The sequence below is a fragment of the Protopterus annectens genome, chromosome 6.part0 (genome assembly GCF_019279795.1).
Source record: "Protopterus annectens isolate FY-2018-M chromosome 6.part0, PAN1.0, whole genome shotgun sequence".
Lineage (NCBI taxonomy): Eukaryota > Metazoa > Chordata > Ceratodontiformes > Protopteridae > Protopterus > Protopterus annectens.
The window spans coordinates 875,410,093-875,482,181 of record NC_056737.1 but is presented as its reverse complement, the minus strand read 5'-3'; positions in this window follow the sequence as shown (position 1 = coordinate 875,482,181).

Here is a 72,089-nt window from a genome sequence, read left to right as displayed (position 1 = left end):
GTTGCTAAAATCACAGGCACTAGCTAAATTATTGTCTAGCCCTCCTCAACAGGTATCGGCTCCATCCACCTCTTTTTCTGTTCCTCCTCAGACTCCATTGAGCTCGGAGCCGGAGTTCGTTGGGGTTTGAGTAGTGGAACCATCGGCTCTGATGACCATATCTCCTTCGGTTCCGACATTGGCTCTGATTCCCTCGATAGTACCTTCGATCGAGGAATCTGGATGCCGGGGCTCCCTCATTGGCTCCGAGGGGGCGAGTGGCATCGGACCGTTGTCTGACCCCATTCTCCCTCTCGGAACATCGGCGCAGGTGAGCTCAGCTCCAACATCGGCCTCGGAGCCGTCCCCCTTGGCGCGGAGAATGATTCCTATTTCTTCGGAACCGGAGCTTTCTCTGCCTTGAGGCAGTGATGCCTTTGAGGTCATGCGGAGTGTGCTGTCCCCCGAGTCAGCTCCACTACTAGCCCCACTGACTCCGTCCCCCGTAGTTTCTGTCCCAACCTTTGCTCCTCCTCCAGACCCCAAGCGTAGGGAACCAATGCTCCAGGACACCCCATTGGGTATTGCTTCTTCTTCTGAGACCTCCCCTGATCACTCAGAGGAGCCCCCTCAGAAGAAGAAGTGCAAGAGGAAACACATTGACTCCCCTGAGTCTGTCACTTCTGATACAGACTTAGATGAATCCCCGAGATCCCCCTCTGAAGATGTTTCCTTCTCAGACATCCTGGAAATGCTTAGGCAGAGGGGGAACTGGAATCCCCTAGCCCCTACCGAGGATGAGTCTGTATTCCTGGATGCTTTTGGTTCCCGACCTTCCACCTCCTGGGTTTCTCCTCCTTTTGACCTACTTATGTCTGTAGTGGCTCGAAAGGCTTGGTCAGCTCTGGACACAGTGGAACCAACTCCGAGGAGACCTGGTTTATTTATTACAGCTCCCCAGGATAAGCAATTCCTTTCTAAAGGTGTGCCTGTTGATGCTGTGGTGGTAGCAGCAGCCAACAAAAAAGAGCAGAGACCTCTTTATCTGTTCATCCCCCTAACAAGGAGTTTAGGACGATGGACAGGTACGGAAAGCAAATGTTTGCTTTAGCGACCTTCTCCATGAGGTCCCTGAACTATCTCTCGCCTTCAAAGGGATCTCCTTAAAGAGCTTGGAGATACCCTTCAAGGTCCTACAGCTGAGAGAGTACAAGTCAAAGTAGCTTCCCACCTAGTGATGCTTAATTCTGTAGTTAACTCCTCCATGAGGCTCATTTCCTGTGCAGCCGATGGAGCGAGTAGAGCCCACGGGCACAGGTGTGGCCCTCAGGGGGCATGCGTGGATGCAGCTGTGTCACTTTGCGAAACCCTATGAGCGTCCTTCACAAACACCCTCTTTGATGGCTCCTTTCTCTTTGGGCCACAGGTGAAAGACATGTTGACTAGGTGTGAGCAAGAAGACAAGACTGTCTGCCGTGGGAGTCTGTTTTCCACTCCCTCTAGACCTTACATCAAGGGTCAGAAGAGTGGGAAGATGTGGTTCCGTAAATCTCAGGGAGCCTTACCTGACACACACAGTGATTTTTCCTCCAGAGGCAGGGGGGAAACATTAGTAATAGACGCTGACCTCATGGGGGGTCTGCAGAACCAGGGCAACAGAGAATCTTTTTCTGATCAGCCCTTCCAGCATCCCTGAAGGGCTGCCCGGCTGCTCACCTCTGGAGGCAGTTGGGGGAAAACTTTCACTGTACCCAAAAGCCTGGCAAAATTTAACAAGAGACAGATGGGTACGGTCCATTATATCCGGAGGTTACAAAATTTCCTTCCATCAATCCCACTTACAGTCAAAGAAGACCCTTCCAGATGTTTCACCCAATCTGAAGGAGCAAGCAGTAATAGAAGTTTCAAAACTGCTAGTAAAAAGAGCCATTCAGGAAGTCCCCGCAGACCAGCACAGATCCGGAACTTACTCAAGGTTATTTTTGGTACCAAAAAAGACGGGACTGGAGACAGATTCTGGATCTCAGCAGACTAAACAAATCTGTACAAAGAACAAAGTTTTGGATGGTCACGCTACAGTCCATTCTACCCTTCCTGGGTCAGGACAATTGGATGTGCTCGATAGATCTTCAGGACGCGTACTACCATATCAAGATGGACAGACCCTCTAGGAGATGTCTTCTCTTTTGGGTGGGGGCTAGTCATTACCAGTTCAGAGCTCTGCCCTTTGGTCTCACCACAGCCCCCAGGGTGTTCACCAAATGTATGGCAGTGGTCACGGCTCATCTGAGACGTCAAGGATTCCAGGTGTTTCCATATCTAGACGATTGGCTCCTCACTGCTACCACCAGGCATCAACTCTTACAAGCGCGTGGGATTATACAATCACATCTTGCACCCAGCTAGGTATTACAATAAATTTCAAAAAATCTGCCTTGTTGCCCTGTCAATCTATCACTTACATAGGAGCAGACTTAAACACAAGGGATATGTTCGCAAGGTTGTCACTGGAATGAGTGTCCACAATTCGTCAACAAGTGCAAATCCTAATGCAGAGCAAAAGGATGCAAGTCAGGTATGTCTTTCAAACTCTGGGCTCCATGGCAGCTGTCATTCTTCTACTTCCATTAGCGCGTTTCCACATGAGAATTCTTCAGTGGCTTCTTTTCATGCAGTGATCTTTCCAAGAGCTACCCATGTCTCACAGAGGCATGCAAAAGGCACCTTTCTTGGTGGATGGTCTCCCCACTAGTTACTCAGGGCAGACCTTTTTACCCCCTCTGGTAGCCGCAGTGACTACAGATGCCTCCCTGATAAGGTAGGGGGGCATTATCTGGGTAGGACAGTCCAAGGCACTTGGCAACCTCACAAGTACCATCTGCACATAAATGTCCTAGAAATGAGAGCCGTGCTCCTAGCGTTGCAAGCTCTTCAAGACTCCCTTCCTTCCAGGAACATTGCAATTCAAACAGACATGTCAGTGATGTGGTACATGAAAAGCAGGGCGGAACCAGATCCTACCCCCTGTGTCGAGAAGCACTCAGACTTTGGCAGTGGGCAATTTCCTCCTGTTTTCTGATTGCGACGCACATCCCTGGGAGATCCAACGTCATAGCAGACAGGCTCAGCAGAGCTATCCTCATGCCTCACGAGTGGTCTTTGAATCAGGAAGTTGCAGATCATACCTTCTGCAAATGGGGACAGCCTTGCTGCGATCTTTTTGCCACCCCCATCAACAGCAAATGCAGTAACTACTACTCCCTTCTTCCACTTCCAGGTCACATACCCAGAGACGCTGTAGTCCACGATTGGCCTCAGGGACTTCTTTATGCCTTTCCTCCATTTCCCCTGATACCGAAACTCATACAGAAAGCAAAATCGTTGGATTGCAAAATGATCCTCATTGCCCCCTACTGGCCTCGACAGATATGGTTCCCGTTCCTTCACCATTACCTTCTCGATCAGCCCTGGACTCAGGACCCGATTCCAGATCATCTGATTCATCAGTCAGGCGGGTTGCATCAATCCCTCCAAACTCTCCAGCTCACAGCTTGGTTGCTCCACTTCCAACCTTAGCCAGGCTTCCCAGCATTTCCCGAGCAGTCCATGAGATTATCGTCTCATCTCATAAGTCTATAATGAGAAAAACTTATGCTAGCAAATGGAAACATTTTTCTTGTTGGGCAGAGTCTAGGAATGTGGATCCCTTCTCAGCCCCAGTCCATGAAATTCTGGAATTCCTAGCACAACTGTTTCCCTCTGGGATCGCTTCCGCTATGATTAGGGTACAATTAGCGGCCATTTCTAATTTTCATATCGGTTTGTCAAATTCTAACATCATGTCTCATAAGCTCTGTAAAGCTTTTTTGAGAAGAACATCTCTTCTTAGACCTCCAGTGAGAGATCCCCTCCTCCTTGGGACCTTAATTTAGTCCTAACTTCCTTAATTCTGCCTCATTTTGAACCAGCAGCATCCTGCTCCATCAAGTTTCTGTCTTGGAAGACACTCTTTCTGGTAGCTATCACTTCAGCTAGGCATGTCTCAGAACTTCAAGCACTATGTGTTGGTCCTCCCTACCTGGTGTTTCACAAGGACATAGTTGCTCTGAGGACTAATCCTGCGTTTCTTCCTAAAGTCTGCTCAGAAAATAATTTAAATCAATCTATAGATCTCCCTGTGTTCCTCCCAAATCATAGCAATAAGGCAGAGTACAAGCTTCACCAATTGGACGTTCATAGACAATTACGTTTTTACCTACATAGAACTAAAGAAATAAGAAAGTCAGACCAATTATTCCTTTATTATGCCTTAAACAAACAAGGTCTCCCAGTTTCCAAGGTGACCTTATCCAGATGGTTGTCCCACACTATTACTTTTATTTACCAGTTAAGGAACAAAGAGTTACCAACTAAACCGAAAGGTCATTCTACTAGGGCATTAGCCACCTCCATAGCTTTTCAGTCTAGGTTGCCCATGGATTCCATCTGTGCAGCTGCCACGTGGACAAACCCTCATACCATTATTTGTCATTACAAGGTGGATATGGTCTCCCGGAGCAGAGCTGACTTTGGTTCCACTGTTCTGAAGAGTCTGTTCCACTGAGCCACCCAGGATGTTAGGTGCTAGGGACGCTGTCCCAAACAGCAAGAATGAAGGTGAGATAGACAACATTAAGAAGTTATGTACCTACCATAACATTCCATGTTAGTTGTCTTCATCTCACCTTCTTTCATAAGTCCCTCCCTCCGTCCCCCATCCTAGTGGATCGAGAGGAGTCCTTCTTCACTGGCTGAGTATTCTTTATTGTTACTCTTCTGCCTAGGTCTTCCTAACCTATTCTAGTTTTTAGGATGTATGGAACAACCAGTTTTTTTTTTTTGTTGTTAACTGGTTTCTCTCGTGTTGTCTGGGATAAGCTATTTCAAATGAGATCTGGGTAGCTGTCGCTAGGCATCATGGGGTAAGGGGTAGCCTCAAGCCAGTAAACAGCTCTCGAGCTATTGAAGATGGCCGAGTCAGAGCCGAGGATCGGCTCCGATCCCAAACAGCAAGAAAGAAGGTGAGATGAAGACAACTAACATGGAACATTATGGTAGGTACATAACTTCTTATTCCACCTTCTCAGTTTTTGTATTATCTTTTGTTTAGCCTCTTCCCACATATCCTTAGCAGCCACACCACAATCATTTTTAATACATTCTCCTAAGTACTTCATTTTATCATGTTCCCATAAGTATGGATATGCCAGTGTCTCATTTTTATTTCATTACCCTGTGATTTTATTTTAGTTGTTATTGGCGCATGATCTGAAATAGTTATTGGATGAGTTTCAAGGCTTTCAATTAAATGCATATGTTCCTGTGAAATGTAAATTCCTCTAGCCTAAACCAATTTTTGCATCTTGGGGGATAATATATAAATTCACTCTGAGCTCCTACTACTGAATTCACATCTTCCATGACAAATATTTCATAAATTTCTTTAAAAGTCTACCCTCAATTGTAATACGTTCAATTTTGGCCCTCCCAGAAACATTGCTGCAAATCAAATTTCAGTCCCCACCTGTAAGTAATATTCTTTCCTGAAAGCTTTATTATTTCTCCCAGAATTTTCTTAAAGCTCCATTATATCAGTTTTTAGGTGGTATATAAATACATGCCAGTGTAATCCTCCTCCCTTGCCAGTAGCCCCTTACTACGAATCTACCTTTATTATCTTTTTTTTGTCCTCTTATAGCACTATTGGAGCTCCTCTTGCAATTAATATAGGTTTTCCTCTTTTCCTTTGTCCAAGGTATTCCACTGAATAACTACCCTGAAAAGCTTTCTTTATCAAATTCACATGTTCAGTTCTTTCCAAATGTGTGTCCTGTAGCATAGCTATTTGCACTCTACATTTTTTAATATAGTTGACTACTGTTTCTTTTTTTTTTTTAATCTGTGAGACCATTGCCACTTAGACATTATAGAAAGTATCATTGTGTTAAAAAAGTTATTACCACCTTTTTGTTGTGTCTAGTTCCAGCTTTTGTGTTACATGCATACAGTGTTTGACAGGTTGACCTTTTATAAAGTTGTTTCTTGTTTTATCCATTTGAGCCAATGTTGTGTCTTACAAAACATGTTTTATTGAAAGCCCTCAAACAAAAAAACCTACCCAATACCCCCTAAAACCTATTAACTTAATACTGACGCACAAAATTATGTACATCTTCAAATATTGAAGTGTTACCCTCCTAATAGTAATAGGTTTCCTAAAGTAACAGCCACACTTTCAGACTTGGGTTAACCTAAAGGAAAGGTTATCTGTGGTACGATGCATGGGTGTACAGACTGTGCTTTCTACTATGTGCTGTCTGGTTTTGTCTTATCTTTATAGCTCTCCAAGATAGGAAAACACTTGAATGCTTTCAGAAAACATTATCTTCTAGCCATTTCTCTTTATCAGATTGTCTCCATGGAGACATGAGAACTAGATAGAGTTGCAACTAAGCATACATTTATTTGCTAGAAAAAAGCTTTATAATATTCAGTGTCCTTTTTCATTTACTTGCTTTCTCTTACAACTTGTCACTAGACCAAGATATGGACCTTAAACCAGTCATTCCCTTATGCAAGAATGAGAAAAAGCACATCAGTTTTTCTTTTGTCATGCTCTTTTGACCAGACTTTTCTTTTTTTCTGCATTGCAGTGCCTATATTTGTTAAACTGAACAAGGAAAAAGTGATGAATTTTGCTGTCCTCCACCCTATCAGGACAAAGCCAGTCCAGAGGCTGTGGTTAAATTGAGATCCTAATGGGTCTGATAAGTCCTGATTTAAGCTGTTTAATAAGCAACCTGGTATGTTGTCAGGCCCCACTGAAACCATGTTTTTACCTTTAGAGAGTGCAGTGGCAACCTGTTCTTTGGTGATAATTGGCAGTGGAGTGGTGGAGGGTATTTTTGGGGGGGAGAACTGGAGCTGTTGGGAGGTGAAATCTGAGCACTATTTGTTGGTCAGCAGATTTGCCATGTCTTCTGACTGAGTATAGGTGATGCCTTCTACAACTAATTCCACACATTGTTGGGTGTTGCCCTTGAGATTGAGAACATAACTGAAAAATGCCTTATGGTTATCCTTAGCTTTGAAGGCTATTTTTACCTCAGTCAGCTTTCAGAGACATGACTAGTACCCTGATTCATTTGTGTAGATTAATGAGGGATTTATTTCTCTGTAGTGCATATTCCCTCTAACTTCTTAACAGGATTTTCTTTCTTTTGTTGTTAATACTAGATCTCACTCGTCTTGGTGTATAATTGAAGACAAACAGGTGGAGTAGTTAATTTGCTTTATTACACAGAAACACATCAGGATAGATAGCACCAATACAAAATATAAATGAACTGATTAACTGACAGACTACACAGACATGCATGCTTACATCTCAACAGCTTACTACAAAGTGGCAGGCTCGCACATGCTCAGTATTTATACACTTGTGCAAGCCCATGAAAAGCTTCTTACTGGCATACATATTGATCTACATCCTCCCTCTTTAATGAATTCCCCACACTAAAATGACATTTGGAAAAGACATGCAATTGTATAGACAAAAAACAAACCGCACTTATGTCCAAGTTGGTGTGCATCTGGAACACAGCCTGGAAATGCGACCTGATCTAGTGATATAGCAGTCAGAACTGGATTTAGCAACAGGGACAGTCATTGATGATAAAACAGTTACAGGAATCTTCTCAGGAACAGGAATATTTACTAGAATGTCCTCTGGAACCAGATTCTGGATAACTCACTGTGAGATTTAGAGTCTTACTTGCAGGTATGATACTGCGATACAGGCTCGGACACCAGGACCAAATTTTTCTGATTCCACCTAAATTCTAATCCTTGTGATTCCACAATGTACAGTCTCTGCTCTGGACCTCCACTTTTCACAACACAAATCCAATCAAAACCTTTGGACATCTGCATCCTCACTATCTCTCCTTCTCATAATGGTTTGAGCGGTTTGCTGGTCTTATAATAGGATTTCTGGGATAAGTAATTATTCGACAGATGAGTTGTCACTGATCTGTTATTCTTGACACATGGAACCAACAGATGATTGCTAATTGGTAGTATTGTTCTGGTTTGTCTCTACAGAAGTCTCTGTGCAGGTGAACCAAGATGTTTATCACAAGGAATATTTCTGAGATTCGAGAGATTCAGAAAAACATCACTATTGTCTACTTTCAACTTCTCTAGTAATTGTTTCGCACTTCAAATTGCACATTCTGCCAAGCCATTTGATTGAGGGTACTCGGGACTACTTGGAACATGAGTAAAGTCTCACTCTTCAGCAAATCTTTAGAACTCCTGGCTTGTAAACTGTATACCATTGTCAGAAATAACTTTGTGTGGACTACCATGGACTGCAAAATGACGCTTCATCTTAGTAATGACAGTAATGGATGCTAGATTAGGAAGTAGGTCTATCTCAAACCAGTTTGAATAAGTGTCTGCTAACACCAAGTAATGTTGACTGTTCCATTCAAAAGTGTCTGTAGCTACTGTCGACCAAGGTAGTTCAGGAGTCTGGTTTAGCTGAGGTGTTTCTTTCTATTGATGTGTCTTAGTACTATTACTTACAAAACAAGATGAAAGTACTCCATCAATGCCTTTTAACATAGAAGGCCAAAATACTTATCTTCTCACCCTTCCTTTGCTAGAATCGGTTCCTGGGTGGCCACAATGCAAAATAGTAATATACTGTTGTAAGACCAATCACTTTTAGACCTTTCATGATACCAATGTCAAACAAAATCTCCTGTGTAAGGAAAATAAGGTTGCAGGTCAACTGATAAGCAAGATTGCTTTGACAGCCATCCTCAACTGATAAAGTGGTTGAGTGCCTGAAGAACTGGATCTGTGGCTGTATGACTTCTAAGCTCATCAAGATGTGTGGAAGAAAAATTTCTCATTTCCATGACTTCAAAATCAAGTCTCTCATTTTCATGCTCTTCAGTGGTATTTCTTGGTGATCTGGATAAAGTATCAGCAAGATAAAGAAGTTTGCCTTTTGTATAGACAGGATTGAAATTATACTTTTTCAGTTTCAACATCATGCATTGCAATCTGGCTGGAGCTGTATACATAAGCTTTTCAAAATAGTGACTAGATCTTGTTTGGTTTCGATTTGAATTGGGCGGCCATAAATATAATCATGGAACTTAGAATATGCAAACACAATTGCCAAGAGCTCTTTATCTGTGCATACTACATTTCAGATTGGGTTAGAGTTTTGGACACACAGGCTAGTGGTCTACCCTCTTGAAGAATGACTGCACCAAGACCCAATTTTGAAGCATCACAAGAAAGAGTAACTGATTTGTGAACATCATAGTATCTGAGAGTTGGTGGACTGGCAATTTTCTATTTCAGGACATCAAATGCTCTGTGGTGTTCTGACCATAACCAAGATAAAATCTTTGCATATCAGCTCTCTAAGCAGTGCTGAAAGTTGGCTGAAGTCTGGAATGAACTTGCCTAGGTAATTAACCATGCCAATAAAACATTGTAGGGCTTGAACATTGTCTGGAGTTGGCATCTCAAGAATAGCAGTTTACTTTGAAGTTTTTGATCGTAAGTCTGAACTATTAAATAAATGATCAACATAAGTAACTTCTCATACCCTGAACTTGCACTTCTGAGGATTTGGCTTAAGATTCATTTCAGTGGCTCTTTCCAGGACTTTCTTGATGTTTCTGTCATGCTCAGCTTCACCATGACTGCCTACTAAAATATCATCTACTGTAATAGCACATGGATACCCAGAAAAAATTTGCTCCGTTGCACGCTGGAAGACTTCACTGGCAGAATTTATCCCAAATGACATTCTCAAAAATCTGTGCCTGCCAAAAGGAGTACTGAAAGTAGTTAGCAGTGAAGATTTTCGATCAAGCAAAATTTGCCAAAATTAACTGCATCCAGAACAGAAAAAGCAGTGACATATGGCATAAGAGCAGCAACTTCAACTGTATATATTGGATGATGAGGTCTTTTCAGTGCTTTGTTCAAATCATGTGGATAGATACATTTTCTGGTATCTTCTAAGCCTTTGTTTTGAGCTACATCCATGGAAGATACCCATTCAGTAGGTTCATCAACTGGACAAATTGCACCATTTTAGCTCGGCTTTGACTCTGTTCTGCATAGCTGCTGGAACATTCCTGGCTGGCCTGAAAACTGAACTGACTTCAGGATCTATCTTTATAAAGTATACAATTGACAGTTTGCCTAGTTTGTCTTAGAAAAGATCAGCATAGGTAGAAAAAATAGACTGGGTAAAATGATAGTAGTGGTCTTTTAAGCTTACATAGTGGACTTCCTTGTTAAATGAAAGTAGTCCCATTTTCAAACTGTCTCTGAGGCCTAATAATGACTGTACATGCCTTTTGACCACGTAAAATTGCAAGTCATAGCTGTTCCCAGCAGAGTAACATGAAAGCACTACTGAACCTTCAGTTTGAATTTCTTCACTACCATAAGCAACAATCTTTGCAGACTTTGCCAAATCAAACTTTTCACCAGCACATACTGTAGTAAATGTTTCTGCTGACATAACATTGCACTTTGAAACTGTGTCAGCTTTGAGCCCTATGGGTCTTCCATTTATCCAAGCAGTACAAAATATGTCAGTCTTTGCCCATAAATCTACCGCATTGACTGTTTCATTGAGCACAGACACACCATCAACATAAAAAGTAGGGTCACAACTTTCTAAACTGATCAACTTGGCTTTTTGGATATTCTCTTTTAATAAAGGAATAAGCCTCTCTTGATTTACAAAATCTTTGGAAATCATTCCACTTTTTACATCTGTGGCATTGCTGACCAAAAGCTAAGCAGTTTCCTCTTTTAGACACATGATTACCACCACGATTATGACAGTTGCCTGTGAGGCTAGGTGAGGGCAAATGCTTTGAGTTTGCTGACTCACCCTTGTGCTTCACTGAGACTGTGCGCACTCTGGAATTTGATAGAAAGGTCCAGTGTTTCCCAGAGACTGTTGCAGGTCTCCTCATAGCTGCCATGTACTTGGGCCTGTTTCTTTTAACCACATGCTGCATACTATCACCATTGGAAGCATGCATTTCTCATCATTTGTAAGCATATTTGTGTGCTTTTCTGTAAACTTGTATATCTGACAAATCTCAGTGGCCTTATTCAAAGTTAAATCACTGTCATGATGCAAAATCTTTCTCACAGCATCATGTTTAATGCCACACACAACTGTCTTTTATCAACTCATCCCTTAAATCACCAAATCTGCACTTTTTAGCTTTGTTTCTCAAGTCAGTTATATGTGTTGCAAATGTTTCACCAGGCTTTTGATCTCTTGTGTAAAATAAGTGCCTTTCCATTATAATACTCATTTGGGGGTTACACATTTCTCTAAATTTACGTTTTAAGCACTCTGGGTCTTCCCTTGACTCAGCCAGTACCAGTATATAATAGTTTTCCCCCTCCCCTGCAAATACAGCATGTGCATACACAAATGAACACACTCTTTCTATGCCTCCTGAACCAGCTAAATTAAGCAGAATAAATGCATTTGTATGGTCATTATCAGAAAATGCAGCTTGTATGAAAATATCGTATTCCAGCTCAAACACACCAATTCTCTGCAATATTATTATCAAATACAAGTGGACCAGGTTTTCAAAATCCTACTGCTATGCTGACAAAGTATGCTTAAACACACTGGAAATATGACCCTTGTAAATGTATACGAACTTGCACACACACACACACACACACACACATATAAATGAACTGATTGACAGACTACACAGACATGCATGCTTACATCTCAACAGCTTACTGCAAAGTGCCAGTCAGGCTTGCACATGCTCAGTATTTATATACTTGTGCAAGCCCATGGAAAGCTTCTTAAAGGCATACATACATATTGATTTACACTAGGGGTCCACCAGGGTTGCTTGTTTTTGCAGTTTGACCTGGGTTTATTTCAGTCTGGCACTGTCATTTTTATGCAGTTGTTTGTATGATCATACAGGGCTTTTATGTATGCCTCTGCATAGGTTTCTGGATTTTGGGGAGCATGGAAACTAGTTATGCCATCCCTTAATAGGGGCTAATGTACCTTAGAGAAGTTCTTAAAGTTTTTGGGGTTAAGTGAGGTGGACTAGTTTTACCTTTATTTCAAGGGAGACTGCTTTGTGATCTAATCTTATAGTGAGGACATAACACTGGGTGGGGGGGGGGGGTGCAGCACTCTCCCATATTTGTGAGTACCAGATCTAGGATATTTGCTCCCCTAGTGGGAGTACCAACTAGCTGCTCCAGGGCATTTGAATGTACAAAGTCAAGAAGTCTTTGGGCCTGCATGTTAGTGGTCATGTATGCCTCCCAGATAATGGAGGGGTAGTTAAAATCACCCAGGAGTATGGTATTGGGCTGGATGGTGAGTGATTCTAGTAACTTCATGTATGATGTACAATTTCCTGGTTCATAGTGGCGAACCTGTAGCTACCAAGACTATGGTAATGGATTTTTCCCATGGTTAGTTGAACATGGAGTAGCTCAAGCATGTCATATTGTTTGACCAGCCTTGATATGTGTTTATCCTTTATGTAGATATACACCTCCACGTTTAGCTCTTTCATGTTTAGTGGATGATCGGAATGTATGAAAGGCATTATAGCCATTCACTGCTGGAGTGCTTTCCGTGGGTTTGAACCATGTTTCAGTAACAGCACATATGTCAGCATTCTCCATGGTGAGGAGAGCTTCCATTGAGTGCAGCTTCTTGTTGAGGCTCCTAGCACTGAGCAGTAACACCTTTAGCTTGTTCTGAGTAGCTTTTGTTATGTTGAAAGATTTGTCGGTTTGGCAGTGCCTAAAAATGGACTGTAGGGGTGGATAATGTTTTAGCCAATATCCAAAAGCTTAGTGGTGACAGGTGAAGACCATCCCTGACAAAGCAGCATGGCCTATCAACTGTGTCACCCCAGGCTGACAACTATTGGACCCCTTTGGAATAACACCAGAAGCTTAGCCAATTGTTAATGTCAGTCATTTTCTGTTTCTATTTGTGGCATCATCCTTGGAGGCAGTAGAATGCTGCTCAATGTTAGGCTCATTACCTGCCTGTGACACACATTCTGAGAGCTCAATCATGTCTCTCTTCATATAGTCCAAGGAGGTATGTCTCAGGTCATCTATGCCCATATGGACTATGACCGAGTCATACTGGTAGTTAGGGGTAAGTGACCTGAGTGCTTATGTGATCTGGCAAATCCTGGTCCCTGACAGGGAGCCAACTGTGCCCTTCCCTTTGTCCATCCTAAACAAACAAACGAACAAAGTACTGGTAACCAAACAAGTGAAAAACAAAATGAAGTGCGGGTGCAAGTCCGAGCCACACCACAAGTCCACAAATAAATAATAAATGCTGGTGTTTAACGCTAATTTATTTTCAATAAAAATGCGTTTTCGCCGCTGAAAAAGCCAGCAGCTTCTTCAGAACAAATACAAAGTATCAACCGCCAAACCATTTAAGTATAGACAGGAAATGTATAAATTCTCGTCATTTCCTGTTCTGGCGTAAAAACTCTGAAAGCAAACAGAAACATAAAATAAGTTATCAGTTAATACATACTAGTTAATAAAAATTAAAAATTAGTTAATAAAAATATTAACCAAATTTTAGATCAAAGAGAAATTCAATGGGAATGTATACCAATAGTGCCTAGTGCATGGTGGTAATATATTTATAAATAATATTTATAAATTCTGCATTTTGATATTTAATGTGTCCATAAATATGTATTTAATACGATTAGAATTTTAGTGCTTTACCACCATGCACTAGGCACTATTGGTATACATTCCCATTGAATTTCTCATTGATCTAAAATTTGGTTAATATTTTTATTAACTAATTTTTAATTTTTATTAACTAGTATGTATTAACTGATAACTTCTTTTATGTTTCTGTTTGCTTTCAGAGTTTTTATGCCAGAACAGGAAATGACGAGAATTTATACATTTCCTGTCTATACTTAAATGGTTTGGCGGCTGATACTTTGTATTTGTTCTGAGGAAGCTGCTGGCTTTTTCAGCGGTGAAAACGCATTTTTATTGAAAATAAATTAGCGTTAAACACCAGCATTTATTATTTATTTGTGGATTCGTGGTGTGGCTCGGACTTGCACCCGCACTTCATTTTGTTTTTCCTTTGTCCATCCTGGTAAGAGGGACATCAGTGCGTCTCACAATGGAGTGTCCTATGACCAGAATATTGGGTTGTGGAGTGTATCACCTTATGGGCTTGGTAGTTGAGGCACATTGAGATGTGGCTTTGTGTGTTGTGATGGGAATTGTCTTGTTTGTGTACATGCAGAGTTTCTGAGAACTACGGCTGAGACCCCTTTGAGGTTTGGGTGTTACATGTGAGCACCTCCGTATATGTGGATCTATGCTTGTGGTCCTTTGTGGGTGCGGTGAGTGATGTGTGTGAGTCGCTGACAACCTGTTTGTTGCTTTTTTTGTCTAAGCATGTAAGAGTCTAGCTTCTAATGTTAATGTCTAACTACATCCAGAAATCTCAAGTGGGTTTCCCCAACCTAAACAGACATGCTACCACCCAGTGCCACTAAATGGAAAGTCCATTGATCTCTTGATGCAAATACAGAGAAAAGTGCTTGCTAGAGTGTAAAAAGACACTACTTTATCCAACAGCTAACTAGATTATGAATTCAGAGCAAGTAAATCAGTAGAACAGGCAATGAGAGGCAGAATTCACTTTTTTCAATATAAGCACAAGGAAAGCCAACAAAATATTTTATACCAACAGCAGTGTAGAAAGGGAAGAGCCTATAAAGCACAATTTAGAAAAAGGGTGGGCTTCTTAAAATCTCCAGGTTTAAAAACCAGATCAGAGAATATGAGAGTGGATGAGAAAAATAAACCCAACAGTGCTTGTAGTTTATGCAGGCTTGGCGTCTTATCAGAAAAGACAAAGACTCAGAAATTTCCCATGTATTTAAGTATCACTCAATAAATAATTTAACCAATGAAAAAAAACGTGAAATGTGCAGCTCGGATAATTTAAATGTCTCTCTCCATAGAATAAAAACACCAGGCCAAGCAGATTTTTTAAAGCAGAAAAAATGAAGCAGGTAAAATAGAAAGCAGCTCTATCAGGTTAAGCAACTCATATATATATATATATATATATATATATATATAAGTCTACTTCAGTAGACCGAGTTACCTGAAAATCGAAGCCCAGATACCTGATACAGAGACCAAAAAGATCAGGACACCAAATGGCAAAACGGTGGGAGTTTAAAATGGGAAAAGAGTTGGTTGGTCAACATGTTGACCTTTGCCCTTTTCCACACTGTAGTGCAATCTCAGAGCTGGTATATTTAAGTGAGGGGCAAAGCCCCCCACTTGGGTGGGTTGAGTATAGTGTGGTTTGTTTACATGGTGGTGTTGGACAAGTTACCATTTTCCCAGTGTTTTCAATGTTTTGTATGTTCGGTGTCCTGGTCTGTTCGATTTTATCATCTCTGGTATCTGGGCTTCGTTTTTCTGGTAAGTCGATCTACTGAAGTAGATATATATATATATGATACAGATATAGCTATATAGATATAGTGGTATATAGGTTTACGTTCCTCACCCAGCAGGGAATCACCAACAATGCTTGTAGTTTATGATGCAGGCTTGGAGTCTTATCAGAAAAGACAAAAGACCCAGAAATTCACTGTGTATTTAAGTGTCATTCAAGATACAGTTAACCAATGGAAAATGTGAAATGTGCAGCCGAGATAATTTAAGTATCTCACAACAGAACAAAAATGCCAGGCCAAGCAGATTTCTTAAAACAGACAATAAAATGGAGCAGATAAAACAGAAAGCAGCTCTATCAGCTTAAGCAGTTCACAGACAAAAAATATATAGGTTTACTTTCGTCACCCAGCATGGAATCACCAACAGTGTTTGTAGATTATGCAGGCTTTGGAGTTTTATCGGAAAAGGCAAAGACCCAGAAATTCATTGTTTTCTTAAGTATCACTCAAAAATCAATTTAACCAATGAAAAATGTGAAATGTGCAGCCTAGATAATTTAAGTGTCTCTCAGAGCAAAAACACCAAGACAAGCCAGTTTCTTAAAACAGAAATAGCTCTATCAGTTTAAGCAACTCAGATTTTATATATATATATATATATATATATATATATATATATATGAAGAGGGAGAGAGAAATATTTACTTTCCTCACCCAACAGGGAACCACCAACAGTGCTTGGAGTTTATGCAGGTTTGGAGTCTTATCAGAAAAAACATAGACCCAGAAATTCACTGTGCATTTTAGTAACAATTAAGAAACAATTTAACTAATAAAAAATATGTGAAATGTGTAGCCTAGATAATTTCAGTATCTATCTCTCACGTAGAACAGAACATCAGATCAAGCAGATTTCTTAAAACAGAAAAAAATGAAGAAAGTAAAACACAAAAGCAGTTCTATTAGTTTAAGCAAGTCATATAAAAATATAGGTTTACTTTAGTCACCTAGCTGGGAATTACCAACAGTGCTTGCTTCTACCTTTCTCCGTATCATCAATTTCTATTTTCAATGTTAGTATTTTGCTTATTTTTTTCATTTCATTTACATATTCTTTTTCTTTCTTATTCTCCTCAACTCCCAGAACTTTTTGTACTTCTTTTTAAACATTCTTACCATTAATTTCTCATTCTCCTCTCTTATTTACTTTAAGTGACAACAACTGGATTCTATTATTAAATGCCCAAGTTCTCTGTCCTTTTTCTTCTTCTTAATTGTCCTTGGTGTGAATAAACAAAAACACAGCATTTAAAATATTTTAAATTGACTATCTCCACTAGAACATCACCTTACTCTACTGTGGTGATTTCACTCTCAAATAACTTTTATCCCACTCTGAAAAAGTCTCAAATTTGTTGATGTCATCAAGGCCACTGAATATGGGTAGTTTTCTGGCCAATTCACTCCCTAAACAGACATCATGACAGTCCTAAAAACCCACCCATACTGTGATGTCACAGCTCCCTGGTCCTTCCGCTACCCATACAGAAAGTAAAGGCTAGAACAAGGAAAACAGTACATGAGTCAAGTCTCCTGCTGTGAGCTGTCAATCACAGCAGGAAACAGCTCAAATTACCCTTAGCACTTCGACAGCTAGGGAAGTTAGGTGTGAAAGGGAATGGGAGATGAGTCAAACTAGTATGATTAGGCTTCACAAAAAACTGCAGTTTAGCCATTCCAAAAGAAGCAGCAGTAAAAAGCACTTTGAAAGTCTGTTCTGTGGCATTTGCACTGTTTGTTTTAAGTAGTTATTGAACGGCATGACATGTTACTTAAAACTGACTGAAAGACAGCAGTGTATGCATGTAAAATCAATGCAGTGACAAACTTTAGGAAGAAAGAGGCCTGCATGATGTAACGTTTTACAGACAATCACTGCATTGTGGGATACCTAGAGGCAGACTAAACAATCAGAATTAGTTCAAGATGCCAGACCCCATGTGGGCAGACTCAGAAATTATGTATAAAATTATTTAAAAACCTGTAAATAGTACCAGAGTGGTGTTAAAATGTACGGAACACCAAACCATGATGAAATAAACATTTTTGAGTCTGTGGGTGTGGTTTTCCTTTAATAGTCTATACAGGTTTAAAGAAGTAGAATAAACAGCTGGATTTAGTAACCCCAATCCTACCTCACCTTCACTTATATATACAACACACCTTTTTCACTGAGTTTAATCTTGAACCCCATATGAAAGAAAACACTAACTGCACAATTTCCTTTTCATATTTTTGTGGGATCATATAAACATTTGACATGTATGCTATTTTACCATTAATACAAATTCACCAGATAAACATTTTTTCCTGAAAGCTATTCTATGTATCCTCTAAATAGGTTTATTTCTTTTTTTATCAGCCCTTCCCATTGCATCATAACTACATAATTTTCCTCAAATTATATCCCTAGTACAGACACCTTATTCATTGAAAAATACATCCTGCAATTTTCACCATACCACCCAAAGCCTTAACTTTTATCTTTATTCAAGGTCATTCCCAGTTCCTTTAAACACCCATTCCGACAGACCAACACCTTTCTCATCCATTTTGTTCTTGGCTACTATAACTATATAATCTGCGTATGTTAAAACTATTAGAGCCACCACCTCCTTTTTTTCATATTGTTAGCTATCTCTGTCACCATCACATTCATTATCAGTGCAAACAATATTCCAGTCTTGGGACATCATTATCTTACACCATACTTTTTGCATACTACTATAATCAGCCACCCATTCACTAACACTCTCACTCTATTATTTTGATATCCTGCCATATACACACACTTCTGTTACCTATTCCATACTTCTCTATAACATCCCACAAAACATCATGTCCTACTGTATCAAATGCCTTGCTAATATCGCCTACCATAAGTTTCACAGCCTCCTTTTTACTTGTATCATCCACAATTTCTTCACAACTAATAACAATTCTTGACATCTCTTCCCTTTTATACCATATATACTTTCTTCCATAATATTCCTCGTCCTTTCTTGTATTCTCCTCTGTATTAATTCTCATAAAAATATAATCTTTGTATTTAGTGTGATAGGTCTCCAGTTGTTTTTAATTCCATTCTTCTCATCTTTCTGACATATACATTTTAATACCCCACTACATAATGCTTGGTAAACCCTTCCTTCAACCATTCATTCAGTATATTTACAAAATACTTTATTTGCCAGCATACTAATTTATTGCACATTCCATACCCTGTACCATTTGGGCATGATACTGAATCAGCATTTACTTTCCTAAGTACTTTATCCTATTCAGTAATAGTAATTTATTTTTCAAAAATGTCCTTAAATAGTTAGGGATTTTTTTTTTTACTTTCCATTCTCTCTTATTTTTGTCCTTTCTACTGTTTACATATTTTCTAGATGACATACTACAATACTTATAATTTATTCCTGTGTTGTTCTTACATCTCCATTTACATTTTTTTATTTCTCTGATCTTACTAATATCCTCCTTTACTATTTTACCCAAATATGCAAATATCTCCTCCCTTCTCCCTTGTAAATAATCTCTGCCTAAACAGTAATGCCGTAATTATTCTTGATTTCTTTTTCATATCATGATACTCTCTTGCATCATTCTATATTTGTTCTAATACATTAAATTAAAGATCTTTCTACATCTATCAAAAATAGTAGGGGAAGTTCCTTGATGCCCTGGCCAAATTTCCCCTAGTAGTATTAATATGACTTCAGTCTTCCCTAAAAAGAGACTACTAGCCTGGTGGGACTAACATAGTCAACAAAAGATAGAATAAAAAAAAATATCTCCATGCACTACAAAGAATTATGATCAGATCTCTAATTGTAATAAAGTATTCTGTTCTTGACATGGTTGCCAAGATTCAACTCTCGAGGGGACTTTCTTAGCATCCATATCTTGAGCACATAATATACTCATTATGGTTGGCAACCCAAACATAATCCTCTATGTCACAGTCGATTCATTAAAGGCCTGCAGAATTAAGAATGTAAGGACTGGAGTGAGTAAGCTATTAAACTGTGTTAAATAATCTTTTGACACTGCCTGAGGGGAGTGATGACATTAGTTAGGATGCCTGTTAAGAATATAATTAGAGATATAGAATGAGGAATAAAGATGTGCATAGAAAAATTTATGATTGAGAAAATGTTACATATTGCTAATATTGTAAATAGCAATATACATAGGATTATGTTAGTCAACAAGCATGCATTTATGGGAGTATGTTGTGGGAAGTTGCTCCTAATTTGCATCTGGCATGTGCCACCTAAGCCGTGTTGGTAATAAAATTGTTTAATGTAAGCTAGGGAAGATGGTGAAAGCTTTATTAGATATAGTGATAATTTTAATATGAAAATGAAGAGTAATTTCTGCTCTTTAAGTATCTGTTTTGTAACGCAAGAAGCGTGTACAGCAAACTTGCTGATCTAGAAATTTTATTAAGGCAGGAAACTGTAGATACTGTTGTTATAATGGAAACATGGCTTGAATAGGTATACAGTGCATACTGTATAAAGGGTTACAAAGGATTTCAAGACTACAGATTTGAAACCAGGGAGGAAGTGTTTCAATAGTTAGTAATAAAAGTATAATGTATAGGTTTTTTTTTTTTATCTGAACTGGAGATTTTAGCAGTATCTGCTGTTGAAAAAGATGCACTTTTTCTGCTTGTTAGATTCTGTAGAGATCAAAATGTGTCACTGGAAGAGGTGAAGTTTTTTTTCCTGTGATTTGAAGAATTGTGTTGCCAGTGCTCATATTATTTTAGTGGTGGGGTTAATATGTTCAAAATATGTTGATATGTATGCGTATCATACAACACATTAAAGTAAGTAGTTTTGGAAGTAATTAAATTATGTTATGCCAGTGTGTTAGAGCTTCTACAAGACTAACCACTGAAATGATGTTATACCAATGTTACACCTACAAGACTTAGTAATGTTTTGAATGATGACTAACGGAAACTAGAATGTTTGATATTAAAATTGCCCCCAGTCCTGTATAATTCTTAGCATTAACTTTAGTATGCATTTTTCAAATGAACATAATAAGACAAGGAACAAATAAAGACATTTTAGTCAGGAATATATGATGAGATTAATGAACTGAGTGAATTAGATGGGAGAAAATATTTTCTTACTAGTAGTATAAGAAAGAAATGGGATTTGTTATGTCAAAAGATAGACAGATTCATTAATTAGATAACATCTAAAGAATTATTGAAGAATAAAAGGTGAGCAGAGCCCCTTGGTAGAGCAATTTATGAATAAAATTGTATAGACAAAACTAAAGGAGTTGGAGGACTGTGAGAGATGCAGTATTATATAGGAATATAATCACATTGTTAGGAAACTGAGAGACTTAGAATTTGTAAAAGGAGTTAGGTGTTCAATTTACTAAAGTTTACAGAAGATATCAAGAAACTCTTTTATAGTTGGCAGACTTGAAAAACTCCCTACATATTACTCTTTCAGGACTACTGGGTAAACAACCAAGTGCAACTAAGTAATTTTTTTAAAGCTGGGATGTAGGATGTGAATTGTCTAATCATAGTAAGGCCCTGTTAAGTTTAATTCTGGCGGCTGCCAAAAAAGCAGTTACTAGAAAATGGAAATCAAAGTCTAAACCAGCTACACTTGAAATAGTGATTATTGTAACAGATAAAAGAACAGGAAGTGGGATCTTTAGAAAAAGATAGGAGTAAATTGCATAGAAAAAAATAGAAATTGTGGAACAATGCATGCTGAAAAATGCTTGGAGGAGGAATGAGGTTTAAGAAAAGGTAGGGATTGAGCAAGTTATATAATGCCGCTTTGATTATAGGTATAGAACAATATGTATGATGTAAAATGTTTGTAAATGTGAATTTGTTAATATGGTTTGATTACTTTTATATAAATGTAAATTTGCCTCCATCACAAGTAATAACTCAGTAAAGGTATTAAATCATTTTATAGGAATATTAAGGAATATAGAAAAGATAAGTGAATATTACTTTACATAAGAAGGGAAATTAAAACCTGTTGATGTTTTAGAATAGTTAGCACAATAATTTTCTGAACGTTCTATGACTTTTGGCCATTCTGTCTTGGTCACTAGTATTAACGTTAAAGGAGAATGTCCACAAATTGGGGAAAATGTATTGAAACTGTGTTGAATGAGATCCAAAATGATTCAGCTGCAGGTCCAGAGTGATTAAATGGTTTCTTCATGTGGGACATTAAGGAATCTAGTCATACAGTTTTGTACATTTTATATCAACAGTCATTAAAAAACAGGTTTTATTCCAGAAAAATGAAAAAGAGCATGTGCAGTACCCATTCACAAAACTGGTACAGCGTATAGGGCTGAAGAGTGCAGATCTATAACCCTAGCAAATATTTTAGGTAAAACTTTTGAAAGAGTGATTCTTCAGTACTAGGGGGAAAAATGAGAATTTATTACATAGGGATATATACCAACATGATTTTGCTAAGGGTAGATCATCTGCTACCAGTTAAGATGTATTTTACTGCTGAGGTAGTTGAGGCCCTTGAAGATGACATGTCAGTTGATAATGGGACTTTGCAAAATCCATTCATCTCCATCTCCCACAGTGATACAGTATTAGCATTAAATGGAATATTAACAGTTTTTGCGATAAGATGGGTATCAAACTGGTTGAAGGATAGGAAATCAGTAGTCACAATGCAAAATTATATATCACTTGAGTCTAATGTGTAATGTGTTGATTCCCCCAGAGGTCTGTATTGGGACCATATTTGTTTTATTTTATGTCTTATTTTGGCCACTTATCAGCGATGATTTGTGCAACATTTTGCAGGTAATGCTAAAGTGGTACATATGGTGACTACTGTAGCAGATCAGGCACACTTTCAGAACTATACAGATGAACTTTATAAATGGTGTCAAACATAATGAAGCGTCTCTGGATGTCTGTTTAAAAGGTGTAAGTAATGGGAAAATAGTTACAAAGTTTCCTAAAAAAAATATAAATAGATTTAAACAAAATGGAGAGCCAATGCCAAAATAAAACTCTAAACCACAGAAAGGCACTGACAGAAGGACCGCAACGGCTTCAGTTAAAGAGGCTTTAATAACATTAACAAGTAAAATCACACAGCAAAAACATAAAACGCTTAACAGGTCACCGCATTTTTCGTCTAAATGGAAACTTCATCAGATGTAAAATCACATTTCCCTAACTACTATTTAACCCACCAGTAATCTTAAACTTCCAGTAGAAATCTTTACCCAATAAAACAACCAGCCAATAAATACAGTTAAAAAAAATATTTAAGTCTAGAGTTTAAGTTTCATATAAACATTATATTAAATACTTGAATTTAACAAAACTCCTTATATTAATAACATTTTAGCACTAAAACACATATATCAACTAAATAAATAAAATTGATAAATAAAATAAATGAATAAATAGGAAGCCTTATATACCTTTAACACCCTCTAGTGGACATACCATCAAAAATGTTTAAAATGAATATATAAAACCTAGATTAAAACTGTATAAATTAAAATAAAATAGGTCCCTTTTAAATATCACACCTATTACGATCTAACTGCTCTGAGCTTTAATACTGGGGCTAGGGAAATGCTTCACTTAACCCAGGCAATCTATTAGCCTCTAAAATAATTTGCCAGTTAATTTTCTATATTCAATTTTAGTCTCCCACATACCACTCCTTATATCTTTAGGTATTTCTTCTAATACAAAAATTGGAACTTAGCTAAAATACAGTCTAGGTAATGTTTATACAAGGATTATTTTGATTTTTGTTCCAAATAGCATTAGTATGCTCATAAATCCTTCTAAGCTTTGTCTCTATTTTCCCTATATAAAATGCTTTACAAATTACTCAGATTACAATATAAATCACCCCACTACTATCACAAGTATTGTATGTTTTGCTTGTTACATACCTATCCCTTGAATCAAGAAATATGCTTTCTACATTATTAATATATGGGGACTGTGGGCACATGGCACACTTAAGTGAACCCTTTCTCTTCCTTCCTTGATTATTATTACTACTATCACACTCCAATTAGTCCTTAATATTCTTACCCTTTCTAAAACTATTTTGAATGGTTTATTAAAAACCAAGCTAAAGTCCGATAGTTGAGCAAATTTTGCCCATTCCTTTTCCATTGTTTTCCTAATGACACTGGAATCGCCACTAAAATCAGTCACAAAAGCACATTCATAATTATCCTTTTCTAACTCATTACCAAGAGGAACCAATATAGCTTCGTTAATGGATGAAATCATATTCTCAACTCCCAAGATCGGGGCAAATTTATCATTCTTACTCTTCATGACTTCCTGATTAACATCTAAAATCAAATCTGTAGGGTAACCCCTATCAATAAACATTTTCATTAAAAATTCACATTCCTCAGCAAACACATTATCTTCTGAGGTCATCCTACTAATTCTTACAAATTGCCCTTTAATTATGCTCCTCTTTTGGTAAAAAGGATGAGCACTAGTGTAATAAAGGCATGAATTTGAGTAGGTCATCTTCCTATATACTTTAGATCTGCACATACCTCTATCCTTATAAATCATAACATTTAAATCACTTCATTATATCCAATCTCTTATGTAAATGCAAGAACCCTGTAGAATTAGTAATGTACTGAAAAAATTCCATGAATTTCTCTAAAGTATCTGTCCAAAAATATACACGTATCTAAAAGCGTTTATACAAGATCCGACAATCTTTATATTGGCTATTAATAATATACTTCTCCTCCCATACAGACAAAATTAAATTAGTATATGTTGGGGCACACCTTGCCTCCCATAGCCACCCCACTAACTTGCTGAAAAAATTCACCTTGAAAATAAATAAAATTATTCTTTAAAACCATATCCATAAGTTGTAAACATACATAAAAATCATTCTGTTTTAAAAACTCAGCTTTCCTTGGAGTTTCTTCAAACAACTCAAAGCCTTGTTCATGGGGTATAGATCTAAACAATTTGACTATATCAATCATAATAAACATAATTCTATTTCTAAACCATTCCTGCTTCACATTCCTAAGAAAATCCCATGAATCTTTCAAAAATGTGGTACCTTCCATAGCTAGTCTCTTAAGTTTTACATCTTAAAATCTAGCCAATGGAGTTGTCTCCGAACTTTCATCCACTACTATAGGACACAAAGGTAGGTCTATTAAGTTCCTATGCACTTTCGGGATTCCAAAAATGGAAGGGACTCTCGGTTTGTTATGTAAAAATTCAAACCTATCTTTATCAATTACACCTTCCATTAGCAAATCATATAAATTAATATAGATCCATCTGTATGCTATATTTATCTCATTCATTGATACCCTAACATATTTCCCTTCATCCTGTAATAGCTCTAGCATCTTAGCCTCATACATAATACTATTCAAGAGAACCGTTCCACTGCCCCCCCCTCCAAATCTGGATTCATTACTCTTAAATATCTATTACTTCTTAACTCTTCTAATAGATCTCTTTCATCTTTACTTAAATTCAGGGGAAACCTATTCTTATATACACCTCCCTTAATTTTCAACCATAGCTTCAAAATTCTTAAGCTGGGGTGCAGGTTAAAGGTACTCCTTTTTTTTGCAAAACTCAACCTAAATTTGGGGGCATATGTTTACCATCGAACAATATTTCTAGATTTTTATTTCGCAAAAACAATTTAAGATCAATAACGAGCTTACTAATGTCACTCTTCTTCTTTGGAACAAAATTTAAGCCTTTAGAAAATAAAGCAAAATAGGTTTCATTAACCTCAACATCACTATAATTAAAAATATTATAGCCTTTATAAGTTAACTTTACTTAATTACTTGTAAACCAATTCCAAACCCACCAACATTAAAAGACCCATCTAAAACCTCCCCCTCCATCCATCCTTCTGATATGAACTGAATTGTTTGTTCCACATTCTCTTGGACCTTCAGAGGGGGGATATTGTAAAGGATCATGCATATTGGGAGGACTACGAGCTTCTCAACATCCACTAAATTCTTTATTTTGCTCCCTATTATCATGGTTAAGATTACACTGTTCTTTTTTTTTTTATTTCCAACCTTTTCCAAACATCTTTATTAAATTTACACATATGACAAAGGCAATCTTACATTTATATAAATGAAAAACATACAAAATTATATCACTTTAGTTGCAACCAACCAGTTTACATCACAGACACCATTGAAACAACTGTAGTTGTCAACATTATACATCACTTATAAACCATCCAGTCATTGTCAGTTAGGTATTATATAGTTCATTCAAATCTTGCCTCTTAAACCTCGTTCCTGCTCTGCATATATTGTTCCCACAATTCCCATTTTCCTATGTAGTTTGCTCCTCTTTTCTAAAGGTTCCAATTCTAGTTGTTTTATCTCTGTCACTATATTCACTGCTTCTAGTAAAGTTAGTCTAGATTTTGATTTCCATTTTCTAGTAATTGCTTTTTTTGGCAGCCACCATAATTACATTCAGCAAGGTTTACTACATCTAGGCAATTCCAATTCTGTAGCATAACTAAAAAAATCATCTCCCCACAATCTGCTCATCCAGCATCTCTGACAGAGTGGTCCACAGGGAATCCAAAAAGTCTGCCAGCTCATCGCACTTCCAAAAAACATGTTCCCAGCCACCTCTTTCTTGCCCATCACACCTCCAACATTTGCTATCCACCTGAAGAAAAAAAATTTGGAGTCTACTGGGGGATATAAAAATACCTGTGTAAGTGCTTCCAGGCAAAGATCCTAAATCTTCTAGACTTTGTTGCATATTTGGGAGATATACATATATCCCCCATTGTCTGTTTGTGAATTGCTTATCCAGTCTCTCTTCCCAATCCTTTCTAAGCTCCTCTGATTGATTCTTATAATTACCATGCAGTATTTTATATACTTTACTAATTATTATTTTTAATGGCAGCTTTTGTTCTAGATTCTATTAAAATTCTACCAGTGCTGGTCTTTCATTTAGGAGCTCCCTCTATTTCTTTCTCTTTGCCTATACTCTGATATCATTCCTTGATAGAGAAGGCAATGTTTAACCAAATAAATTCTTGGCCTCTTCCCATTCTATTACCTTTCCCTTTCTAGTTTACTCCCAATACCTTGGTTCCTTTGCCAGTTTTCTCCAGTAAATTCCAGCCCCCTCTTACCTATTATCTGTATCCCTGACCACAGTCAGCCCTATTGGCAAAATCTCTCTTCTCCATTCTCATGCTGGTTTGGTTCTTAGACTTCTCCCTGCTATTTTATGAATGTAATACACTGTATGCTTTTGGTTGTTCTCCTTCAGAGTCTGCATCCAAAATCCCAATCTCTCCTTATTTCTTGATCTTCCTCCCTGTGTCAGCATCATTCCTTTCCACTTTGAATTATAGTTTTCTGCTTGTGCTATGTATAAGAGCCTTAACTGTGTTGCTCTAAAATACACCCTCAAATTAAGTAATCCTAGTCCACCTTGTAAAATCATACTGTTTATCCACAATTTCTAAATTCCATTTAGACCAATGATTATTGTTAAGGTGTCACATTTTTGAAAGATTTGTGGGATTTTCTTAGGAATGTGAAGCAGGAATTGTTTAGAGATATAATTAAATTTATTATGATTGATATAGTTGACTTGTTTGGATCTATACCCCATGAACAAGGGCTTGAGTGGTTTGAAGAAGCTCTAAGGAAAGCTGAGTTTTTAACACAATGATTTTTATGTTTGTTTACAACTTATATATATGGTTTTAAAGAATAATTTTATTTATTTTCAAGGTGAATTTTTTCAGCAAGTTAGTGGGGTGGCTATGGGGGCAAGTTGTGTCCCAACTAGGGATGCCAGATTTGTTACGGGACAGGTAGGGACCAAAGTGATGCTAAGTGAAGGCCAAAAAAAAAAGGTCTTTAATATGGAACATCAGGCAGTTCTGCATTAAACACAAGTAGCTCCATGTCTGGCGATTTTTGATTGGCCCGTATGCCGGTATATGAGCCAATCAAAAAAATCGCACAGTAGATCCTCTCTGTTCAATGCAGAACATCAGGCAGTTCTACATTAAACAGAAGTAGCTCCATTTTGCGATTTTTTGATTGGTTCGTATACCGGCATACAGGCCAATCAAAAAAAAATCAGAGGCTGTTTCACCGGGATTTTAATCGGCAGTTTGGGCCTCAGGATCAGGCTGCTGATCCCGACTCAGTCCAGCTCAAATAGGGACATCTGGCAACCCTGGCCCCAACATATGTTAATTTAATTTTACCATTATGAGAGGAGAAGTATATTTTTAATAGCCAATATAAAGATTGTTGGCTATTGTATAAACACTTTTTAGATGATATTTATATATTTTGGACAGATACATTAGAGAAATTCATGGAATTTTTTTCAGTACATTACTAATTCTACAGGGTTCTTATACTATACATATGAGATTGGATACAATGAAGTGAATTATTTAGATGTTACTATTTATAAGGATAGAGGTATGTTTAGATTTAAGTATATAGGAAGAAGACCTACAGTAAACTCTCAGTTAACTGGCGCACATGGGGATTGGTAGATGCTGGATAACAGTATTTTCTGGTTGCTTGAGAGTTACTTTTAAAAATAGGCCGGACTAATACTGTACCCTATAGTATTTGTTTGGTTTGACTTGTTCTTAGGTTGGGGAGAGAAGAAATGTATTCCTTTTTAAAACTCTAAAACTCTAAAAATGTAAGGTATGTTTCTGCAGGGGGGGCAGAAAGTGCAACACATGAAAATTGCACTGTATTTCTTTGATTTTGTTTTTTTTTTCGGTTGCTTGAGAGTTTTAGTTGCTTGAGTAACAGTTGACTAAGTTTCCTGTACTCAAATTCATACCTTCATTACACTAGTCCTCACCCTTTTTACCAAAAGAGGAGCATAATTAAAGGGTAATTTGGAAGAATTAGTAGGATTACCTCAGAAGATGAGTTTGCTAAGGAATGTGAATTTTTAACGAATATGTTTGTTGATAGGCATTACCCTATAGATTTGATTTTAGATGTTAGTCAGGAAGGGTAGGAATTTGCCCCGATCTTGGGAGCGGAGAATATGATGTTATCTATTAATGAAGCTATGTCAATTCCTCTTGGTAATTAGAAAAGGATAATAATTACGAATGTGCTTTTCTGACTGATTTTGGTGGTGATTCTGGTGTTATTAGGAAAATAATGGAAAAGGAATGAGGAAAATTTGCTGAACTTTCAGACCTTAGCTTGATTTTTAATAAGCCATTGAAATGTATTTTTAGAAAGGGTAAGAATATTAAGGACTTATTGGAGTGTGATAATAGTAGTAATCAGTGAAGGAAGAGAAGGGGTATGTTTAAGTGTGCCCATGTATTAGAAATGTAGAAAGTATATTCCTTGATTCAAGGGATAGGTATATAACAAGCAAAACATACAATACTTGTGATAGTAGTGGGGTGATTTATATTGCAATCTGAGTAGTTTGTAAAGCATTTTATATAGGGAAAACAGAAAGCTTAGGAGAAGGATTTACGAGCATACTAATGCTATTTGGAACAAAAATAAAAACAATGCCTTGTATAAACATGGCCTAGACTGTATTTTAGCCAAGTTCCAATTTTTTCTATTAGAAGAAATACCTAAAGATATAAGGGGTGGTATGAGGGAGACTAAAATTTAATATAGAGAATTATACTGGCAAATTATTTTAGAGGCTAATAGAGCGCCTGCGTTAAATGATGTAGTCTCCCTAGCCCCAGTATTAAAGCTTAGAGCAGCAAGATTGTAATAAGCGTGATATTTAAAAGGCACATATTTCATTTTATTTTAATTTAGTTTATACAGTTTTAATCTCATCCCCGTAGCTAGACAGAATGCCCTTCTCCACTCTGTCTGTAGTGTGCTTGCCACATAAGTTTATACTATAATTTTTGTTTTGTTTGTTTTTATCTTTTTTCCATACACTATTATATAAACTGAGTGTATCTAATGTTGCTAACATACTACTTTTCTTGCCTAGACTTATCATACTAGTTAATGGTTGTGCATGCATAGTTTTATGTTTGTAGCGTACGTGAAACAGCTCAAGCGGCTACCTCAGCATAATAACACAGGGCTGGAAATAGTGCTATATAGCTAATGGATACTGTAGATAAGTTCCAACAAATAATTACAACTTATCCAAAGTATTTCATGCTTATGTAATTGCCTCTAAAAGCAAGCTCATCTGTTTCAGACAGAACATTATAGTGCTGAACAACCACTTGTAATGCTGCTAACAGGATAATTGTAGTATCTTTATTTGCTGTTTTTGACTATCAGTAGAACATTACAATGCTGAATAATCACTTGTATTGTGGCTAGCAGGATAATTCTAGTATCCTTAATGTTTGCCCAGTACAGTGTCATTTAAGTGGTGCTTTTTTCTTACTGCAAATGGAACTGTTTTACAGCTATGATTGTCTTTTTGATGTCTGCTAAGTTAATTACCTGCATGTTGTAGCCAAGTAATAGCTGCTGTACCTTGCTACTGTTGGTTAATTTGAAACTGGAATTTAGGTCACCATACAGTTTCATCGTTCTACAGATAATATAGCCTAGTAATACTGACTATTCTGTCCTGCCGCTCCATACATAGATAGTGCCATTTTAGAGCAAAAAGATATCAGTCTGTCCATTAGTATGAGTTTGGCTGATGCCACTCGAGTGTTTACATATTGACCATTATCTCTCTTTTATATCCCCTAGAGCAACCCTTGCATGCAGCAACAACAGTTTGGGTCTACCATTATTTGTCTCCATAAAGTTTTTGCTGCTGTAAATATAGTTTTTTTAACATTATTTAAAACCTATCTTGCCTTCATATGGTTTTGCTATTCATATATATATATTTTTAATTTTTTGTAAAACCCATCTTCCCTCCCTAATGATATAATGTGTTTTTCCTCTTTTTACAGTCCCCTAAACACCTCCCTTTGAAAGGATATCACTCTAGTAACTCTGCTAATCACCACTTCCGTGCTTCCAAAGAGGCGAGCATCAAAAAACATCCCAGTAGCAAAGAACAAAAGTGTAAAAGGTCTAAAAGCCTGGCAGAGTATGTTTCTGCCAATAACTGTAATATCTTCATAGAGCTCTGTAAGATAGTGGCATGCACACCACTCTGGCACTGTGAGAACAGGGTTCCTCTCTCTTCTACTCTATAGTAGTTACTTCTCCCCTCTCCCCCCTACACTCCGCTCAAGTTCTTTTCCAGCCCCTTGCTTCATCCTCTTAACAAATAAGTCTTAAACAAATAAGGTGCAACAACTAACAAAATACAGTATATACCTATTGATTCTGACTAAACATAATTCCAACATGGGAATAAGGCAAAAGAATAGTTGGCTGATAACTTTGGGTAGTTCTGCTCACAGTCGGCAGTCCAGGTTCAACCCGCTCCATTTACCCTCGCTGTGCTCAGGCCGACTGTTCTCCCTTACCCTACCCCTATCCCATTTCCACCCACCCCCCACATCAGTTTAATTTATAGCTATAAACCACAACCATCAATTACCATCCAGTACCTCCCACCACCCAAATTAGCCCATCAAACTTCACGGTAACTGCAACCACATCACTGTAACTAAACCAAACACACTCACCTCAATACACCACCCACTCTCATACCAGCTGTTCACCCTCACTCAGAAAACAATGTTCCATTGCATATACACTCACATGCTACCTACCCTTTACTATACAGTCACAGCTATCATTCTGCTCCAACTCTCAGCCCTCACAACATACCACACTCAACTGCAATAAAACACCTCCTACCCATGGCAAACCTCAACTGCTATCACAGTGCATCTCCAAATATTAACATAACTCCATGCCTCTTTAGTCCCTCCCACACAAACTATTACCCAGATAAAATAAATTCCATTAAACGCAAAACCCAAACCACCCTAAAATATTATTTAACAATCTATAAGTTTACCAAACTCTATTTACATACTTTGCAAAAACTAAAATGCAGTGGAGACAGTCATCCTAACCCAGGTCCTAACACTATACCTAAACCTGACCCTATTCATATTACTACTCTTATCCATAGAGCAAAGTCTCTCTCCTCTTTCCTAACCTCACCATGAAAAGTATCCTAAATAAAGTTCATGAGCTTCGTGCCCTATTAGCACTATATAGACCTGAAATTGTACTGTTGACAGAAACCTGTCTAAAACTGAAATCAGTAGGAATGAAATAACAGCACCTGGTTATAATATCATACGCAGAGACAGAAAAAGCAAAAGGGGTGGGGGGATAGAACTACTATACCAAATCCATCTAAATGTAGAGCAACCTGATGCTAATTATCCCAAATATAGATAATACTGAAATCATACTTACTAGGTTGTAGCTGAATCCCAGTAAGCATATAAATATTATAGGCTACTACTTCCCTCCAGGTAATAACATTGCCAGCATGGAAAACCTACTAGAATAGATATAAAACTCCTTACCATAGGAAACTATTTTGTTAGGAGATTTTAATATAAACTGGCACAACTGCTCCGGTCATAACCCAACTACCCACATTAACCTCCATGGGTTTACCCAGTTTATCTCTTCACCTACTAGGACAGATGAATCATCCAAGCATCAGTCCATTCTTGACTGGATTCTTATATCTGATCCCTCACTAGCATCCCAAGTAGGCTGTCTGCCAGACCACCTTAGTGACCATCAACCTACCTTCCTTCTCAGAAAAAGAACTCACCAAATCAACCAAACAACCTTCAGTGTAGTCAGAAACAAAAAGAACTTCAAACCAGATAGCTTTATAAATGCCCTAAAATACTGCAATTGGAAACCACTAACACAACTACCTCTAGATGATGCAGTAAGTTACTTAATATAACCTTCTTAGAAATACGAAATCATCATGCACCCACCAGAACAATTAGAATAAAAACTAAGTATGCTCCCTAGCTAACTAGATCAAGTAAATGAATTTTTAAAGACAGAGACAAAGCCTTGATACAGTTTCACAAAAACAGAACCCACTCTACAAGACAAAACTACATAGAACTCCTATATAAAACCAAAAAAACTTATTAAACTAGGCAAATCAGCTATTATCAAAACCTCCAAGAAAAACACATCCACAACCCTCATAAATTCTGGGCCACTATAAACTGTATACTTCAACTAGGTAAAACTACAACCCCCACACCAGCAAGAGTAGATAACCATGACAATATCCCCACTCAGTTTAATAAATATTTCACTGAAACTGTAAAACCCTCGCTGAAACCCAAACTAATAGCAGCAGCCCTGACTTACCATACACACAAAATAACACAACACAAGATAATACCTCCTACTTTAGCCTTCACCCAATTCCAATCAAAACAATTTCAAAACTCCTCTACAAGCTTAAAACAACCACCCTGGCAGCAGACAACTTACCAGATGAATACCTACAACTAGCTCCAGAGGCGATAGTCTATCCTGTTGCCATCCTAATTAATAGATCAATATCAGAATGGAAGGAACCCACTATGTGGAAAAATCTCCCACATAATATCATTACACAGGGGTTGTAACTGCATGGAATTATATAACTACCGACCGATTGCTATATTATCACCCCTATCAAAAATACTTGAAAGGGTTGTACACACTCTGCTAATACACCACCTTTTAAAAAACAACCTGCTATCTAAATACCCACATGGCTTTATATCCCTCTACAGCACCACAACAGCACTTATGTCCTTTACCAAAACAGTCAACCACCACAGAAATCAGGGGCAACTAGTCTCTGCCATTTTTCTAGCTCTGTCTAAAGCTTTTGATATGTTCAACCATAATAAACTTTTTAATGCACTGTCCACTCTAAACATCAGCACCCCCACTATCTCGTGGTTTAAAAACTATCTGAGCACCAGCAAAACCAACTATCCACCCTCTTACCAGTATCCTTCCTTAGGAATCCCTCAGGGCTCAATACTTGGCCCACTCCTCTTCTCTCTATTTACTAATCAGCTCTCTACCGCCACACCCAATGCCTCAATAGTTCAGTATGCTGACAACACCAACCTCATACGTGCAACCCAATCAATAGAAAAACTTTACTCCTTAACACTAAACTGCTTTGCACTAGCTGAGACCTGGTTCGCTAACTCCCAGCTTATTCTAAACCCAACCCCCCCCCCAAACTTCTTATTTTCAGACCATGTAAATTCCCCCATGACAACTTTACCATTACATCCAGGAACAATACCAAAATCACCCCCACCTCCCACACTAAACTTTTAGGTGTAGAAATAGACAACAACCTCAGATGTGACATCAATATCACCCAAACTATCAAGAAAGTTCATAAAAAACTAGGACTCCTCTATTGGAACAAGTCATTTCTCACTTCTCACACTAAAGCCACTATTGCCAGGACTCATCTGTTATCCACCCCTCCTCTATGCATCCCCAATACTAACCAACCTCCACCAAACCGACCTAAACAAATTGGAATCTTGTTATAACAAGATTGTTAGGTTTGCTACCGGGAACCCATATAGGACCCATCATTGTGTAGCTCTCAAACAACTAAACTGGCTAGAGCTACCTCAACTGCTAAAATTCAATCAATTGATGATGGCACACAAACTGTACTTCTACCCAGCTGAAATGACAGCACTCCAAAACCTAATTACACCTTATTATTTGGGTGTATATTAGAAAAAAAGACCAACTGTAGAATGGCTTAAAACTCGAAAATGCCATTCATCGAGGTGTTTTTTGTGAGATCGCGGTACAGTGAAGATCAGAAAATTTGCCCTTTCTTCACTATAGTGCAATCTCGGAGTTGGTATATATAATTAGCAGATTTCAATGAATGCCTTCGGTTTTTAAGCCGTTCGAAATTTGGTATTTTCGGTGTTCTAATATAGACCCTTATTCTTCTACTAGAACCTTAAGCTCTAGTTCCCAGAACCACCTAGAGGTCATCGAACATAATAATGAAGCTGGGAAATCTCTCTTCAGTTATTCCATCTCAAAAACATGGAATACCCTACCTAGTCAACTAACTTCCAACTCCTCCACCACTCAATTTAAAAAACTACTCAAGGAACACTATATGAATTCCTGGTTATGCTCCTGTGACTCCCCAGATTAAACTATCACTCAACAATCTGTTTCCCATCTTAACCCAATATGCCTTACAACTTCCTACTCTATTTCTAAAACTAACCCATCTGTCTCTTGCCAGACTCGCAAAACCAGTTTCTGCCCATCCGACTAACCAGAAACCCTGACTTAATTACAACTTTAAACATTATGCTTATTATCCATCTCTGCTTTACTACTACAACGCATATCCCATCTAAGTGTAATTTTTGATTGCTAAAGAATTTTTAACAACTATTACCATATACTATATGAAGTAGGTTCTAAACTGTCTTGTATTTTATTACTATGTATTGTCTGACATTTACCATGTTAAAACTAGATAAACAATGTCAGTAAGTTCAATGAATGCATCCTGATTTTTTGTATTTGATACACATCTCTATGTACTTTATGGATTTTATGTAGCTGTGTTAAATTTAGACATTCCAACTGGAGCTTTTCTCCCTGGGTCTCCGCTGAAAATAGACTTGTGTCCAGTTGGATTTTCCTGGTAAACAAATGTAAAATAAAATAAAATCTAGGTTTTATATATTCATTTTAAACTTTTTTGATGGTATGTCCCCTAGAGGGTGCTAAAGGTTTACAAACTATATAGAGTTTCCTATTTTTTTTTTTATTTGATATATGTGTTTTAGTGCTAAAATGTTATTAATGTAAGCAATTTTGTTCAATTCAGGTATTTAATATAATGTTTATATGAAACTTAAGATATATATATATATATATATATATATATATATATGCGTGTGTGTTTTTTTTAACTGTATTTATTGGCTGGTTGATTGTTTTATTGGAAAAAAATATTGGAAGTTTAAGAGGTAGGTTAAATAGTAGTTAGGGAAATGTGATTTTACATCTGATGAAGTCTCCATTTAGATGAAAAATGTGGTGACCTGTTAAATGTTTTATGTTTTCTCTGTGTGCTGTAGGATTTTACTTGTTATTGTTATTAAAGCCTCTTTAACAGAAGCTGTTACAGTCCTTCTGTCAGTGCCTTTCTGTGGTTTAGAATATTATAAATAGATGTTTCTTATATGGGACTTTGATATTCCCTACATTTGATGATCTCTTTAACGTGAGAAGATATTTTGACAATAAGGGATTCAAATTTCTAGTCTCCCACCAGGACACAAGTGCTCTTCAGCAATTACATTCTGCTTGCCGAGCACTCGCAAGCAAATCTGCAGTCTGCAGCTACCACTCCACCCATATAGTATAAGAAGGAATCAGTACTGCAAACTAAACAAGGATATACATTTTGTGCCTCAAGAGCAGGAGCACACTCAAGCAAATCTGCAGTCTGAGGCTATCAATCCACCCATATAGTATAAGAAGGAATCAGTACTGCAAACTAAACAAGGATATACATTTTGAGCCTCAAGAGCAGGAGCACACTCAAGCAAATCTGCAGTCTGCGGCTATCAATCCACCCATATAGTATAAGAAGGAATCAGTACTTCCAACTAAACAAGGATATACATTTTGAGCCTCAAGAGCAGGGTCAGTCCACCCAGGCATTCTACTTGTATGTTTTATTAGAGTGAAGCTATTACATTAGCAGTATTTCTTAGTAGTTCTCAGTTTTCTAATAAAACTGACTGTTGTAGCCTTGTGTCCTCCCCACCCCACCCCCCACTAGTACAGTAATCCTAACTGTCCAATAGACAGTATACATTTAATTCACATCCCTGTGACTAAATTAACCGTCAAGCAGCCCTCTCAGTGGTTTCTGCCTTAGTTTGTATCACTTGGAGGCCCACCTGTTTGTTTGCATCTCTATACATTCCCCTTCATTGCTAATGTATCTCCCTACTCTAATCTGTGCACAAACTGGTTATTAATCAGCAAGTCAATGTGAAGACACACTCCCAACCTTAATAAACTTTGCTGTCTCTTCTCTCCTTCACTTTACAGGTAGTTTGAATTATTACTTACCCCCTCTGAGGCCTTCACTGATTTCCACTGATTGCCTCTCTGGTTTCTTTGCATTCCACCTGGTTTACACCCCTTGTGCTATCTCCCTCCCCCAGTACAAAGTCTATATTAGAATCCTGCTGAGCATGGAGCCATCTTTAAATTTCTAGTCTCCCACCAGGACACAAGTGCTCTTCAGCAATTACATTCTGCTTGCCAGTAAGCCATTAGACCTCAGGAATTTGTTTAAAGTGTTCAGATTTGTAAAGTAATACTTACTTTTTGCTGTATTTGGATCTATACAACTAGTATTCATTTTTCTGATTCCTGACTACTTATCTGCTTATTTGTTTATTTAACTGGTTGATTCTGTCATTCAGGAATTGTGTTTTTATTGACACTACCACTGCAGCTATGTTGTTTCTATGCTACTAAAACTGCTGCTATAACTGTAATGTACATCTAATTGACCTAGTCTTGAAGTTAGAAACAGTATTTACTGACTTAGCACTACAGTTGTCTCTGCCATTGCTTCAGCTGTGCTGTTGTGTTCATTTTCCTTTTTCTTGTATGCACAGGATAATTGGCTGATAAATGTATTGTGCATGATTTATTAACCTGTTTCCAAACTAAGTTATGGCACTGTGATATGGTTACTGTTGAAGCACTCTCAAACTGTAGCAGTAGCATCTATTCTCCTGCTTTATCCACACTATCCAAAGATTTGTATCTTTTCTACCCTCCTATCTCCTCATTACTTCCTTTGACCTATCTTTGTTTCCTTCTACTAGCTTCATCCTCTCTTTTTTTCCTCTCTCTTCAGAGCACACTCAAGCAAATCTACAGTCTGCGGCTACCACTCCACCCATACAGTATAAGAAGGAATCAGTACTGCAAACTAAACAAGGATATACATTTTGAGCCTCAAGAGCAGGGTCAGTCCACCCAGGCATTCTACTTGTATGTTTTGTGAGAGTGAAGCTATTACATTAGCAGTATTTCTTAGTAGTTCTCAGCTTGCTAATAAAACTGACTGTTGTAGCCTTGTGTCCTCCCCAACCCACCCCCGATAGTACAGTAATCCTAACTGTCCAATAGACAGTATACATTTAATTCACATCCCTGTGACTAAATTAACCATCAAGCAGCCCTCTCAGTGCTTTCTGTCTTAGTTTGTATCACTTGGAGGCCCACCTGTATGTTTGCATCTCTATACATTCCCCTTCATTGCTAATGTATCTCCCTACTCTAATCTGTGCACAAACTGGTTACTAATCAGCAAGTCAATGTGAAGACACACTCCCAACCTTAATAAACTTTGCTGTCTCTTCTCTCCTTCATTTTACAGGTAGTTTGAATTATTACTTACCCCCTCTGAGGCCTTCACTGATTTCCACTGATTGCCTCTCTGGTTTCTTTGCATTCCACCTGGTTTACACCCCTTGTGCTATCTCCCTCCCCCAATACAAAGTCTATATTAGAATCCTGCTGAGCATGGAGCCATCATTAAATTTCTAGTCTCCCACCAGGACACAAGTGCTCTTCAGCAATTACATTCTGCTTGCCGGTAAGCCATTAGACCTCAGGAATTTGTTTAGAATGTTCAGATTTGTAAAGTAATACTTTTTTCTCTTGTCTTGGTTGGCTCTGCCCCGCTCTGTTCGCCCTCGCTAATGCTCGGGCTCTCTCCACTCCCCTGCCCCCTATTCCCTCCCACCCCCACTACCTCTACATTTATAGTAATCGCAGCCACACCCACAGCTCACTCTCACATCCACCTCCACCAATCACAGCTCCTCAAGTGATATCACATTATACCACACCAACTTGCTCCACACAAAATACTCCCAATCACTCTCATTCCCACTAGGCATTTTTTACATCACCCACACTACTTCCCCATCCACATATAGTGCAACCCTATAATTCCTATTCAGACCCCCCCCACCTAGAAACAACTTAAACTTTATAACCATGACTATCACACAACTAAGTCTAGTCTGTCTTCTCATAATTCTTTACAACACCACAAGTTATCACTCTAGCAATATCCCTAAACCTAGTAGCACAACACTACATTATGCACTCTCGTATACAGACACCACACATTATAATAATATCTGCCCACAGTTATTCAAGAACTACATAATGGACCAATTCAGAACTAAACACATATGCTCTCATTCCTACGCCAAAAAAAACACAATACTTTCTCACACTCCTCACCAAACTCCAACATCTGTATAACCATTTTAACTCCAGGCTCACCATAAGTGGGGATATCCACCCCAACCCAGGCCCAAATCCATCGTGTCCAACACAAACTGCTCCAACACAAATGTCAGAACATAACACCCCCACTTTCTTCATCCCTGGGCAAATCAACAACAGCAGCAAAACCAACCATCTTTTAATGCTAAATATTAATATTTGAAGTATCAAAAATAAAATACCTGAACTCCAGGCCACAATAGCACACTACTCCCCAGACATAGTTGCTTTAACAGAAACCTGGCTAAATAAAAACATAGCTAACTCAGAGGTTCTCCCTACCGGCTACAATATCATTAGACAAGACAGACCACTTCGTAAAGGGGGTGGAACTGCCTTACTGTACAAGTCCAACTTAACTGTCTGTCAATTACCAAACTCCTACCCCTCCCCCAATAATTGGGACATATCTCACAACTTCAACTTCACCCTAAAAGGTCATTACCACAATTGTGATCTATATTCCACCTGGTAATACACCTGCTATCCTTGAAGACTTCTTATCCTGGTGTTCTTGCTCATACTCACAAGAAACCCTTATTCTGGGGGACTTCAACCTAGATTGGTTCACCTGTATATCAGAACCACCAAGTAATCTAATAAATCTCCATGGCTACCAGCAGCTAGTCCAAATTCCAACTAGATGTAATAAAAAATCTAAAAGGGAATCCATCCTTGACTGGGTCCTAATAACCCCACATTGTACCCTCACACAGGCAGTTTCCCAGACATCTTAAGTGACCAAAACATAATATACTTTATTATGTAGTAGAACAAGCATATGCAAAACCACTAACTATATATCCACTAGAAACACAAAAAAAATCTTTCCTGAGGTCCTCAACACTTTACTCTGTAACTGTGACTGGACCCCCCCTAAAAACCCTCCCACTTGACCAGGCTGTAGCATATTTCAACAAAATATTTCTACAACACCCAGACACTGTCGCATCATTGCGCAAAATCAAGGTTAGAACCTCTACAAACCCCTGGCTCAGTAAAGAAACTAAACAAATCCTCAAGTCCAGAGACACTGCCTGGCTTTACTATCAAAAAAACAAAGAAACACAAAGCCTAACTAAGTACCAAGAACTGTGCAACCGTGCAAAAAAATGCATTAGGCTGGACAAAAAATCGTACTACACAACATTACAAACTAAATACCAACACAACCCGCAAAAATTTGGGGAAAATGTAAACCAGCTACTAAAATCCACCCAAAAGGCTACCCCCAAACCAACCACCCCTGACACTAAAGTTCCCATCGAAACACAATTCAACTCCCACTTTGTGAACTCAATTTTATCCTTAGTATCACAGGACAGTTCCTTCCTCACTATCCCCCCAACACAAATAACACTAATACAAGCTTTACCCTCAAAACAGTTTCCACCACTTCAATCAAAAGCATGCTCTCCAAACTAAAAACCTCATCAACAGCAGCTGACCTACTCCCCAGCTATTTCTTGAAACTCACAGCAGATGCTATTGCTATCCCAGTCTCCACTCATAAACAGATCAATTGTTGAAAACTATGTGCCCAAACGCTGGATAATATCCTATGTTACACACATACATAAAGGTGGGACCTCCACTGAACTTAATAACTACAGACCCATTGCTTTACTCTCCCCCTGGCCAAAATCCTAGAAAAAATGCATCCATACCCAGATGCTAAACTATTTCCTAGACAGCAACATCCTGTCACCTACTCAGCATGGTTTCAGACCTGCCATAGTACCACTACAGCCCTCCTCTGCTTCACAGACACAGTAAACCATCTCAAAAATGAAAGCCTACAAGTGTCAACTCTTTTTTTGGATATGTCCAAAGCATTTGACACAGTCTCATACCAAATCCTGCTAAACAAACTAAACCAGTATCATCCATCAAATTCCACTCTTACCTGGTTCCAAACCTACTTAACTGACAGGTACCAAGCTGTGAAATGGGAAAACTCTCTCTCTCCTCAGCTGCCCATAACTATAGGAGTCCCACAGGGTTCTATCTTAGGACCACTACTATTCACAGTCTTCACAAATGACCTCCATACTTCCACACAGCATGCATCTATAATTCAGTATGCAGATGAGACTACCTTAATCTGTGCTGCACAAAACATTCCCACCCTCCTGCAAACAACTCAACTAGCATTCTCTGACGTTGAAAACTACCTTACCAAAGCCCAACTTATCCTCAATCCAAAGAAAACCCAGCTTATGATTATAACCAGTTTTAACAAAAACACTAACAGTCAATTCACTATCTACTCCACAAATGCTACTCCAATTGCTCCAGTGGCACAGGCTAAGCTATTGGGAATAACCATAGACTCCCACCTAAAATTTGATAGTCATCTCAACTATTAAAAAAGTACATGCCAAACTGGGGTCACTCTACCGTATCAAACCATTTCTTACCAACACCACAAGATCAGCCATTGCTCGCTCCCAACTTCTATCCACCCTACTCTATGCATCTCCCATTCTGACTAATCTCAACAAAACTGAACTAAGTAAACTGGAAGCCTGCAATAACAGAATTGCCCGCTTTGCTGCAAATTGCTCATATAGAACTCATCACTGTACTGCTTTGAGATAGCTCCACTGGCTTGAACTGCCCAACCTCCTAACCTACAATCAGCTCTGCCTCTGTCATTCTATTACCTCCCCAATGAGTGTCCTGCCCTCAAAAACCTAGTATAGCATCACTCAGCCAAAAGGCCTCTTAGATCATCAAGCAAACTACTACTAGAAGTCACCAACAGCTACAATAGCTTTGGAGATGCACTATATAGTAGTTCAGTGGCTAAAAAATGGAACTCTGTCCCTACTAGCATTCAAAACACATCATCCAAAGCCTCCTTTAAAGACCTCATCAGGCAACATCTCAAGCAAACTTGTCAGTGCCATGATTGCTCCCCAGGCTAGTGAAAGCGGATAACATATACATACTAAATCTAGAGCACTTGATAATAGTTTTCAATCTTACTCACAAACACTGACTAATATGTACTGTACCTGGGTACTATGTATGTATTCTACTTATGTTCCAAATTTCAGCTGTACACCACAAATCTATTAATTACCTTTATTTTTTTTGTTTGTTCTCTCCACTATATCTGTTTATGTGCCGCATACCACTGTAAAAACATGTCTCTCGTAATTTGTGTGTATACTGATCATGTCTAAATAACTAAATGTGTCTGTAATTTTTCTTTGTGGAGCTTTTCTCCCCAGGCCTCTGCTGAAAAAGGGCCTTTTTGGCTCAGTCAGACACCCCCGGTTAACAAATGTAAAATAAATAAATAAACAGAATATTTGTTTTGAATGAAGCATGTGATATGTTAATAAGTTTTGGATATGATGAGAATGAAGTTATGAAGTCTTACTTTGAAGTTGCTACTTTGACTAAGGCTAACACCTTAATTCATAATAGAAAATATGGGAATGATAGAAATTTGTTTAGAAATACTAATAGCACCAATATTTATTTTTGATGCAATGGAATGCATTTTCTAGAAAGGTTGTTAAGCTGGTTAAGTATTATTGAGACACCAAGTGTGACGTTTTAAAAAAATAATTTATGTAATACTTCTAAGATATTTTTAAAAGGGGCAAAAGCATTGGGGATATGTTGGTTCACAGTCAATATAAACAGCTAGATGCTGATGTCATGGAAGATATAATATACTATAAGGGGACTTATCCTTGTACTGGATGTAATGTATATAAATGTGTAGTATATACCTTTTGTGACATTGTGAAGTATTGGCAACTGTACCTGGAGAAGTAAGACAGTGCATGTGTGGCGTATGCCAGCATGGCTGACTGAAGTTTTGTAAATGGTCTTGTGTCATTTGATTGTCACTTTGATTTGTACAGATGCTTGTATTAAAAATTATTTGTAAAAGTTGCTTATGCTGAAAATGCTGCAACAGAATCTTAACAGAGTTCTGAGTGTGTATTGTGCCATAGTCAGGTGACTAGATGTGATGTCATTCTATAACCAGCTGAAGGACAAAACTCTGGCAGCAGCAGTTTGTTTTGTTTGGAATCTGATATAAAATATCTGTGTCAGTTATCACAGTTCAGTAGTTCAGTTAGTTGTACAGTTCAGTCAGTGTGTAGTATCTCATTTTGCCTTGTGGAACTAAGCATCTCAGCAGTACAGCTTGCCTTGCTATACTAAGTGAGTTTACTAGGGACAGTTTCTCTTCAGTTCAGTTAGGAATAATGCAGTGAGGTTAGTTTAGTGTTATTTTTTCTGCATCTGTGAGATTCTGTTCAACTGTGTTATTTTTATATTTCATGTGACTGAAACTCTGATGTTTATTGTAAATATATATTAAGTATTCATTTTCTATTTTATTGTTCATTATTAAATATTTTTATGCCTTTTCATTGTGGCTGATCTCCTCTTAGTGAATACTTTTAACAACTTGAGAATGTTTGTGCTTATTTTAGTGACACGGTGGCCACTTTGATAAGCCTTACTGCATCGGTCACACTTTACCATTTATATCAGTATTAGTTTGACACAGTATAATTGTTTACCCTTTGTGAGAGCCTTAGAATGTCTGACTGGTGGCAGTAACCTAACTTATAGTCTGGAAAGAGGGGACACACCTGGTGAATCTGTGCCAGCCTTTCCGAAATATGTGTGTGTGTGTGAAAAATTAGATATTCGAGTGTGTCATCTGTCAGATACTTGGAAAGTGGGGCATAGTGCTCCAAGGGGAGTCTTGTTTGGGATCTGGAGAGGCAGAGAGTCCAGTCCTAATAGTATGTGTTCCCTGTGTGCTCTTGATAGAAACTATGCTTGATGCAGAGAGATGCATTTGAAATACTGTGTAAATCCATTCCTGTTTTTAGTGACTGCCTCTCACCAGTGTCGGTGGTGAGGATTGGGGCATCCTGATTACTGGCTTAGTGTAAAGACAGGCCATTCCATCTTTGATAAAATGAATAAGGTTAAATTTCTTCCTAAGGCTAAATGCAGTTGTATTGCAGAGGGGGAGTAATTTACACCTTTCACATTTCAGACACCATCATGGTGGAATTTGTAAAGGTATAAAGGCAGCTATGTTGGAACAGATTAATATAGATTTAGAGGGGGGAAATGGACTGAAAAATATACTTCAATATAAGGAGTCATAGCATATAAGAAAATATCAAGACCTTACAATCAAGAGGTATGAATGTTGAATGTAATTGGAAGTATTTAATTAGATAAGTAAGGCTATTTATGATTGGTGGTTACCGTGGCTTCATAATGTGGGGGTACGTATACATAGTCTGTTCTTAGCTTTGTGTTTTTTTTACAGAATTCCTCTGAAGGTTTATCCAGGATGTCAGAGAATTTAATAAAAGATTTGGCATAGGTTTCTGCAAGTGCAAGCCAGTTTATTTTGTCAGATAACATTTTTAATTGGCATTTTCAAGGCTTTTGTAACTTCTCTATAAAGTATATTGTCAAGCTTGATAGAGTAGAAGGATACTTTACTAAGAAGATTTTGTTAAGAATTTGGAATCAGAAAGAAGATTCAAAAACATTTAATTTGTTTACAATATTTTGCCATTATAGAGATATGACCTTATTTGGATGTATAAATGTATACATGGTTATGTTAATATGGCAACTCTGGATATAATATTTAATGAAAATATGAATGGTACTAAAAATAATTTATTGGTAAATACTAAAGTCTGTAAAACTTTATAAGGGGAATTAGTTCTTAGAAAGAGAGTGGGGATGAAATAACTGCCAGTTAGGATATATATGGCAACAGACTTAAACTTTTAACAGCTGTACAGATGCTTAGTTTACTGAAAGAGCATATTGGAATGTGTCAACTTAGAGATTAGTTTCTTTTGCCCTCTAATGAAGTCCTAAGCTATTGTCATACATTGAAACATTGATGTCCCACAGAAGTGAGCATCCCTTCAGCTAACAGGGGGAAGGATGCTATGCTCTGGAAGTCCAGCTAGATATCAATCTTCCTACAACAGAAGTTCCAGTAGTCAGAACTACTGTATCAATTGATTTATGAGAGGGCCAAGAATAAATCTCCCCATCCTCTTATGGATGAGTGATCTTCTACCAGCCACAGCTGTTGGAGTTCCCTGTAACTCAGGTAAGTGTATATTTTTTTTGTATTACTTGTTCAGTAATGTAGTGTCAAATCCTTGCTATTCTTTGATTTGCTTGAACCTGCTTGCTGGTAACAGGTGTAAACAGTAGGCTCCTGAGATTGTGGGTGATTTTGAACCTGTGAAATACATCACACCATGTGTCAGAAGAGGCTTATGAAGGCCCCCCACAAATGGGAGTTTGCTTAACAAAATGCTGAAATATTTTTTGGGGGATGGAGGGTCAGAATAAGAGCAGATAGAAACGTTGGGGTTTTCTTCGAGTTGGCTGAGTTTTCCAAACTGCCTTTCCACTCTGCAGGTGTTAATACTGGAAACACTGGTGGCACACAACACCCATATAATCCAGCTTGGCAAATGCTTTGTAGTTTTAACAGTTTGAGTGCCAATGGACATCATAACAGACTTTCTTCTAGATAGTTCGTAATGTATATTTGCAATTATTTTATATGAGAAAACCCAAAAAAGGGAGACATTCACCAATTCAACTTTATTTGAATTAAGCTTGTACCCCCCCCCCAAATAAAAATAATTAAATGTGCTTGCAGTGGACATACTGTACCTAAATATTACCACACCTGTTTTATGACTTGAGTATAAACCTGAGTCTTGTATTTACCAGACTTTTAACAAGGCATTTAGACTAAGGTGTTTTAAAGTGTTTTCTTCACAGTTGATTGAGAAGCAGTGCAAAATTCTTGAGGAACACACTAACAAGAGAGCTGAAAACAACAACTTCACTCTGTTGAGAGAGAGGAGAGAGAGTGGGCTACTAAAGGGAGAGGAATGGAAATCACAGCCAAGATAAGCTTCAACAATGTAAAAAATCCAGAGAGGCAGTTGCTCTGTCTCAACAGAAGAGTGTATCTACTTGGACTGTTTTAACATTGAGGATCTCAAAGTATCCAAATTACAAGCTGTTGTTACAAGTACTTCAGCCTATAAAAACAAATCAATGCTGACATCACTATTTTCAACATACCCCCTCTTTTACAAATCCAAAAATATTTTCAGGCTGTTACGATTATGAAAAAAGCTAAACCAGTAGTTTTTTTTTTTCTCAACATTATAGCCATCCAGCCATACTGATATTTCTTTTTCCACAAGTTGTTTTAACTGCAGACAGTTTGTCATATAGTATTTTAAAATAATCCAAAAATGGCTTTACAACAGCAGCAGCCTGACTTTGTACAACCCTGATATCTGTTGATCTACTTTTTCACACTGAAGCCTATAAATCTGCCCCCACCTATGAATGTCATAGAAGATGAAAAAGGAGGCCTTCTCTCTCATCCTCTTAGGAAGACTTTTACATGGGGCAGTTTCAGTCCTTTACATTTCCTGGTGTCGATCATGAGGATACATCCTCAAAGTCCTCTAGTTTCCTATAGAATATATGTACATAGGTAAGGTAATTGATTTCAGGTGAGAAATGTTAAAATAGCATATAAAACTCGCAGTTGCCTTTTCCACAAAGATGAGAAATTTAAAAGCTGTTTAAAACTTATAAGTGTTGTTTCCAGTAAAGCATGCAGCAAAGTTGAAAAATGTGTAATGCTATGCAAGAATCATGTAGATGTTCATCATTTGATCACTATTGCCATAGCACGTAGCTATATAAATGGCCAGTATTATACAAAAGCTTTTGGGTGTCTTCCTTGTGCACAGTACATCCAAGGCAGAGTTAGGGCATGCTGGTAAAAAAAGATGCATGGGTGCCAAAAATCAGAACTTTCTTGTCATTGATGATTTTAGCCAGACTTAGTCTTCACTGCAACTTCAGAGTTTTTGGCTGACTCATTTTAACTTTTGGTGGGTAAGTACCCCTTGGGGGACTTTCCTTCTTTTTTTTAATAAAATCCATAAGAAAATATTTTAGGTCTACAGGAAAAATGTTTTGGTATGGAAAGCAGATTCCATATAAAGATTCCCACATGGCCTGTGTTGTGTAGGAAAAGTGCATAATGTCCACTCCTGCCAGATTTGCTTGTATTTTATCTGAAGACAATCAAAAGTCAGTTTAATATTTAGTATATTTCTTGAAAATCAGTGGCTGAAGTCCATTATGTGTTCATCAATGTGTCCTGGCTTGTCTTCCTTGGAAGTCCACCATCTGATTCCTAAGAATCCACACTAAACCTATCAAATATAGATCAAACCAAATCCATAAACCTACATATGATGAGGCTTTTAAAAGTAGCCTACCAGAGAAACAGGTATCCTCAGCAACCTCAGAAACACAAAACACAGGCAACACCAACCCTGATAAATACATCAAAGAGTCAGAGCGTTTCAGTTCAAAAGTAAGCTAAATCTCCACATAATCCACCTTCTTAGTCATAGGTGACTCCATTGTGAGACACACTGATGCAGCATTCATCAGGTTCTACAATGACAGTGTCACAGTCAGGGACCACAGTTTGCTACATCATGGTGTCACTCGTGTCCTTACACCACAAGTACACAAATGACACAGTCATAGTACACTTGGATGTAAATAGCTTAAGATGTACTTTCCTGGAGGAAGAGTGACATGATGGAACTCTCAGAATTTGTACCTAAGGCTAGCCTTGAGCAGCATTATACCATCATCAAAAATGAAGCCGCAATATAAATAAAAGATTATTGACTTCAACAATCAGCTTAGCTTCTGGTATTCAAAAAGGGCTGCAATATATTATCAGTCTAGGACGAGATGGTGGACAGTCCTAACTACTTTGCCAGGGATGGCTTGCACCTATCCCACAAGGCTTTCAAATACTGGCTAAAATTTTGTCCACCCCATAGATGCATCATCAGTCCCCTTGAGGTTCCAACATATCAAAACAGAATTCAGATAACATAATGGTATTGCTGCTCAATGCTAGGAGCCTTAAAAAAACTCCACTCCCTACAAGCATGCCTTACCCTAGAAAACATCATTATATGCATCATTATGAGGACCTGGTTCAAGACCATTGGCAACAACCCATCAGTGCACGGTTTCAACACCTATTCACATATTCAGGTCCACTGTGCTAGTCAAATGCACTAAAGGACTAAAGGCAGCAGTGTCTCCATATTTGTAAAGAAAAAAAAAATCTTTCCCTATAGAATAGTTCAACAACAATCTGGTAGGGACTTCCAAGATGGCTGCACAGTGAACAACAGCTTAATTTCAGCTCTTCCACTGTGAAAACAGAATCTGAGAAAAAGGAGTGCCATTGAAGCTATTTGAGTAAAATTCGGTTACTGACTAGTAAGTACATTGCCTGGATGCCTGCAAAGAAGAACTTTGGAGAATGTGAAAGAAAATCAGCTAGAAAAGGTGAAGAGAAAACACTGGCTGGGAAGAATCCTGCAGTTGTTCAGCAAAAAGTAGTTCTAGCTTTAGTTTTGGTTCAAGAGATAGCTTAGTGTAATTTAGAGGAAAAAATTCAAATATACTCAGAGGTGATTAAAATAAATGAAGCTCTGAAGGAATATATCAACTCAAACAACAAAAGGCTGGAAAAGTAGAAGCTTTAACTAGCTATTTAAATAAACTGATAAAACTGCAAAAGTCAGAGGTTGAAATTAAGAAAAGACTACCTGACTATCAGGCTTCTGAAAAAAAGCTGTTTCAAAAAAACAGTAGATTTAGAAGACGAAGTACACAGAAAAACTGGAAGGAACCAACTATTAATTTGATGAAAGCACAAATAAGCAATTGAACTGGTGTTCCACAGCAACTTTTGCTAATTGAAAATTAATTTTGTTAATTAGCATCTCCTGTTTGGCATCTGCTTTTCTTAAGTAAAAGCCAATACCAAAGGGCTCTGGCTGACTAAGTTTGCAGATGACTTTGAGCTAGGAGTAGTCATTGAATCCCCAAATGACTTAACCATCTTGAGGGAAGGGTTTGTCTCAAATAAATAGCAGGTACCAAAATCATGCATGAAAACTAAATATCAAAAAATGCATTATTGTATCTTTTGGGAACTAATCTACCCCAAGGAACTACTGCATTGACAATATACCCGTAGAGCTGACTCATTTGTTCGGGATATAGGAACTTATGTGGTAGGTGACCTAATGTTTGACAAACGTGTCTATTGTTGTAATTCTACCTTCTATATTGCACAGCTTAAAACAAAGGGATTGTGTCTAGATATACAGATGTTATTACCCCCCTTTACTCAGCCCTCATTAGGCCATTCATTGAATATAATGCCCCCTTTGGCATGTATCTGTCCAGACATATACAACTACTGGAATGCCCACAGAGATACCTTACTAAAAGGATACATGGGCTAAAAACATGTTGTACATGGATCAACTCAAAGCCCTGTCTCTGTACTCTATATTGTACAGACTGCTAATAGGTGATCTATGTCTGGCATACAAGGCATCCTCCAACCCATTACTGATGGATTTATTGTATGTTAGTAAGTCAAATGGCCTCAGAAATATATAGTCTAGGGATCTAAACCTGTTCTGCAACATCAACAGAAAAGTTTGTAGGGACAAGTATATCTTGCAGTGGATAGCACTACTGTGGAATAGACTCCCCATCCACATAAGGCAAAGTTCATTCCAGTCCATTTTCAAGTACAACTTAAATCTATGGATGGGAAACAGAAAATTTACCCCAGGACTACCCCTTGTAATGCTATTGGATAGACACAGCTCCTAAATGTTTTATCCCATGCAAACGTCCCCTCAAATTATCTCTGGTATGATCCCAGTTAATCTAATTAGAGTTAATATATAATTATCGGGTTCCCTTCACATGGTCAACATTTCAGAATGTCGAAGACAATATGGCCGAGACCATATGATCGACATTCGAAATGTCAACCATGCAGAACCGGCATCTCCATACAGTGCGGAATGGAAAGATTTCCATCTTCCGCACTATAGTGCGATCTTGGAGTTAGTAAATTTAAGTTATGGGGGATGTGGGTGCAGGGGGCATAGCCCCCTGCTAGCAGTGTGAAGGTAAGTTATTGTCATTTTTTTTTATTACATGGTCGACATTTCGAATGTTGATCCTATGGTCTCGGCCATATGGTCTTCGACATTCTGAAATATTGACCATGTATAGTAGACCCATAATTAGCAACCATGGGATGAGTAAGACCAATCAGAAACCAAATGTGATTGGTTATTTCAAGCAGAAAAAGGGAAATTGGCTAAGCTTAAAATGGCCCAGAAAAGTAGCTAGCCTAGTATTACCTATGAAAGGGTACATTGAGTATAAGCTCCAAACTTGGCCATGTGAAAGCAGCCAATACCTGTATTGGTAAAGATGCAGTCACACCAGCAGAAAGTGATGATCCTGACAAAACTGTGGAAGAAGTAAAAGGCATTAAAAATTGGAGGCAGGAGAGTGTTTGTGGAAAATGATTATTCACTACACACTATGCAGATGAGAAGCAAATATATCCCAGCAATCAGGGTATGTCAAGAAGCAGGTGTGAGATTCAAGCTGATGCTGCTGTTTCAGAGTATTTTTTCCTGGAGGATCAAATGTATGTTTTGATGCAGAATAGGCTGAGGGGGAAATAAAAAAGTTTACCCAGCAAAAAGTGAGCCAGCGAACAGAAGAGGACTCTGCTTCTCATTCTTCTGAAAATAAAGCTCATTGAGAGGCTTTGACAGTAAAACCTTCCAGTGTTCCAAAGGAAAATACTTGAGAGACAGAAATAAATCACAGGTATTGACTAGATAAATCAGGAGTACCTTGGACTTAAACCAAAATCTAGTATTGTGATATGGTGATTATCAGGAAGACAATGAGCAACACAGAAATTGGTGAAAAAATGTGAGATATGGATTCACAAATAAAGGCGGCTGAGAAAAGACTGTACTTTTGTTGACTTTAAATTTTTGGGTGGAGTGTAAAGCATATACTGTACATTGTCTTTAATGTCTAGAAGGACACTAAAAGGAAAAAGAAGTAATTTAAGTAAAACAATTTTTGTCCTTAGTATTTGTATAAAATATTTCATAATATAAACTGCATGCTATAGTGTAATGCAGTTTTGTATAGTGTGCAGTTGGGGTATTTTAAATGTGTGTGGGGGGGTCTTTTCCGTGACTGTTGTACATGTTAAGTATATTAAAGTAAACAAGTACCTTTTTTAGAAATACAGGTTTTACAGTATAACAATAGAAAAAAGAATAAACAGAAACAAGTGTAAATTAATGTAACACTGTGATCTTGGGCTGCTGAGATGGGGGTTGGGTCCAAAATGTATTAATTATATGTAGATCTAGGATGATAGTTTTCTTGTTTTTACAAGGGTGGATGTCTAGATTAATGTCCATGGCTTAAGCTATATTTTTTTCTGTAAGCAAATAGGCTTAAAATAAGACAAAATGATAAAAACAATGAAAATACTAAGCTTTTGCATTTGCAAAGATGTTAGTCTTTTTTTCCATTAGCAAATGTTCTCAGTGAGAGACAGTAAGTCTGCAGTTGAAGGCAATTAGCCAGAGGAATTCTGTACAATTCTGGTCTGAGTGAAATGTAGAAAGGTTCCTTCATGCATCTGAAAGTTTTTAGATGGTTTTTTTTTCTTATTCTCATTGTTTGCTACTTTTACATAGAGACTGTCAGCAGGTCCTGGCAATTAATCGTGAGGATTCTAAGTATTATTTGCTGAGGGAAAAGTAAAATTTGAAGGTAAAATGCCAAGCATTTCAGTGAAAAAATTATGGGGAGTGAAAAAGACATAGCAGCCTCCCCAGCAGACTTAATATATCTAATCGAACAGTGCATAATTTAGCTTTATTTAAAGGAAGCAACTGTGCTTTTTCTTAGGACTACAAGTTATTTTCTGAAAGTATACAAGCTGTTTTTCATACCTAGGGGAAATATAGATAAGAAAAGAACAGACAATAATCAATGTAAGTGTGAACACAGGATGTGTTTTAGCATGGATAAACTTAATTTTAGATTAGGTTATGTCTGTCGGTGCAGCTGTGGAGCAGCATTTCCTATCTGGAGGGTTAAACTCCATTTGTTAAAAATATACATAGTTTTGTGTGCTTGTTCTAAATTAATATTTTCATTAATACAAAATGTATTGATAAATGTGACACAGGTTCAAATGAAGAGAAGAAACAACTGTATAAATTGTGACACAGGTTCAAATGAAGATGAGAAGAAACAAATGTATACAAAATCAGTGTGACAAACATTACTGTGTGTATGTATAAGACAGAAGTTGTAAATACACATTCAAAAACATGTCGTATAATAAGTGGGAAAATAGCTTTTTATGATAATTGCTAGTCTATCCATATTATCTTGGAATGTAAATGGCCTTACAGGTATGGACAAAAAGGAAAGATAATTGAATTATGTATTGAATTATGTTAATAAATCTTATTCTTTTTCTTTCGGCTGTTCCCATTAGGGGTCGCCACAGCGAATCATCTGTTTCTATTTCTTCCTGTCCTCTGCATCTTGCTTTGTCACACCAACCACCTGCATGTCCTCTCTCACCACATCCATAAACCTTATCTTAGGCCTTCCTCTTTTCCTCTTACCTGGCAGCTTCATCCTTAACATCCTTTTCCCAATATACCCAACATCCCTCCTCAGAACATGTCCAAACCAGTGCAATCTTGCCTCTCTGGCTTTGTCTCCAAACTGTCCAACCTGGGCTGACCCTCTAATATACTTATTCCTAATCCTGTCTACCCTCATCACACCCAGTGCAAATCTTAACATCTTTAACTCTGCCACATGCAGCTCTGACTCCTGCCTTTTTGTCAGTGCCACTGTCTCCAACCCATATAACATAACTGGTCTCACTACCTTCTTGTAGACCTTCTCTTTCACTCTTACTGCTACACATCTGTCACAAATCACTCCTGACACTCTTCTCCACCCACTCCACCCTGCCTGTACTCTCTTCTTTACCTCTCTTCCACACTCGCCATTACTCTGAACTGTTGATCCCAGGTATTTAAACTCATCCACCTTCACCAACTCTACTCCCTGCATCCTCGCAATTCCTCTATCCTCCCTCTCATTCACACACATATATTCTGGCTTAGTCCTGCTGACCTTCATTCCTCTCCTCTCTGGAGCATATCTGCACCAATCCAGGGTCTCCTCAACCTGTTCCCTACTCTCACTACATATCACAATGTCATCTGCAAACATCATAATCCACAGGGACTCCTGTCTGATCTCATTTGTCAACTTGTCCATCACCACTGTAAATAAGAAGGGGCCCAGAGGTGATCCTTAAATGCATCTGTCACTCCCACTGCAGATCTCACCACTGTCACACTACCCTTGTACATATCCTATACCACTCTTACATACTTCTTTGCCACTCCCGACTTCCTCATACAATATCACAACTTCTCTCTAGGCACCCTGTCATATGCTTTCTCTAAGTCCACAAAGACACAATGCAACTCCTCCTGACCTTCTCTGTACTTCTCCATCAACACACTCAGAGCAAACATCGCATCTGTAGTGCTCTTTCCTGGCATGAAGCCATACTGCTGATCACTAATCATAACCTCCTTTCTTAACCTAGCTTCTACTACTCTTTCCCATAACTTCATGCTGTGACTTATCAATTTTATCCCCCTGTAGTTACTACAGCTCTGTACATCACCCCTATTCTTAAAAATCGGTACCAAAACACATTTTCTCCACTCCTCAGACATCCTCTCACTTTCCAAGATTTCATTAAACAATCTGGTTAAAAATTCCACTGCCATTTCTCCTAAACACCTCCAAGCTTCCACAGGTATGTCATCTGGACCAACAGCCTTTCCTTTCTTCATCCTCTTCATAGCTATCCTTACTTCCTCCTTGCTAATCCATTGCACTTCCTGATTCACTATCCCCACATCATCCAACCTTCTCTCTCTCTCATTCTCTTCATTCATCAGCCCCTCAAAGTACTCTTTCCATCTGTTCAACACACTATCCTCACTTGTGAGTATGTATCCCTCATTATCCTTTATCACCCTTACCTGCTGCACATCTTTCCTAGCTTAGTCCCTCTGTCTAGCCAATCGGTACAGGATGGCTTGCACCTATCCCACAAGGCTTTCAAATACTGGCTAAAATTTTGTCCACCCCATAGATGCATCATCAGTCCCCTTGAGGTTCCAACATATCAAAACAGAATTCAGATAACATAATGGTATTGCTGCTCAATGCTAGGAGCCTTAAAAAAACTCCACTCCCTAGCCTTTCATACAACTCTCCATACACCTTATCCTTAGCCTTTGCCACCTCTCTCTTTGCCATGCACTTCATCTCCTTATACTCCTGTCTACTTTCTTCATCTCTCTGACAATTCCACTTCATCTTCGCAAGCCTCTTTCTCTGTATACTCTCCTGTACTTCCTCATTCCACCACTAGATCTCCTTGTCCTCCTCCTCTTTCTGTTCAGATGTCACACCACGCACCTTTCTAGCAGTCTCCATTACTAGATCAGCTGTAGTTACCCAGCTGCTCTGTAACTTTTCACTGCCACCCAGAGCCTGCCTTAACTCTTCTCTGAACTCCACCTCACAATCACCATTCTATGCTGCCTAACTACACTTTCCCCCGTCACCACTTTACAATCTCCAATCTCCTTCAAACTGGCCCGCCTGCATAGGATATAATCCACCTGTGTGCATCTCCCTCCACTCTTGTATGTCACCCTATGCTCCTCCCTCTTGTTAAAATACATATTCACCACAGCCATGTCCATCCTTTTTGCAAAATCCACTACCATCTGACCTTCTGCATTCCTTTCCTTAACACCATATCTATCCATCACTTCCTCATCTCCTCTGTTCCCTTCACCAACATGCCCATTGAAATCTGCTCCAATCACCTCTCTCTCACCCTTGGGTACCGTCATCCGCACTTCATCCAACTCGCTCCAAAATTTTTTATTCTCATCCATCGCACACCCAACTTGCGGAGCATATGCACTAACAATATTCATCATTACACCATCAATTTCCAGCTTCATAAACATCACTCTATCTGACACTCTTTTCACCTCCAAAACAGTCTTGGCATTCTGTACCTTCAGGATAACCCCTGCCCCATTTATCCTCCTATCCACACCATGATAGAACAATTTGAACCCTCTTCCAATACACCTAGCCTTACTTCCCTTCCACCTGGACTCTTGCACATACAGTATATCAACCTTCCTTCTGTCCATCATATCATCTAGCACTCTCCCTATACCAGTCATACTGCCAACATTCAAAGTTCCTACCCCCACTGCCACACTCCTAACCTTTCTCCTCTCTTCCTGCATTCGGGCATGCCTTCCCCCTCTTCTTCTCCTCCTTCGGCCAACAGTAGCTCAATTTCCACCAGCACCCTGTTGGCTAACAGTACTGGTGGCAGTTGTTGTTAACCCAGGCCTCGACCGATCTGGTATGTAAATCTGTATTATTTTCCGCATATCACATTGGCAAATGTTTTACGCCGGATGCCCTTCCTGACGCAACCCTCTCCATTTATCTGGGCTTGGGACTGGCACAAAGAAATGAAATAAACTGGCTTGTGCATAAATGCAGAGTGCAAATAGTGCTGCAGGAGACACGTTTGGAAAGAAATGAACATGTGAATTTGGCAAAGAAAGTATTTCAGAATGGATATGCAACAGAATATCAGTTACAATGGAAAAGACTAATTCTTCTGACTGCACAAGGAGCACCAATTTTGATAGAAGAGGAGAAAAGACAATAATTGTACTGTTATAGTAGTACGGGGCTATTGGCAGGGGAGGGCAGTTATGATGGCATATATTCATATTCCACCAAAAACTGCTGTTATGGAACTTAAGAAAATTTTGGAAGAAATAATTGGCTTTCAGCAGGGAATATTATTTATAGGTGGGATCTAGAACTTGATTTGAAATAGTGAGGCTGTATCAGGAGTACCTAAAAGAAAAATATGACAACATATTTTGTATAGAAGACATGAATTCAGTAGTAGGAACTTCGACAGAGTTTACATATTTCCCATAATACAATAACAAGTTTCTGACAGGATACAAATTGTATTTCACAGGAATATGTGCATCTGATTGAAAGGTTTGACACAAATATAATAACTATTTCAGATCATGCAACAATAAAAACTAAAAATGCAGGATAATAAAGTAAAAATAAGACACTGGTGCTTTCCCATCTACTTGTTAAAAAGAGAAGAATTTGAGGAATGAGTAGTGGAAATTATTTGAGAGTTAATAGGAAAGATAGAAATTTATTCAGAAGATATATGGTTAAGAAGTAATATGAATGATTTAGAGGGGCTGACAAAGGTTGAAGTATTGCAGAATAAGGGGAATCTCACAGGACAAGAAATGGACTAACTGCAGAGAGCTAAATAGAAAATAAGGGGTAATTTGGATATATGCATAAGTTTAGAAAGTTTGCTGCTAAACAATTATTTTTCATAACTCCAGAGTATAAAAACATTTAGCAAAGTGACTTTGGCAACAAAAAGCAGAAAGCATTGTCACTAAACATAGGAAGCCAGTAAAAAGAAAAATAACCAAAACTTCTGTATTGTTATTAAAGATATTTCAGAAATTTAAAGAACAATTGTATAAAGCAGAGAAATGTAGAAACTAAGAAAGAGCACAATTAAGGAAGACTTAATTATGCCAAGATTAGAAGAAAATGAGGCTCAGCAACTAGTAGTATAGAGAAGAGATAAAAATGGTGATGTATAATCAATCTGCAGGTAAGTCTCCAGGGACAGATAATATTGCCATGGAAGTTTGGAAGCTAGGAAGGAGGAAAGGGATAAAGATTTGTAAGATTTGTTCAATACCATTTTCAAAGTAGGGAAAGCACCAGCATCTTGGGAGAAAGCAGTGGTGGCTGTATTATCCAAACAGGGTAAATCCCCATCAGACCCAGCCTCATATAGACCCATTTAAATTTTAAACCATGATTATAAAGTGTTTATGTCTATACTAGCTAAAAGAATGGCAAAGATTTTGCTGACATTGATATATATATATATATATATATATATATATATATATATATATATATATATATATAGATCAGTTTGGTTTTCTGAAAGGAGGCAAACATTTTGACAGCATTAATAGAATAAGACTGATCCAGAGGGAAGCAAAATGTCAGAAAATGCCATTGTTGTTAGCGGGTCTTGATGCAGAGGAAGAATTCAACAGAGTAAGCTGGGATTTCTTTTGAGTAGTGTAATGAAAGTGAATCAAATAAAACCAGAGAGAAAGAGTAGGTCTACACACCACTTTATTGATGAGCACTTTTGTCTAATAACAACAGATAGACTTCATCAGATACAGATAACCAAGCATAATTGCCTTAAATAACATTACACTCCACTTAATTGTTCAATAAACTATACTTGAAAGAATAATTACAAAATATTCAGTAAAATAACCAATAAGAAACACCCATTATCAACCCACTGGTCGTAGCCTAATACCAGAAATATAATGCCAAGGTAAATATTTAAAATGTATAAAGATGCATAAAATCACGTAAAAACATTTGAAAGAAAAATATTTGAAAGTATTTGAAAAACCAACTCTGGAGGTAAATGCATGATAAAAAATAAAGAACACATAAAATAAAATAATGAAAAGTAAACAATAAATTGAACATGACATAAAGTTGAAAATAAGCCAACATACCAAACATACCAGTAAAATAACCAATAAGAAACACCCATTATCAACCCACTGGTCGTAGCCTAATGCCAGAAATATAATGCCAAGGTAAATATTTAAAATGTATAAAGATGCATAAAATCACATAAAAACATTTGAAAGAAAAATATTTGAAAGTATTTGAAAAACCAACTCTGGAGGTAAATGCATGATAAAAAATAATAAAGAACACATAATAAAATAAAATAATGAAAAGTAAACAATAAATTGAACATGACATAAAGTTGAAAATAAGCCAACATACCAAACAGCATAAAAAAGACCATTTGATATTGCCACAGTTCAAACACTCCCTCGAGTTATTGAATCATAATTTCATTACATAAGGCTTTTCATAAAAACAGAAGAAATAGTAAATAATAAGTAATAATTAATTTCTATGTGTTCTTACTACTCTTTGTTATTATAAATATAATTTTATCTATGTAATCTTATCTTTCCAAAGCCTTCAATTTTAGCAAACAATGTATTGAACTAATTTCGTTTAAACTAGGCCATGTACAAGCATTTAATTTTAGTTGCCATAGCAACTCCTTTCTCTCCAAGTAAAGTCCCGTAGGACCACCCCTTGGATCAAGCCTAATCTGGTCAATAGCCATGTATTTAAATGAATGGTCCGGGTACTCATTAATGTGTCTTGCTAAAGTGTTATTCTCCTTGCCCTTCTTAATGCTATATTCATGTTCATATATCCTGTCCCGGAGCCTATGCTCAGTTTTACCTACGTAGAAACTGGGACAGTGTTCACAACTTGCTAAATAAACTATGTTTTTAGAATCGCAATTATATTTACCATTTAAGTAAAGTACTTCACCCCTCACTGTAAAACTTTCTCCCACCATAATTTTTACACAGTGTGGACAAAACCCACATCTTGTCATAACCTTGGAAACAGTGGTTCTTATAGTTGGGGTGTTGTGTTCAAAAATGTTTTTAAAATCATGTCCTTTATGAAATACTACTTTAGGTGCATCAGTTATTTTGTTTCTAACTTGTCTATCATTTAACAAAATGTCCCAGTTCTTGTTAAGAGCCCATCTAATAAATTTGTAGTGACCATTGTAAGTAGTAATAAATGCATGTGTGTAATTAATAGTAGTTGTGTTTTCAGGACCATTGACCACTTCATTATCCAATAAAGAGCTGGCCAGCTCAAGGTTCACCTCATGCAAAATTGAGTGAAATAAACCCCTTCTCTCTTTGTTAAACACTTCCAAATTTAGTTTGTGCAACATATTTAGGGGGTAATCCCTCCTCATAAACATATTACACAAGAACTCACATTCTTCTATAAATTTCTGCTCACCCGTAACCATTCTAGTGACCCTAACAAACTGGCCCTTTACCACCGATCTTTTCTGGTGGTAAGGGTGAGCAATGGTAAAATGCAAGAATGTGTTTGAATATGTTGGCTTAACAATAAATTGAAGAAGTGTACTTCTTGTTCACCTTATCTTTCTTCAAATATATGTCCTAGTAAGCCAAATCTTCTTTATTCAATGTTGAACTAAATTTTAAAAAAATAGTTGTATTATTCAAGTATTCCAAAAACTCAAGAAGTTCCTGTTCTGTACTATCCCAGATGATACAAATATCACCCAGGTATCTTGTGTACAGTTGTAACTTACTACTGTATTCACTGGCTAACACAAAAGAATGTTCCCAATGGGCCATAACCATGTTTGCAAAAACTGCCTCACATGGTGAGCCCATTGACACACCAGTTTTTTGTAAAAAATACTTTCCCTCGAAAAATATATAGTTATTTTTTAGCACCACTTCTAATAACACTTCATATAAATAAAGTTTATTCTGTGAAACTCCCTTATTGTGTAAGAACTGAATAACCCACTGAACCCCATAGTTCTGTGGGATTACGGGAGCCTCTTGAATTTGAAAAGATATGGAGGTATTACAACAAGATCTTAGTAAGTTAGACTATGAGCTTACACATGATAATGACTATGAGAAAGTAAAATCAGAGCACATGCACAGTTTTCACAATATTGAACAGCATCTTAATAAAATCCGCTCTGCAAAAATCAGGGTCGAAATGAAGCAAGGGCAATTCCTGCTTTTTTTTTTTTTTAAAAAAAAGAAACATCTTGATTAAACATTTAACTTCATTTAAACCATTACTTACTACATAGGCAATTATACATTCATATAAATGAAAACAAACCACACTGACACAATCCTAGTCACAAGCATTTTACATCACAATCCATTCTGACACACTCCCAGTTGCAAACATTATACAGCGCTTATAATCTACCCAATCTTTCTCACTCAAACATTACATAGCTCATTTAAGTCCTGCTGTCTTTTAGGCCTCATTCCTCCCTTGTATGTATTGTTCCCACAATTCCCATTTTTTTTCCTATGTAGTTTGCTCCTACCCTTGTTTTATTTCTGTTACTATATTCACTATTTGTAGTATTCTGTAGTTGGTTTAGATTTTTATTTCCATTTTCTAGTAATTGTTTTTATGGCAACCATCATTATTAGACACAGTAAGGCCTTACCATGTCTAGGCAATTCTGATTCTGTATCATAGCTCAGAAAAATCATCTCCCTCGTCAGACCAATCTGCCCACCCAACAGCTCCAACACTGCATCCCGCAAGGAATCCTTAAAGACCTTCAACTCAACACACTCCCAGAAAATATGTTCCCAATTACATTTCTTCCCCTTCACACCTCCAACATTTACTGTCTACCTGAGAAAAAATTCTCTGGAGTCTACCTGAGGTATAAAAATATCTATGTAAACATTTCTAGACAAAAATCCTAAATCTTCTAGATTGTGTTGCATATTTGGGAGACATAAATATATCCTTCCATTTTTCTTTGTGAATTGGTTATCCAGTCTCTCTTCCCAATCATTTCTAACCTCCTCTGATTGATTCTTATAGTTATTGTGCAATATTTTATATGGTATACTAATTCCTTTTTTAATGGCAGCTTCTGTTCTAGATTCTATTAAAAACATCACCAGTGCTGGTCTTTTGTTTAGGATCCCCATATTTCCTTCTCTTTGCTTATACTCTTATCAGTCCATGATAGGAAAGGCAATCTCTAACCTGCAGTCCAAATAAATTCGTGGCATCTTCCCATCCAATTATCTTTCCCTCTCTAGTTATCTACTCCTAATGCCTTGGTTCCTTTGCCAGTTTTCTCCAATAAATGATCGCCTATTGTCTGTATCCCTAATTACAGTCATTCCTATTGGCAGACTCCTTTCTCTATTCCTGTGTTGATTTAGTTCTTTGAATACTTTCTACTACTATATGCATATAATATTCTGCATGATTATGTTTATTCTCCTTAAAGGCCTGTGTGATGCCCCTGCACTAGCCCAGTAATCAATCCTCAACACTAACACCAGTGAGGGATGTACACATTGGGAGGATGACAAGTACACACGCAATAAAGTACAATTTTCCTTACGAGCACACAGAGGTCACAGTCAGTCTGGGGGCTGATTTCTCTCCCTTTCTCCAGATCCTGACTAAGACTCCCAACTGGCACAGTTATAGGATTGAGATCTCAGCTGAGTAGTCAAACCAAAATGTCCAGCACCCTTTCTGTCCAACCAGTGCTTCGTGTCCTTGCCCAAGTAGCTGACGCACACACTTTGAGATTTAATTTATACACAAACAAAAACACACACCTGGGAAAGACTGGCACAGGTTTACTAGATATGCCCCCTTTTGCCCAGACTATAACATAGTACCAGCTGCCAACAGCCACTACTTAACTACTTTTAAGGCCCATACAAAGGGTGACCAATCCTACTGTGTATTATTACTATTATCCAAATGGAAAGTGTGACCAAGGTTAAGGCTATTGGAGTGGCCTATACAGTGTCACTAAATACATATGCAAGTAATCTAAGAGCTTAAATATATCTAAACAAACCAGTCACAATTAAAAGGTTTAAATATATTTAATAATAAATAATAAAAGAACTAGACAATACTCAGTCAACACAGTAACTGCAGAGTTCAGAATCACAGGAAATATTTTAAAACAACATTGCAGGACAGTCTCAAATAAATACAGAAAACATCTAAACTAATCTTTACTATATTCCTATCTATATCTAAGAGAGATTACTGTACCCTGGTTATTTACTATTAGCAAGGCAAATGCTGATGAGAGGATGTTTCCAGGTCCAAGACAAGATACAAAATGCCAGACTTTCTCTGAGAGAGTTCTTAAACTAATAATCAACATTACTGTTGGGTTAGCTTGGATGACATCACTCTTTGTCACCTAACTTTAGTTTCCAGGCTAAACAGGTACTTAGAATTTAACACCTCTGTGTCAAAAATACATATCTCTCAGAAGTGTGCAGCTGCTAGGAAGTCATAGAGCAATAAAAACACTTACATTTGAACCCTAGTAATTATTTGTGTTTCAAGACAATAGGAAAACCTTTAGCTCTAGACAGTGTGTCTGCTTGCTGCACTGCAACTGAGATAACACAATTGTAAAACAATTTCCACTTATTTTCTTGAAGTTTTGCAAGTTAACTCTGTATGTTCCAGCTTCTACTATTAAAACATACATTTGCACAGGTATATAGTTTATATACATTTCTGTTCTTTTCCAGTAGGGTACACTGTGGACACATTCTTGAAGCTCAGTACATAACATACAGTTCAATACATACTTCTGCATCAGTAGTTTAATATACATATAACATATAGTTCTCTTGCTTTTATAAGACAAGCATATGAATCATATTAATATTCACAAATGACAATGATTATTCACAAAATAACAGATAGCTGGGCTGACAGTGTCACACCCCCTCCCCTGAAACTCAAGCTAGTTTTTTCAAGTGATCCTTGAAAAATGTTGCTTGAGAGGTTTGAAACTATTTGGGAATACCATACCCCATTCCCTGTCTTGAGAACCTATCTGTGTTGGCATTGCTAACCCCACTGCAGTGCTGCAATGTCATATCATATGGTTGCAACCCTAGGCTCCACCTTAGTAATTTGGCATTTTGCTGGCTGGCTTGATGTAGCCATGTAAAGGGATTGTGGTCTGTAACTACAGTGAATTTCCTTCCATGAAGATAAAGCTGAAGTTTCTGCAGTACCTACAGTACGGCTAGGCATTCCTTTTCTACAGCTGCATAGCATTCCTCCCTGGGATGGAGCCTATGACTGAGATATACCACTGGTTGCTCTTCTCCCTCTGAGGAAACCTGGCTAAGTACAGCCCCCCACCCTATGGTTTGAAGCATTCACCTGCACAACAAATTATTTGCTGTAATCTGGACTGGTTAACACAGGGGTCCTCCCAAAGCTCATTTAAGCTTCTGGAATGCCTGCTTACATGCTGGGGTCCACACTACCTTATCTGACCTGTTTTTCCTTGCAAAGTCTGTGAGGGGAGCAGCAATGGTACTATAAATGGGAACAAATGTTCTGTAGTACCCTGCTTTCCCTAAGAATGCCCTCACCTGCTTTTTGGTAACAGGTGCAAGCCATGCCTGAATGTCTTCCGCTTTGGCAGGTTCTGGCCTGATCTTACCACTCCCTACTCTATGTCCCAGGCAGGAGACCTCTGCCATATCCACCTGACATTTGCTGGCCTTAATGGTCAACCCTGCCCTCTGTAGTCTGCTCAGCACCTCTCTGACATGCTGAAAGTGCTCGTCAGGAATGGCTGTAGATGGCAATATCATCTAGGTAAGCAAGGGTAAAATGTCCTGCTTCTGCTAGGATATGATCTACCAGCCTCTGGAAAGTCACTGGGGCATTTTTCATACCAAAGGGCATATTTGTGAACTCATACAAGCCAAAAGGAGTCACAAAGACTGACCTCTCTCTAGCACTGGGAGTCAGGGGCACCTGCCAGTAACCCTTGGTAAGATCAATAGTGGTAAGATACTTAGCCCCATCCAGCTGCTCTAGGGCTTCACTTGCCCTAGGCATGGGGTAAGCATCTGACTCTGTGTGACTATTTAATTTCTTCTAGTCCACACAGAACCTGGTGCTGCCATCCTTCTTTGGTACCAGCACCACTGGTGAAGCCCAGTGACTGCTGGACTCCTGAATTACCCCTAGTTCCAACATTTCCTATATCCCCCTCCATCAGAGTCTGTTTGACTCTCTCAGGCACCCTATAAGGGCCTGCTTAATAGGCCTTTGGGATCCTGTATCCATATAGTGCTGCGCCAGGTCGGTGCACCCTGGTTTCCCAGTGAACGTGTCCCCAAACTCCCATAACACTGCTCGGATTTCTTGAAACTGGGCAGGGGATAGCTGCTGGGACATTGCTATCCCTTCCACTGAGATGTCAGTCCAAGCCTCAGTGGGGAGATCAATCACAAGATCCCCCTCAGACTCCTCTTGCCATCCACTGCAAATACTCAGCACAAGGGCCTCCCTATCCATGGTACGGTTTCATCATGTTACCATGGTACAATTTTGCCCCTGCTGCCTGCCTGGCAGTTCTACCATGTAGTTAACATTACTGACCTTCCTTATTACTTTGTAAGGTCCCTCCCAGGCTGCATGCAACTTGTGTCTGACAGGAATGAGAACCATTACCTGCTGCCCTACAGCATACTCTAACTCGAGCATTCATGTCATACCAGACCTTTTTCCTGCTGTTGGGCTTCTGCCAGTTTCTCTTGGGCCAAGACCATGAGTTCCCTGAGCCTTATCCTGAATTTTAGGACATATGCCACAACAGACTCCTTGTGGAATTGACACTCACCCTCCCACTCATCTCAAATCAAATCTAAAGTTCCCCTCACCCTATGTCCATGTAACAACTCAATGGGTGAAATACCTGTGGCTTCCTGGGGAACCTCTCTGTAAGCAAACAACAGATGGGGAAATATTTGCCCCAGTCCCTCTTAAATGGGTCTGCAAATGCCCGTAGCATCATCTTAAGTGTAGAGTTTAACCTCTCAACAAGACCATTAGTCTGGGGATGGTAGGGGATGGTCTTTAGGTGCTTCACCCCACAGTGCTTCCACAGACAACCCAGCAGGTCTGACATGAAATTGGCACCTCTGTCAGTCAATATTTCTTTTGGGAAACCTACCCTGCTGAAAATCTCTAACAAAGCATTTTCCACCTTTTCTGCCTCAATGGCCACTGCCTCAGGGTATCTTGTATCATAATCCACTACCACTAGGATATACTTTTTTCCTGTGGAACTTGGGGTACTCAGAGGCCCCACAATATCCATAGCTACCCTCTGAAATGGCTCCTCAATCACAGGCAAAGACATCAAAGGAGCTTTCACCTTCTCTCCTGCCTTGCCTACCTTTTGGCACTGCTCACAGGTCCTGCAGTACCCTGTTACATCTCTGGAAATCCCAAGCCAATAGAAATTCTGCATAATACGTTTCTTTGTACATTTTATGCCCATATGACCTGCAAAGGGAATATCATGGGCTATGACTAGAACTGCCAGATGGTAGGCCTTGGGCACTAGTAACTGCTGTATTCTCTCACCCTCTAGCCCTCCCTCAGGGGTCTGCTTTCTATACAGTAACCCTTTGTCCCAGTATACAGATTCCCCCTTCCCTTGAGAATTAGGTGCCTCACTATCTACCTCCCTCAGGCCTTGTAATGTAGGGTCTGAGAGCTGAGCCTGTCTCAACTCTGTCTTTGTAACCCTTCCCAGGTCCTCTTCCACAGGAAGTCTGGTATTCTCTGACAGCAGTGCCTCACTGTCAGCCTGGGTACTACTACTACTCACCTCTGCCCTTGCAGTCACTCTGTCCAAGGGAACATCAGTACCCACAAGCAGCTGTGGCTCACCTTCAGTCTCATTGCTACAAAGTAGCTCCCTCCCTGAAGTAACCACTTCACCAGTCCTGGCTGCAAGTGTGCAGTCTGTCTGGGTCTTCCCCAGGCTACCAGACCCACATGCTTGTCTCCAAGCCTGACTGTGTGTAGCTGCATGCACACATGGTACTGCATTATCAAAAATCATTCCCTATCAGGACATCTGCAGGGTGGTAGTTTGGTACCCTTGTTGTCTCGAGACAACCTACTGTTGGCATTTTATCATTCCCACTTACTGGCTCTCCCAGCTTTTGTTCCCCACCCTGCCTCCATGGATATCTATATGCTACATGGCCCCACTGGTTGCATTTAAAACATTTAACCCTTGGTCCTGGACGTGTACCTGGACTAGTGGCTTTCCCTGCTACAGGCAGACACTGTTGAGGCAGTCTGGGCTGCCCACCATGGGTTCCCTTAGACCCATGAGCAGCAATGGGTGCCCCTTTCCTGTGCAGTGATGCCCTGCTTGCTAGGTATAGGTCTCCCTTCTTCCCCCAAGTCATCTGCAGTAGTGCATTGTCTATCAGCTAACCAGATTCTCATGTCCTTAGGCAAAGTGCTGAGGGCTTGTTCTCTCACCAAAAGGTCGGCCAGCCCTTCAAAAGTTGTTGCCTGACATCTACTCACCCACCTATGAAAATAAATGCCTAGTTCAGCAACATATTCACACACACTTTTATCTGCCTTGTGTCTGTGTTCACAAAACTTTTTCCTGTTAACTTCAGGTCTTAACTTTAAACATTCTAACAAACATATTTTGACTGTATTATAATGTAAACAATCAGTATCAGACAGTTTAGACGTTACAATTACAGCTTTACCATGGTGTAAAGGGGTCAGAAACCATACCCAGAGCCCTTAGTCAATATTATAATGTTTACATGCCCTCTCAGACATGAATGAAAATTTCAAAATTATCTCCCTCTGTAAATTGTGGAAGAAGTTTACTGACCTTTGTTGCTTCTGGGGTTTGGTTACTCCCTTCCCCATTACCTCCATGATTCTGGCAAAGAGTCAGCATCTCCTTTTCAAGTTGCCTCTACCTCTCCTTCTCCTCGGCTTCCAGGTGTTGCAGTTTCTCATTTTACTCAGCCTTCAGATGTTGCAGTTTCTCATTTTCATCAGTCTCTAGATGTCTCAGTCTCCCTGTTGCCCCTGTTTCCAAATGCTTGGCAACTAGCTCAAGTCTCTCTAACTCCAGATGGGTTTTTAAGTCCTCTGTGGAAAGGTTGAGCTGTCCATTTTCTGAGAGTTGTACATCTCCAATGCCAGTCTGATTCTCCTCCTGGTTGCTACTCTGCGATGCAGCTGTGACTAAAGCTGCAATCATGTCTGCTTTAGTCAGGTTGGCATGCACCAGTCCTTTAGCCTGGCACATCTCAGCCAGCTGGCTCCTTGTCAGCTTGCCATACTCCTCTGCTGATATGCTTGCCTGCTCTCCCTGACTAACTAAGCTAACAACAACAACAAAAAAATAAAACAGTTGTGATATGATCTCTGAATGCTCACTGTGTGGCTGATTGAGAATACAAACACCTTCAGTGACCAGTGTACACAGGCTACAGGAATTCAATATCCACACCACTACAAGCCAGTTAATATGTGATGTGGCTATCTCACCAGTATCAACCAATTAATATGTGATGTGGGTAACCCACCACTGCCACCAGTTAATATGTGACACCCCTGCACTGGCCCAGTAATCAAGGAGCCTCAATCCTCAACACCGGCACCAGTGAGAGATGTACACATTGGGAGGATGACAAGTACACACACAGTAAAGTACAATTTCCCGTAAGAGCACACAGAGATCACAGTCAGTTTGGTGTTTGGTTTATCTCTCTTTCTCCAGCACCCCAATAAGACTCCCCACTGGCACAGCTATAGGGCTGAGATCTCAGCTGATTGACCAAGCCAAAACCTCCAGCACCCTCTCTGTCCAACCACTGCTTTGTGTCCCTGCCCAAGTAGCTGACACACACACACACACACACACACACACACACACACACACACACCCTTTGAGCTTTGATTTATACACAAGCACAAACACACACCTGGGAATGGTTGGCAAAGGTTTACTAGCTATACTCGCTTCTGGACAGACTATAAGGTAGTATCAGCTGCCACCAGCCACTACTTATGAACTACTTTTAAGGCCCTTACAAAGGGTGACCAATCTTACTGTGTAATGTTACTATTATCCAAATGGTACGTGTGAACAAGATTAAGGGTGTTGGAGTGGCCTGTACAGTGTCACCAAATACATATGCAAGTACTCTAAGAGCTTAACTATCTCTAAACAAACCAGCCACAATTAAAAGGTTTAAATATATTTAATAAATAATAAAAGAACAGGACAATAAACAACACAGTAACTGCAGAGTTCAGAATCACAGGAAATATTTTAAAACAACATTGCAAGACAGTCTCAAATGAATACAGAAAACATCTAAACTAATCTTTACTATATTCCTATCTATATTTAAGAGAGATTACTGTACCCTGATTACTTACTATTAGCAAGGCAAATGCTGATGAGAGGATGTTTCCAGGTCCAAGACAAGATACAAGATGCCAGACTTCCTCTGAGATAGTTTTTAAATTAATAATCAACATTACTGTTGGGTTAGCTAGGATGACTACCACTCTTTGTCACCTGACTTTAATTCCCAGGCTAAACAGATACTTAGAAATTAACACCTCTGTGACAAAAATACATATCTCTCAGAAGTGTGCAGCTGCTAGGAAGTCAAAAAGCAATAAAAACACTTTTACATTTGAAACCTAGTAATTATTTCTGTTTCAAGACAATAGGAAAACCTCTAGCTCTAGACATTGTGTCTGCTTGCTGCACTGAAACTGAGATAAACTAGTTGTAAAACAATTTCCACTTATTTCTTGAAGTTTTGCAAGTTAACTCTGTATGTTCTAGTTTCTACTATTAAAGCATACATTTGCACAGGTATATAGTTGATATACATTTCTGTTCTTATACACTGTGGACACATTCTTGAAGCTCAGTACATAACACAGTTCAACATACACTTCTGCATCAGTAGTTTAATATACACATAACTTATAGTCTCTTGCATTTGTAAGACAAGCATATGAATCATATTAATATTCCCAAATTACACATGACTATCCAGAAAATTCTAGACAGCTGGGCTGACAGTGTCACAGCCTGCATCCAAAATCCCAGTCTCTCCTTGTTTATTGAGATTACCCTGTGTTTCATCATCATACCTTTCCACTTTGAATTATAGTTTTCTGCTTGTGTTACATATAGGAGTCTTATCTGTGTAGCTCTAAAATACTCCTTCAAATTGGGTAATCCCAGTCCACCCTGTTCTAATGAAAGAATCAGCTTATCCCACTTGACTCTTGCCATCTTCCCCTCCCAGATAAAGTCCTTCAGCTCTTTATCAGTTGCTACCTACAACTTCTCCTCTGGTTGATAAAAATATGCCTGACCTGTGTATAAGACTAAAGTGACTAAAAATTTTAACTGCTTGGATCTTATTATCCATATCTGGGTCTGCTTTGATTAATAGAAAACTCATTTCACTGAATTTCAATTCACCCTCATAAAATCACTGAAAGCTCATGTCACTGAATCACATTTCACTGAATGTAAGTAATGTTGGGCAAATAAAATGGATATCCCCTTTTCCCCATTGTAGTGTGATACTGGAGTAAGTATATATAGTTATGGGGATGTGGGGGGCACACCTACTTAGCTTTTATATTTTATATATTTTTTTTTTTTTTACATTTATGAATCTCATTTCACTGAAAGGTAACAATATAAAACCAAAAGTAGGTGGGGGGATATGCCCCCCACACCCCCTAATTATATATACTAACTCCAGGATTGCACTACAGTGGGGAAAAGGGCATATACATTGTATTTGCCCAACAGTACTTACATTCAGTGAAATGAGTTTTCAGTGATTTGAAATTCAGTGAAATGAGTTTTCAGTGAATTAAAGTAGACCCCCATATCCATATAACAAAGCTTCCATTTTTTTGTATTATCTTTTGTTTAGTGTCTTCACACATATCCTTAGCTGCCATACTAGAATAGTTTTTAATCCATACTCCTAAATATTTAATTTATTATATCCCCATAAATATGGATATTCCTGAACCAGTTCATGTGTGGGTACATAATTTACTTCTATTACATTTGTTTTATCTTCATTAACTTTGTATCCTGAAAAGATATGAAACTGTCTTAAAATGTTCCACAACACTGTAGTGTCTTTTTCTGGTTTTATCAGGTACAAAATAATATAATCTGCAAATAAAGCCAGATTTTCTTGACTACAATACCAATTATATCCTTGAATTTCTGAGTCCCTTATTTTCTTTGCCAGTGGTTCTAAATATAATGCAGATAATAAAGGGGAAAGAGGATACCCCTGCCTGGTTCCTCCCCTCAAGCAGAAATTATCAGAGAGGACCCCACCCACTTTAATTTTCGCCTCCGATCCCTATATTCTCCTAATTTTTTCAGGAAACACAAATGCTTCCCTTGTCCTGCTCATAAAGTCCCAGCTTACTCTGTCAATGCTTTCTCTCCAAGGCCCACTAACAACAATGTTATTTTCTTATATTCTGCATCCCTCTGGGTCATCAATATTCGGTTAATGTTGTCAAATGTTTGCCTCCCCTCCACAAAACCATTCTTTTAGCCATTATAGACATGAACACTATAATCATGGTTTAGTATTGAAATGGGCCTGTATGAAGCTGGATCTGATGGAAACTTACCCTCTTTAGGTAATACAGCTACCACTGCTTTCTTCCAGGATGGTGGTACTTCTCCTCCTCTTAAGATATCGTTAAACAAAACCTTCCAGATCTTTATCAGTCTTTTTTCCTCCCAGCTTTCAGACTTCCACAGGAATACCATCTGTTCCTGGGGACTTTCCTGTAGATTGGTAATACATTACAATATTTATCTCATCTCCTCCTATTCTGTTAGTAATTGAGCCTCATCTACCTCTAATCTTGGCATATTTACTTTTTCCATAAACATTTCCATTTGTATCTTTTCTTGCTTTTCATATTTATCTACTTTATAGAGACTCTCATAGAATTTCCAAAATATTTCTAATACCTCTAAAGGATCTCTTACCTTCTATGTTATAGGCTCCCTAAGTTTGGCAATAGCCCTTTCTACTTGCTGTTGCCTGAGTTATTGTGCTAAAAGTTTTTGTGCTGTACTATTACCAAAAAACAGTTGCTTAACAGCAATCTTTCTAAAAAAGAACACCATAAACAGGTCAGACAGAAGTCCCCTGGTCCCAGCGTGAAGTGTGCAAACCACTCTCACTTTTCTTCTAAACCCCCCCTCCCATGCAAGGGAATTCCAAAAGCTCCTCAGGTGCCACCACCATTGCCAGAGGGACCAAAAGAGTAAACTGGTTTCCCCAGGAGAAAAGTGTATTTTCTCGACTTCACATGCATCTCGCATGGTCTCTCTAAAATCCCCCTCCCATCCAAGGGAATTCCAAAAGCTCCACAGGTGGCACCACCATTGCCAGAAGGACCAAAAGAGTAAACTGTACTCAGGAGAACAATGTATTGTCTCACCTTCATGTGCATGTAAGGTCCTGTGGGATTTTTAACCTCTAAGTAGAATCTACTGTTGTAAAAACCTACTGTGTCGAGCACTCCCTGATAGCATGCACACTCACAGGGACTATGCTATACCTATTCTATTCTGCTTATACCTCTGGTACTTTACCAGTAGGTGGCAGCAGAGCTCCATAACTCCACTCCTTTCCCAGTACTGCTTATCCCAACCTGCTCTAGGTGCTTGCCGCTCAGTACCTATTTTCTGATCCTAATGGATCTGGCAGCACCTCAAACTAGAATAACAGACAAAACTGATGGGCTACTAGCCAGGAATTTTCATTTGCTTTTTTTAGACAGTGAAACTAACTGGTATAAGTTTAAGTATAAGCATAAACTTAAGTATAAATTGGCAACAACTGTTACCTACACTTACTGGCAGCCACTGATACTTTTTTGCTCACCTCGTGGTGGGGAGCTCTGCCTGCTCCATTTGCCCTGCAGGCTTACTCCACCCCCTTACCCTCTATTCCCACCCTCCCTACGACCTGTACATTTATTCATCCCTAGCTCCTCCCACATCTACCACTGTCCAATCACCCAAACCTCCTCCTACTCCGCACACTATAAACTCAAAGGTACCAACTGCAGCTGAACTATGTCTTTTACAAACCACATTTACTAAGCTCGAGAATACTCCCAGCACTACTAACCTCCCTTAGTTACTTTACACAGCTCCCTGACCCCTCCCATACTTCACCATCACAATACACAACCAATTCCCAACACTCTGTCTACCATCCTTCTCTCTATAACTCA